The sequence below is a fragment of the Silene latifolia genome, chromosome 9 (assembly GCF_048544455.1).
Source record: "Silene latifolia isolate original U9 population chromosome 9, ASM4854445v1, whole genome shotgun sequence".
Lineage (NCBI taxonomy): Eukaryota > Viridiplantae > Streptophyta > Magnoliopsida > Caryophyllales > Caryophyllaceae > Silene > Silene latifolia.
In genome coordinates this window covers 40,355,395-40,427,483 of record NC_133534.1, presented here as the reverse complement: position 1 = coordinate 40,427,483, position 72,089 = coordinate 40,355,395, and the positions used below count along the sequence as shown (strand labels likewise).

The window sequence follows — 72,089 nt, the reverse complement described above, 5'->3', positions numbered from 1 at the left end:
CATTCCCATCTATGTCTGTAATCCTAACCGCACCCCCCGAGAGTATGGACTTGAATAAGAAAGGTCCGGCCCAATTAGGCTTAAACTTTCCTCGTGGATCGACAGGTAGGAGAGCTCTGACCGATTTGAGCATCAAATCTCCTTCTTTGATGTTCCTGGGCTTAACCCGTTTATTAAAGGCTTGTTTGATACGTGCATGATATGTCTGCACGTTATGTAGTGCACGCAACCTTCGTTCATCCAAGAGGATGAGTTCTTCATACTGATCCCTATTCCATTCAGCTTCTGGGATTTGACTTTCGAGCAAAATGTGTAGGGACGGAATTTCTAATTCAACTGGCTGCACAGCTTCCATGCAATAGGTTAAAAAGAAAGGAGTAGCCCCAGTGAGCGTCCTAGCTGAAGTGCGATAACCCCATATCGCAAAAGATATTTTGCTAGGCCAATATCGATAATTGTCGATCATTTTCTTGAGGATCATGATGACATTTTTGTTAGCTGCCTCCACCGCGCCGTTAGTTTGAGGTCTGTAAGGCGAGGAATGGTGGTGCTTGATTTTGTATTTGGCTAGCAATTGTGCAGCTTCGGCCTGGAAATCTGATCCATTGTCACTGATGATCTCATGTGGGCAACCATATCGACAGATGATATTGGTTTGTATGAACTTTTGCCACATGTTTAGCTGTAAGAGCAGTGTAGGATGCCGCTTCGACCCATTTAGTAAAATAGTCGATAACTACCAAAATGAAATAGTGACCTTCTGTTCCGGGTGGAGTAATCTTCCCGATGATGTCGATTCCCCAAGTAGAAAATGGCCAAGGTGATGTCATGGTGTAAAGCATTGAGGAAGGAACATGTTGCACATTCCCGAAAATATGGCAATTATGGCAAAGTCTGACATATTTAATACAATCTGACTCCATTGTCGTCCAGTAATATCCCAGACGCGTGATTTTCTTTGCCATCATGGGTCCACTCATGTGAGGACTGCACTCTCTATCGTCAACTTCTTCCATCACTTTTTGTGCCTCTGATTGATCAAGGCAACGCAAGATGACACCAAGAGGTGTTCTTTTGTACAATTCTCCCTCCATCAGGAGGTATTGAGAGACTAGTAGGCGTATGTCGCGTTGTCCTCTCTTATCCATATCTGGTGGGTATGTACCATTGTGTTTGAAGTTTAGAATGGCTTGGAACTAGGGTTCCTCTGGGCTTTCTTCCTCATCTGTAAGGAAGTGTACATAGGCTGGTTATGACCGCCATTCAATGCATAAAGACATTTCGACCATGTTGTCTGGCATATTGATCAAGGCTGCAAGTTTCGCGAGAGCGTCTGCAAATTGATTCTCTTCACGAGGTAGGTGTATATAAGTGACTTGATCGAAGAATTGGGCGACTTGATCTATCCTAGCCTGATAAGGTGCTAGACTTTCACTTCGAATTTTCCAAGAACCTATAACTTGGTTAATTATCAAGGATGAGTCTCCGTGAACTCGAAGATTCTTAATGCCTAAACTTACTGCTGCTTGTAGACCAATGAGGCAAGCTTCATACTCTGCTGCATTGTTTGTCACCTCGAAGTCGAGTTTGACAGAAAGTGGTGTATGCTCGCCTTCAGGAGAAATGAGCAAAACTCCTATTCCAAAGCCTCTTAAATTCGACGCTCCATCAAAATAAAGGTCCCAAGAGTCTACATTGGTCTGTAGGATGTCCTTGTCTGGAAATGACCACATATCTATTGCTTGGCTATCGTTGATAGGATTATCTGCAAAAAAATCGGCAACGACGCGTCCCTTTATAACTTTCAAAGGTACGTATTTAAGATTGGACTCTGAGAGCATTAAGGTCCACCTTGCCAAACGTCCGTTGAGAATGGGTTTCTCGAAGAGGTATTTGACAGGATCCATTTTAGAATACACTTTGACAGAGTAGCTAAGCATGTAGTGGCGTAGCTTCTTTGTTGCCCACACAAGAGCGAGGCATGTCTTTTCAAGAGGTGTGTATTTACACTCGTATTCTAAGAACTTCTTACTAAGGTAGTAGATAGCTCTTTCTTCTTTCCCAACAGTCTGTGCGAGCATAGCCCCCATGGATGTTTCGGTGACTGTGAGATATAAACCAAGAGGTTGATCTCGTTGGGGAGGAATTAGCACCGGTGGCTTAGCCAGTATCTCATTAATCCTGTCAAACGCCTTTTGACAGTCATCGCCCAATATGGTGTGATCTGTTTTCTTGAGCTTCTTAAAAATGGGTTCACAGATCATGGTAAGCTTTGATATGAATCGGCTTATATACTGCACTTTGCCTAAAAACCCTCTAACATCCTTCTCTGTTTGGGGTTGTGGCATTTCAATTAACGCTTTGATCTTGGATGGATCAAATTTTATTCCCCTCTGGCTGACGACATATCTCAGAAGCTTGTCGGACATTACTCCGAATGCACATTTCTGGGGATTAAGCCTCATGTTATACTTGCGCAATCTGAGGAAGAATTTGTGAATATTATCGATATTCCCCTTTCTATCTTTAGATTTGACAATCATATCGTCTACGTACACTTCTACTTCTTTATGCATCATGTCATGTAACAATCATTGATTAACCCGAATGGCATAACTGTATAACAATATGTACCCCACTGAGTGACAAAGGCTATCTTATGCATATCTTCTATGGCCATTTTGATCTGATTATACCATGCATACCTGTCCATGAAGGATAACAACGCGTGATCTGCTGTATTATCTACCAATATGTCGATGTGCGGTAGAGGGAACGCGTCCTTTGGACTCGCTTTGTTCAAATCTCTGAAATCAACACAAACCCGGATTCGCCCATCCTTTTTGGGTACAGGGACTATGTTAGCCACCCAGTCTGAATACTCGGAAACTGTGATGAACCCGGCTTTGAATTGTTTATCAACTTCTTCTTTGATCTTAAGAGCCCATTCGGTCCTCATCCGACGAAGCTTCTGTTTCATGAGTTTGAAACCTGGTTTGATTGGAATTCGATGCTCTGCAATATCCATGTTGATCCCTTGAATGTCCTTGTAAGACCAAGCGAAAACGTCTTTGAACTCCTGTAAGATCTCGATAAAATTTGCCCTTTCAGTTGGGTTTAAGGTCGTACGTATCCTAAGTTCTTGGGGTTCTAGTTAGGTTCCTACGTTGATGGGTTCGGTGTTCTCTATAACTGGTGCCCATTCCCCCTCTTGTAATATCTTTTTAATTATATAGGGAGGTAATTCGACTGAGTCTGGGTTAGGATCATCCTCATTATCATCGTAAATAGAATTGCATTCAGAAAAACACAAAGAGTAAGCAGAATCTGATTTATTCATATTAATTTTGAAAATAGCTGAAACAAAGAAGCCATCTGTTCAGTAGTCAGTGGCGGTAAAGGGACAGCTGCTGGGACATTTCCCAAGCTACTGTTACTATTCGATCCTATGCTAGGAGAAACAAAGGGATGGGGAGTGACGACAGAAGAAGACTCTCTAGCGACTTCTCTAGACTCAGACTCTGATTCCGACTCCGACTACGACTCTGACTCAAATTCTTTGTCTTCGGGTTCTCCTTTGAACATCTCTCCTTCTCCAGTAGTGACCTTGAAGAGCTTTCCTTGGTTGTTAGTCCACTTGACCGACTTCCTCCATCCTTTCTGCTGATTCGAGCTGGTGTCGGTAATTAGTGCTATTGGGTTGAAATCGTCATCTTGAAGTATCATGGTAATGATCTCATCCTGCGTTGCCCTGACGAATCGGTCTTCTCCAAACAGAAGGCTAACAACTTGTTCGTCTAAACAAGGTGCTTGACGAGTTTTGACGGTAGAAACCATTTCTGAAGGGATGAAATAGCAATCGTGGAAGACCTCAATTCCATCTAGTCGTGTTCCCTTATAATGCCAAGGTTCGGGAAACCCATGAAAGTACTCTTGACTCCCTTCTTTGACGAAGTATCCATTTAGGGTACGGAGATAGGATCGCATTTGGATTCCTTTATTTTTACGGTTTTGAAATTGAGTGAGAATTTCTAAAGCTTCTGCTTTCGTGGGCTTATATCCCAATCCTAATGGTATCCCTTAAGAGTTTTCTTCTTTGTAAGGTGCAACGGTATTCTTCATGGCGGGGTTTAATGACATTCCTGGGAAGTAACCCTGGGACTTGAGTATGTGGTTGACCACGAAATTGAACTATGGGTTGAAGCATAGAGGTGCCAGTTCGCTCTCTACCAGATTTATGCTCTGAAACCCCCAAGCTCATATACTGGGTTTGTCACTACTTGATTGCTTGCCATTTTCTCTATCACAGCCTTGATAGGTGACGAAGTGATCGTCACTATTTTACCATCTAGAGGAATCTTGATTTTCTGGTGCAAGGTGGATGATGCCGCTTTGGAAGCGTGAATCCAAGGCCTTCCCAGAAGTATATTGAAGGATGCCTCGAGGTCCACTATTTGAAAATTAACCTTTCGCTCGATTGGCTTTGTGGCTATAGTGAGGTTAATTAGCCCTACTACTTTACGTTGTGTTCCATCGTATGCTCGAACACCTTGGTTGGTAGGAGTCCAATCTGATTCTTTCATGCCCAACTTGTATGCTGTCTTAAGTGGTATGATGTTGACTGCGGAGCCATCATCCACCAAAGTCATTGGTACATTCTTTTTCAAGCACGTGACTATAATGTATAGAGCGCGGTTATGAGTGGCGCCGAAAGGAGGCAAATCCTCATCTGAAAAAGTAATTGGGTTACTTAGCTTAACTAAGTCTTGGAAGACTAGGTTGACTACGTCGTCAGGCGTAGAGTTGTGTACTACGTTCAATTTAGCCAATGCAAATTGCAGGTACGGACCAGAAAGAAGATAAACCGAGCCAAAACTTGTCTCATTTGTATGCATTGGTGGAGAATAAGGAATCGGAGCTTAAAAACCATCACTTGAAGACGCTGGAGCTGACATAGGAAGGCGCCAAGGAGTCCTATGTGCTAATATAGCTCGATCGACTAACTATTTAGTCGATCGAATGCTTTATCCGTCGAAGATTCACTCGATCGAGCCGTTCTGATGCTCGATCGATAGGGCTGATACAAGAAGTTCTCGATCGACCCCCATATCTGTTCGATCGAGAGGAATTGTTGGATATGTCCTCGATCGAGTGTTTACATTCCACTCGATCGAGAGGTTTTACCTTGTATGCGTGTTTTTACCTTATTTTGAGTTGGGCTTTGTAATTAAGATTTAAACTAGGTTAAGTAGTATGTAATACGGCTTCTTCTTTATGGTTGGACTGCGACATGTCTCCTCTCTCTCTACTCTCTCATACTCTTACTCTAGAACTATTGCTTGGATCGTAAACTTGTAATCGGTATCATTACTCTCCTTTATTTCTCAATCTTAATCATTTTATTGCTTTTTATTTGTTTCTCCTTTTTACTTGCAATTACTTTTATTCAATCCTTTCTTTGCCTTGTTATAATGTTGAATTTCTCTTGCTTATGTGTGATTGTTGTTACTCCGATAATTATGCATAGCTAATCTCCCTTACTGAGACATAGGGGAGCCATTATTCTAAGGAAGGTGTAAATTGAATTATTAGGTTTAATGCTAGTTTAGCCTATGTTGTTAATCGCTACTGTTAATTGTTTTTGCCTAATTGAGTCGATGCAGTTAGTCAACAAATTACAGTAAACCTCGACCTAGATCGAAAGATTGGAAAGGGTGAGACTTGTAGCGAACATTTGGGCACTTAGTGAGGGCGGAAGCTAAGCTATTTGTGCTTTAGGGCGAATTGAGACCGGAAGGAGATATTCGTTACCCCATAGACTATACTTGCATTGATCTGAGACCTAGATTGCATGACTAGCGAATCATGGTGAACCGACTGTCTTAGCTACTCTTTTCCTGCTTGTTTGATCCTCACTCTCTTGTTTTCTATCTTTTCCTTGCTCTCATTAGAATAGAGCATACAACTTAAACCCCCAGAACCGGTTACTTAGACGAACTTAATTAAGGCTGACATTTTCCCATCTCCCTGTGGAGATCAACCCTACTTGCTGCTAACTTCTGTTAGTTGTATCTAGGTATTTATTTTTGGTACCTGACGACCGTATCAAATTTTGGCGCCGTTGCCGGGGAGGCAATAGCCCTATCTGTTTTTTTGTTTTGTTTATTTTATCGGTCTCAGGGAATTTTCATTCCTTGAGACAATTCTCACTTATTTCTTTCAGTGTTGTGTATGCCCAGGTCAAACAGGTCAGAATTAGTTCCAGCTAATCCTGAGCCAGAGAGATCGTTTCGGCATAGACTCCATCTGCAAAGAAAGATTCGAAAGGAAGACTTAAGTACTTTCGAACCCGAGCTAAAACACTTTTTATTTGCAGAAGATCCGTCTTGTGAAGAAGACAATTCTATTTCTGTTATTCAGCCAGTGAAGATGCCTAACATTGCCAGTCACTCAGAACCCACGGCTTCCTCGATTCCTGAAGGTTTCAAACTCGTGAATGAAGATGGAACCACATTTGATCTTCGAGCGTCTTACATCAATTTGGTCGAAAGGAACTTAGACCGAGGCGTGGTGGGTGAAGATCCGCGCAAACACAAGGAGGTTTTTACTGACTACTGCTCTACCATTTCCGCTACTAAGGGAGTGACCCAAGATAAGATAAAGGAAGTCTTGTTTCCTTTTTCATGGACTAACGGAGCCAGGGAGTGGCTCATTGATCTTGATAGGGAAGCAGCTGGCATCACCAACTGGGAAACTCTAGCTCTCGCGTTTTACAAAAGGTATTTTCCTCCACAACGTACTAATCAGCTGAGAGGAAAAATTACGAGTTTCAAGCAGGCACCCGATGAGAATTTATATGAAGCTTGGTGTCAATTTAAGAAGTTGGTGAGGTCTCTTCCTCATCATGGATTTGAGCAGTGGATTTTATGCAACCAGTACTACAATGGGTTGTATAATGACCATCGTGCTATATTAGATGCCTCATCTAATGGTCGATTTCAGAAGAATAGCGATGACGATAAAGGATGGGGAATTATTGAGGAGATGGCCACCCATTGTGCCGAGTATGGGAACACGAGAGATTGCATTCGCACAGTCCATTCAGTTGATAGTGCACATGTGACTTAGTTGGAAGCCATGAATGGTCGTTTTGATAGGTTGGAGTTGCAGCAGGCTGGTGAACAACAGACGGTTCACTTGTTAACTAGACAAGAAGTCGTCACTTGTGAGAAATGTGGGAGTAATGACGGTCACACTGCTGTTGACTGTCTGACAGAAAAGGAACAGGTCCTTGCCTTTCAGCAATACAGGCAAGGAGGGGGTTCCTATTACAATAACCAAGGGGCAATCCATCCCAATTTGAGGTGGACCAGTCAAAACGTTATTAATCCTACTCCTCCACCGCAGCAGCAACAATCTTATGTCCCTCCTCACAAGGCTCAACAAGGCTTTCAAAAGCCTCCATCCTTTCCACCACCTAACCAAGGAGCTTCCTCTAGTGGAGTTAGTGAATTGGCTGAGTTGAAAACGATGCTCCAGTCAATGACTAAGCACATTCAGCTGAGTGACCAACAAAAAGAAGCATCAATTAAGTCACTCGAAACTCAAGTTACCCAACTCGCCACTAATCAGTCCATGAGAAAGCCGGGTCATTTACCGTCTCAATCCGAGAAGAATGCACATGAGACGATTAACTCAATAAATTTGCGAAGTGGTCGTTCCTACAAAGGACCAAAGTTGTCAGCTGATAAGGACATTTCAGACCCGAGGAATGCTATTATGGAGGATGAACAGTCGCCTGTTACTGAAAGTATGCCTAGCACGAATAATATACTCGATCGACTGATTTCTGGTGGTCAATCAAGTAGAAATGCTGCTGAAAGTACTCGATCGAATGGGATTAGTGCTCGATCGAGTAAACTGGATTTGCAAGGGAACGATCGAGAGGTTAAAACCACTCGATCGAGTGGAATTGCTGAAGAAACCGTTTGATCGAGTGGAATTTTACCTCGATCGAACACTGTTGAAATAGAGGAACTCGATCGAGAGACTGTTATTGCTCGATCGAGTGACATATCACCTGAAAAGACTCGATCGAGAGGTAGAAAGACTCGATCCAGTGAAAAAGAGCTTGAACCTGCTGAGACGTTGGAAGAGAGGAACAAAGGGCTCGAGATTCCTATTACCGTGCCCTTTCCAAGGAGATTACAAAGCACCAAAGCTAATCAACAGTTCGGGAAATTTGCCGAGCTCCTGAAAAGCTTACATGTTACTGTTCCATTCATGACCGAGTTGGTGACTCAGGTACCCTCTTACTTAAAGTTTATGAAAGAAATTTTGTCGCGTAAGAGGCATATAAATGATCAGAAGACGGTAGCTTTAACTGAGGTAGGGACTGCCCTAGGTCAAAATAAGTTGCCACCTAAACAGTCAGACCCGGGTAGTTTCTCAATTCCGTGTCATATAGGAACCCATTTGATTGATAACGCGCTATGCGATCTAGGTGCTAGCATGAGCGTCTTACCTTTGTCTCTTGCTAGGAGACTTGTTTTGACCAAATTTAATTGTACTAATGTGACCGTACAGGTGGCCGACCGTAGTATATCACGGCCGTTAGGAGTTATAGAGGACATACCTGTCAAGATCGGGAGATTCTTTATTCCCATAGACTTTGTAGTGCTCGATATTCCCGAAGATACTCACACCCCTATTATTTTAGGGAGACCATTTTTATTCACTGCTCGCGCAGTGATCGATGTCGGGGGTAAGACACTTACGTTTCAGGTAGGTGATGAAGAATTGATTTTTCATCAGTCTAAATCTCGTAGGGCTCCCATGTAAGCTCAACCTTGTAATGCTCTATCCTCTACTGACTCAGATGTAGACACTTCAGCTGAGAATGTTGAATCTTGTGCTACTATCGTAACCCCTCCGCCTCAGACTGAGAGCGAAAAGGAGGAACATTCTTCTGTTTTCCTTGCTGCAGGTACAGATGTAATGGATGCCGGAGTTGTCAACGGTCAAAGTACAATTAAAGTCAATCAAAATGGAGACTTCAATGTCAAAGCTGATGGGAAAGACAAAGGGAAGAAGAAAGCTCGTGCATACGTGGACGTCAACTACTCTCCCCCTACCAGTTCAAACTAAAGCTTATGGAGATCGAAGAGGACGGTCCGAGATGTTGAGGGGACCTCCTCCAGTCAGAAGCCCTCCTTTGGGCTACTGAAATGTTTTGGGAATTAAGAGGCGAATGCCCCGTTATAACAAATTGTAAAACTTTAAATTTCCGTCGAACTTCTTTATTGCGTTTTTAGAATTACTAGACTTTAGACTTTTTAGCTTAGCTAGAAAAAACTACAGACTGCGTATTTTGCGATTTGGTATGTGCGGGATATGTTTGTGCGTGTTTTTATGCAGGTTTGGGGAGATAATGTCGCATTGGGATGAGTTACACGAGAAAATAACTCGATCGAGTACTTTTTGTACTCGATCGAGAGGAATGCCCAAGAGAACAGCTCGATCGAGTAGTTTCAGTTACTCGATCGAAATGGCAAAAATGAAGAGTACTTGATCGAGAGGAATTTCATTCGATCGAGCGGAATGGAAGCCAAAGTTCTCGATCGAGTAATTTAAAATCACTCGATCGAGTGGAATTTCTTTTTACACGCATGAAGTTACCTCTTTAACTTCTATTTTTCTTCATTCTAATTTATTCTTCATTTGTTTTCCTTATTTGCGATAATCACCCCAATTCCTCCCTAATTCTTGCCTTAATACCAAATCCATCACCCGCATTATTTACATTGCTAATAAATCGACCAAAGCCCTCTACTTTCCCCTTCAAATTTGTTCTTCTTTGCGGTTAATTGAGGGAATTAGGGTTTGCGGGTTTTGATCAAAATTCCGCCTATTTGCATCATTTTCTTGTCGATTTTATTGCTTCTTTTGTGGGATTATTCATCAAGTAAGTATTTCTTTTGCTCTCTTGTCGATTATTTGTTAATTTTGTATTGTTAGAGCATTTGGGGTTTAGGGTTTGTCATTGAATTCGAAAAACCCGACTGAAATTGGGGATTTTGTGGTTTATTTGTTTAATTGATTGTTATTTCCCCTTGCTTACTTGAATAGGATGGAAAGTAGTTCAATGTCTTCGATTAGTTCGACCTTTGTTCCATCCTTGACTGAGACGGTCGTTCCGACTGTTAGTACCACTGTTGCTTCCTCTGTTTTAGTTGTTGTTGTCACTGGTACTACCACTGCTGCTGTTGCTAGTTCTGCCTCTGTTCGCGGCTAGCTCTGTTTCCGCCCCTGTGTCTGCCTTCATCTCAGCTAGCACTGCTACTAGCTCTACCTCTGCTGCTTCTACTAGTGCAGCCACTGCTAGTACTTCTGGTACGGTGACCACCCCTGCTGCGTGGTCACCCGCTGTCACAGCTGCTTACCGAGCAGCCTTAGTACCTCGTTCCATCAGAGGACGGGCTTCTTCTTCAGGTACTAGAGGCCAGGGTCGCGGACGAGCCACGCCTGCTGCTGGCCCCGTCACTATCCAAGTTGACGACTCACTTGACCCGCACCCCGATACCCTGAGGTAATTTTCGTTAATGCTTTACATCGTCAACGTTTCTTTGCCTTAGAGAGCTGTGATTTTCTGTATACTAAATTTTTATGTCGTAAGTCACTTGATAGGTTAGGTATTTACGAGCCCGTACTTGAGATTTTGAGAGGGGCGGGGATGACGGGACTGATTACCATGAGTGCCTTGACCTTCAAGGAGCTGAACCTCGAGTTTTTCAGCTCCTTTACCTTCTCTTCTGGCGCCTACGCCACTGACCCGACCTGTGCTTCTGTTTCTTTCCGGTTATTTAACCGGACTATTTCTTGGACCCTAGAGGAGTTTGGTACTAGGTTAGGTCTTTCTTTTACGGGTGACACTGCCTCTCCTAGGAAGGTCATCCGCCAGTTGTGGAGGACCTTGGCACATACTAGCTACGAGGAGCGCAAGCTCGCGCATGTCCACCTTCCCCCGGCCCGTTACTTCTTGCGTCTCATTGGTGGGACCATCTTTGGCCGTAAAGAACCTAACAATGTAAATAACATTGAGCTGTCTATTCTTGGTGGGTACTTGAACATTGACAGTGAGGGACCCTTTGTGCTTAACATTGCTTACTTGACTGCTCAGTACTTTCACACGGTGGGGCAGAAGCTTACGGGCACCATTGTTTGCGGTGGCATAGCCACTTTTCTTGTTCGTTCTATCTTCCCCGCCTTTCCTCGTGACTTACAGCACCTAGACACTGATAGGTACCTTGACCTGGCAGCTATGTTGTCTATGACTTGGCTTACTTCTGACCATCAGACATGGAAGATTTGCGGTTCCTTGTCTGTACCCTTACCTTTCACCACTCTGCCTCGCCTTGTCCCCCTGCCCACTGTTAAGGGCAGGTTACCTCCACCACTACCCATGTATCACCTCCCGCTTGCTCCACCTCCTAACATGTCCGCTTCTAAGAAGCGGAAGAGACCTGAGACCGGAGCGGGATCCACACCTTCTACGGGTAGCCAGACTTCCACGACCACTCCTATCCCGATCCCTACTCCTACTCCTACTACTGCACCCGACCAAACACAGCCGGTTTACCCGGCTAATTTTGTTCCTCCTCCACCTTTTGAGGCATCCGCGGTCCTTGATTAAGGACGACCTGACAATTTGTTGCTTGAGCTTCTTAGCAGGAAGGCTCGTATGGAGCGGGACATCGCTCTTGCTTTGTTCCCTCTATACGAGTATCACATGATGCGGCAGCGTCCCGTTCCTGAGGGTTGGACACACCCGTCATTTTACCGGTACCCAGCTGAGGGGTACCCACAGCCAGCCAGTGACGAGGACACAGCTGAGGAGGCGGCGATGACTTAGGCTGAGGAGGCGAGGAGGAGGGAGCAGCAGGGGGACCCAGACTTCACGGTGGAGGACATGGTGGACGAGGCTAACGAGTAGCTACTGGTCTACTCACTTCCCCAGTTTTCAGGCTGGTTTGGGGAAGTTCGTGTTTTGTATGTACATTCTTGCTCTCTTATTTCTTTTGTCTCCTTTTTTTATTTATTGTTTTTCATGCATTTATTGATTGTATTTTCCCGTTCCCCTGTATTTATCTGCTGGTGTATGCTAGAGGACAACGAGGGCGTTGTCCATTTTGGTTTGGGGTGGGTAATGCATCCTTTGAGTCTGCATTTGCAATTGTTTTAGCATTCACGTTTCTATTTTCTGCTTGCATTGTATTCTTTTATTTCGAAAAAATCATAAAATTCAAAAAAAATAGAAAATTTCAAAAAATAATAAAATATGCACGTTTCATTTTGCATATAGGTTGAGTCGGAACGGTTGATTTCCATGATGATATTCCAGTGTAACTTGTCATTTTTTACTTGAGCCTTGCACTTTATTGACAGTTATTAGCTGAGTCTTACGCATATCTACGAGTTTTTGTTCAAATTTAGCTGACTGTGTAGACTTGACCTGATAAATTGGCAACCTACTCTATAATTTCTGAGTTTTAGAGCCATATAACTGGTGACCTTCATGACCAGTTTACATAGGAATTGAGAGTAGTACTCCTTGCATAACATGTTTATCATTTTTGCACATTTATGACATTTGATTTCTTGTCAATTGCATACATTCGGATTTGTGATCGGTGTCACATGCAGGGAGGTGCTTGCAAATTTCCCTTTCTTTCACTTTTTACCCATTTAGCTCCACTTAAGCCAAATTTAGCCTTTTTGACCCATTAGCTAACACCCAAAACTAAGCCTGCCCAGTTAAGCTAGTTTAGTGTGTCTTTTGTGGTATGTTGATCCATTGCGAGTTTGGCTCGTTTTTGTTGTTTGGAGTTGGTAGAGAAATGAGGAAGGATGAGAAAATAAAAAAAAGACATGAAAAAAAAACGTGTGAATGAAATGAAAAAAGAAAAGAAAAAGAAAAAAAAATGATGAAAAAATGTGTGAAATCACACGGGCAGAAAGAAAAAAAAAAAAAAAGATTGAAAAAGTTGATTGGAATTGGAAATAGGACCGTGTTAAAAAAAGGGAAGTTTGTGACGGTCCACTCCTCTGTTCTTATTCATATACTTTTGAGGAGATAGTGTATTTGATTAGTGAGTTTTGTGCCATGAAGGGCACTTGTGCATTATTTTATAGTCAGCTGAGATTCGGACGGTCTTATATGGTCTTGTTTAGGAGCTAGCTTGACGCTTACCTTCACATTCCCATAATATGTTTTGCCTTTCTTACCTGAACCTCACTTTCCTATACTATTTGTAAGCCCTCGGCTGTGACGGACATTGTTGGTTGGAGTGTATGCATAGTACTTGAATCGTCTATCATTTTTGTTGCATGCATATTATGTAGGTCGCAGTTTAGGTGAGTGACTGTTTCTCTTTCTCTCTTATACATATATAATTCACCCTTTGCTTCATGAGAGAAGAGTGACCACGTGAGAGTCCGATTTTGTTGGTCTTGCAAGGTCAATAGGTCAGCTTTATTTATGGACATCTTATAACTCGTTTGCGTATTGACCGTTGTAGCTATGACTGTTGATTTTTGTTTGAATTAAATTGGTTCAAGTAGACAAGTTATAGCTAGCTCTGAGTTTTCATTTTCGTTCCAGTAGTTTGCGTTTAGTTTACTCGAGGACGAGTAAAGGTTCGGTTTGGGGAGATTTAATACGTGCATTTTATATAGCCTTTTTAGTCTTATATTGCACGTATTTCTATGCATTTCGGTATTGTTATGTATTATAAAATGCCCCGAATTGGCTACTTTGGTTTGTTTTGTCTAAATTGCAAAAATGAACTTGAAAGTGCTGAAACCGCGTCTTATTCGTCCTATTTAGCATGCATAATGAGGAGACGGGAATGTTAGAGCAAGTGATATGCCTTGGAGTGCGTGAAGGATGGTCAAGGAAGCGGTCAAAGATGAGTTAGAAGTTGTCTTGGAATAAAAGCACTCGATCGAAGGGTTCTAGTGTTCGATCGAGTGGATTGGCTGACAGGAGAGGTCGATCGAGTACTTTTGTTTACTCGATCGAAATGCTGAATACTGGAGTTCCTCGATCGAGAGCTTTATTTGCTCGATCGAGAGGAAAAGCTGGAGAAGACCTCGATCGAGTGGTTTGAATCTACTCGATCGAGAGGTTTTAGTCTTAGGCGGGCTTAAGTGACCCGTGTTGGTGTTATTTCGTTAAACCTTTAATTTTCCTATTTAAGCATTTGTTAATTAGGTCATTAGGACGTCTCTCTTTTTATCTCAAAACACTCTAATCTCTCTTTCATATTTCCTACTGTAAAACTCTTCCTCCTTTCCTTAAATCTCTTGCTTGGGTATTGGATTGATCTTTACGCCGGAATTCTTTTGATTGTAATCATTCTTCTCTTAATCTTAGTTTCATTATTTTTTGTTTGCTTTAATCCTTGTTCCTTCTTAATTAATTCTGCCCTAATTTAGTTTATGCTTAATTATTGTTATTTCATCATGCCTTTGATTAGTACACTTTATATTATTATTGTTGACATCATTAGTAGTATGAGTAGCTAATCCCTTTAATGTCGGGATTAGGGAATCCATGGTAGGATTGTGACAATGTAGCGAATAGACTAGACGATTTATTTGTGAGAATCTGTCCCATAGCAATTTAGCTGTAATATCAACTTAGTGGAGTGCACGCTTCTAAGTTACCTTTAATCTGGTTAATTTTACTCCTAGATCGGAAGATTTGATTAAATAGACCTGCTATGAACAGTAGACTACCCTAATGAGGACGGAAGTTAAATTAGTGGAATTCTAGGATAGAAAGTGGACCGGAAGGACCTTTCCTATATCCTTCTCACAGTAGATTGTCTAGGCTATTTGTAGCTGACTCGATAGACTACCATGGTGAACCGAAATCCTGGCATGCCTTCTCTTTATTTGATTATCTTTACCACATTTTCTACTTTTATTACTCTTGTTTAATTTCTCTTTCCCTTAATCTTTTATTAGTTTAGAAATCAAAAATCAAACCCCCATTTTGTGACCTAATAGACGGACCTTTAACAAATATCTTGCCTCCCTGTGGATACGATCCCGACTTCCCTAGCTATACTAGTTAGAGACCAGTTGGTTATTTTTGGTAGGTATACGACTAGCCTGTCAACGCTCGTCCAAAATTCAATACAAGAACACTCACAAATACGAAATAGTAAAATTCAAATTCGCTATTTTCACAAAATTCAAACGACGGAATTAAAAACCGTCATTTTTCAAACAAATACGAAGTAGTGAAATTCAAATTCACTATTCCTCACAAATTTCAAACGACGAAATTAAAAACCGTCATTTTTCAAACAAAAAAAAACAAAATAGCGAAATTCAAATTCGTTATTTTCATAAATTTCAAACGACGGAGTTAAAAACCGTCCCTTTCAAACAAAAAACGAAATAGTGAAATTCAAATTCGCTATTTTCACAAATTTCAAACGACGGAATTAAAAATCGTCATTTTTCAAACAGAAAAGACAAAATAGCGAAATTCAAATTTGATATTTTCACAAATTTCAAACGACGGAATTAAAAACCGTCATTTTCCTCACAAAAAAAAAAACAAAATAGCGAAATTCAAATTCGTTATTTTCACAAAGACTCAAATGACGGAATTAAAAACCGTCACTTTTCAAACAAAAACCAAGTAGTGAAGTTCAAATTCACTATTTCTCACAAATTTCAAATCACAAGATGACCGCAATAAAAACTGTTATCTTCCAAACAAGCGGAAAATGGCGGAATTCACATTCGCTATTTCCACAAACTCCAAACAACGGCAGTAAAAACCGTTACCTCTCTTCGAAATTCGAAATTACGAATGACGATAATGGAGACCGCCATCCACAGGTGCCAGGCTCAAACTACAAAAAGCCTATCTCTTTCCGGCACCACAAATATCCAATATAAGCACCGAAATTCCCCAGCAGGATATCGGAGACCTCCCCACGGAGCCCACTAACTCAAAAACCTCTTCAGATAAGCCCGGAAAACGCGGCTATTTCTCACGGTCGATCATTCGACCTCCAACACGGCTGGCGGGCCTCATCATATCCGCAACACGGCTGGCGAGCCTCATCATATCCGCAACACGGCTGGCGAGCCTTAAACGTACCTTCAACGGCTGGCGAGCCTTTGCGCACAAACAAGAAACAATTCAAGGACATATCCCAAAGATGCCTCAGGTATGACTCCTTCCTATGGCTGGCAAGCCTTTGTACGTAGTCAAACGGACTTTAAACGACCCGCACTGATAGTCGACAGACTCTAAATTGTTCCCGATGGTAGGTCCTTGACTCGAGTCGCCTTGGCGTCGCCCTTCCCGACGGCAGGTCCTTGACCCTAATTCTTCCGAGCCGTCTCGACATCGCTTCGGTCTCCGGGTTGTAATCTTCGATTGACCTGGGCTATACTTTGACTTTCGCCCTATCCAAGCCTCAGTCAAAGTGGGGGCTCTATAGATACCAGTTATCTGTTGAATTGCCAATAAACATCCGAGGATTATCGGACTACAACATGCTTAGGAATCGCAACGTTTAATCGACAGTTTGTATAACTATACGTCAGAAAACTCAAAACGATTTCGAAAACAAAACATTTTCAAAACTTTTCAAAAGTACCTTGAGTGTTTTGTGCATGACGACGGGGTCGCAATGACACTAACTAGAGTCAAAATCGATACCGGACCAAAAACCCGACTTAAAATTCAAATCTCGACTCCAACAACGAGTCAAACCGAGTCAAACACAAAATAACAAACATCAAAAACCTTCCATGCTAAGTATACACGGTATACTTGATGGTCAAGTATAACAATCATGACATCCAAAACCTAGGATAGAACAAATCATGATTCTAAATGCGTGATAGTGACAAGACAGCTCGAAGACCCGTGCACATGCTCGCGCCTTTTCGAGTAGCCTATACGGCCACATCGCTCAAAACGCACACAACCACACAATCCTCTATAAATACCCCTCAAATGCCACCATTTGAAGGTACGCGAGCGTCCGCCCCCTCTTTTCTCCCTTAAAATTCTAGACCTTGACTTCCCGAGTCAACAAATGACACGTATTTCCAACCTACCGATCGAAAATACGAGCCTTACACATTGTTTGGTACCGTCATCGTGCATTAAATCACTTGACCGACCATTTTGACCAACTACACTATCACTAAACAAAGCAACACTCTTTACTTTGCTAAAACGGGTTTCAACCGAGTTTTCTGACCTAACAAGTTTTTACACTTTCGTCGATTTCTCGCCAACAACCTAGCATGTAAGTATGAAGGTGTAATTAATCCTCTTCTTTCATATTCTTTCATCTATTTTTATGACCTTAACATGCTAAGACATGCATAACATGGTCCACAATATGGATCAAATAAGCCAAAACTGAGTTTTGACCTGAAACAGGAGCCCCTAGTCACAACTAGGTGGCTCGCGCCTATACTGGCTGTCCAGATCAGAACTCAAATGTGTTTCAGTTCATTCTTTCCGTTTTCATTTCATTTTTCAATCGGTTTTTACCGTTTCAGATCATTTTTATGATAAATCTTTTTATCCATAAATTATGTTCACCCATGGTTCCTTATACCATGACGATTTAATCCGTGTTTCGGTGATAATATTTGGTTAATTACATTTTAAAAGGTATTTTAAAACCTTTTATTGATTTGTTTACATTTTCAAAACAACCATATTAGTCATACATGCATAACCATCCTTGGTTCCACATACCATGTCGTTTTAATCCGAGTACGATGATAAACATTGACTAATTACAAAACAATGAGCTTAACACAATTAGTTCATAATAAATATTTTTGCATATTTTCTTACAAAACTATTCATGTCAAGCTTGCAAAATCGAACCCGACATCGAATATTATAAATACAATGATGATTATTCAAGTCTCGTTCTTCATGTTAGCACAAAAGCAGTCTAAACGACCTTTTCCAACGAGGACGGGTTCAAACACCCTTTTACAAAAAAATTTCATAAATATTTTCAACAACCAGAAGACACCCCTTTAGGTCGTCGTCTGCCTCGCGCCTAAACAGGCCCTCGGATTTCCAGTTTTCAAATCTGGGCAGGCTCCTTTGCATTGCCCTAAGGCTCGCGCCTCAATAGGCTGCCTGATGCAGATCCTGTTTCCTTTCCAACACTCATCTAGGATGATCCCGACTTCGGTTAACCCGAATATAGGACAGATCAGATTGACAAGTCCGCAATTTACTTCGTATTTGCAAAACGCTTTTCTAAGACAAATGGATCACGTTATGCACCATAAACCTAACTCGGTAAATGGATGTTTAATTTCCGTCAAATCAACACTAAATCCAACTTGACATCAATTACTTGATATTTGGATAAACAACCGACATAGTAAACTTCACATGTTAGGTTTAAACTTGTGGATGCACATTCATGCATTTACCCGTTTTAGCAACTTTTGCATTCAGCCAACCAAGATCGATCAGTAGAGGCCGCTACCGCGGGCGGGATTGGGTGTCCGATTAAAGGGCTTCCCAATACGTACCTTCACCTCTTACTCAGAAATTTTGGATAGTAGACAACCTTATCCTGGGCGAACGAGAGTCATTCTAGAGATAGGATGCTAAAGAGGGACGATTTCTTATCTTTAGTACCTATGTCAAACACCGCTTTTGCCTTGATTGACCTGGGTATAAAGTAGATTCGAACGGTTTTCTAGCATCCCACAATTACTTGGTGGTGACTCCGAACATCTCAACATCGTTTCGAGACCCTTGCCGAGATGAAACCGATCGATCTAAAACGATCCGGTCAGAAGCATTTAATACGCCACCGAGTGTGGCTTTCCGACTGTTGCACGTCCACGGATTGGCTTGGCATATAGCTAGCCCATGTCCACAACATCCATTACTAATCATAGATTATCGACATGAATCTAAAGAACGGGATTATTGTCTTCATACTAACACATGCTAATCATTTCCAAAACATGCTACATATATCAATCCAATCATCCAACTTCCAGACATGACCACACACCATTTGAACAAGTTTATCATGCAAGAAACTTATCAACGGCTAGAACGCACATGTAATTACACAACATTCCACATAGCGTTTACTCGTACTTGTAACCACCCACGTAGTGACCAACCGAGACAATAGGCAATAGTTTTGATATGAGGGCGCCTACTCATCTAAAACCGATCTTCTATTGTACTCATGTCGGGTGCATTTTATTAGACACACCTAGGTTCATTTTGGTTCATTGGTTTAGGTTCCAAAATCGTCGCTCTGATACCACTTTGTAACACCCCCCCTTCTTACCTGGCCAAGGTAATGAGAGGATGTTACCATCTCGGTTTCCCGAGGCGGTGAATCGGAGTTGCAATTAAGAAACATTTAATATAAATAAAGTATTTAGCGAATTACATAACCATGTACTTTTGCGAGTCCCAAAGTATGCGGGTATTACATAGCTATTAAGCTTCACATGGAGAAAGCTTATGACCGATTAGAATGGAATTATATTGAGGAAACGTTTTCTCAATTTGGCTTTAGCCCTGTTTGGATTAGTTGTATTATGGAATGTATCAAACCTGTTTCTTATTCTGTTTTGGTGAATGGATAGCAGGTGATGTGTTCTTTCCAAGTAGAGGGATTGATACATTGTCAAATTGTGTCAACTCATTTAATTGAATGCTCAATGTACGTTCACAACAATAAGCCTCTAACAAAATCTGTTTCTATGATCATGAAGCTTTAAACTTTAAACTTTAGTTTTTCTTTGTGAATCACTAGTTTTGAGTTGAAGTTAGTTATTCTAACTTAATGTTTCTCAGTCAGTAATGCACAAGTAACAGTACTGTACAAGTACAAAGCGTTCTTTGAGTCTTTAATTCATCAAACATACATGCCATTAGGAGTACAAGCACATACCCTTTCAATTTAGGACACACATACTTTAATGGAGTAGTAATCGCATAAGCTTATGTAAATTTCTAGAGTTCACCGCGGTATATGATTAACTCTATTCATTAAACCATACCCATTCGGACATTCTCTCGTTCTTCTAGTGGCTCATGCGTTATGCCATTGAAAGTTTGAAACGAGACTGCTCTGTCGATTTCAATCTAAGCAGTTGTAGTGCTTGTAGATTCACATGTGCTAGTGTAGCTGCAAGCTACAAACAAGAATGGATTACATTAATGTAGTTCATCAATTTCCTGTTGTTCATATTCTAGAATCAAATTTCAAAAACGTATTAATAAATTTAAATTACCCGAGCTTCATAGTCTTTGTGGGTTTTACAATGCTTAGCGGTTCTGGTTGGCTTAGCTGAAGACTGATTGATCCATTTGGATAACTATTTCTACCATTGTATGACATGATTTCACGCTCTTCTGTATGATTCGCATCTTGTCGCCCATACACCTATATATGATTCATCGCAATTGTCAAAATAGTCGAAAAGAAGATTACAATGCTGGATATTATCCATAAATTTCTAATTGGTTGCGCCTTCTTTCTGTTGTGAAGAAGTAGTCATACGATAGAGTTCTGGGCGTAATTTTCATCTTTGTGTTGTTAACACTAGGGTAAGGCTTCGTACATCCCCCTTGGAGGAGTGATTGAGGCATTGTTGTAGTCGTCCTTAAATTGGTAATTGGCGTTCTTATCTAAAAATGATTTACATATCTTACCTTGTTTTTGAGCTCTGAATTTTCTTTTTGCACGAGATCGACCTGCTTATATAGCTCAACATTGTCTTGATGAATTAGCTTTCCCTGCATCATCAAAGTCAGTATATACTGTCAGAATAACCCTATGTCCTATGCTTGTTATAGTGAATTTAAAGATATTACGGTTGAGGAGACCCGTTGATTGAGCTCTTTTATCTCATCTGATAACAGTTGTTCCTGCAAACAACAACAAAATACCTAAATATATTAGTATCAATGGTTGCATATAGTAGTGTCTGGAACTTGGTGTAGTAGTAAAGTTATCAAAAGTCGGAACCTTTCGTATTCGACCACTTTTCAAGCTTCTTTCCAGTTGATTTTCCAGATTTTGTAAATCATTAACGCTCAAACCCGAAAGTTCTTCTCCCATAAGTCTCCTGCATTCATCAAAACAAGGATTTGCGTACAGTGCTGATTGGTCAATGGCGTTGTTAGTTACATTAACCACTAGATTCTACCCTTGCGGGGAAACTTGCTTTTTTAGTATAATTAAATCCATATATTTTGGTTTACATAGGAGTAAGCGCTTTTCTTTTGGATCAAATGAATCGATCTCAATCAATCGAATCAATCAACTTATAGGATCTGAATCGAATCAACTTATAGGATCTCGAATCGAACTTATAGGATCTCGAATCGAATCAACTTATATAATCAATCGAATCAACTTATTGGATCTCGAATCGAAACTAAACTTATAGGATCTGAACTGAATTTATAAAATCTGAACTTAACTTAACTTAACTTATTATTATTATTGTTATTATTATTATTATTATTATTATTATTATTATTATAAAAACGCAAACTTTTATTGAGATTAAACAGAAATTTTACCAGAAATTAGTGGACAGCCAAAAGAGAACACCGATAAGAAAATATAATCTAAAACACAAAGTAAGATAATAACATTTTTCCGCTTTATACATTGCTTTGTTTATACATTATACCACGGTTACATTACGATAAAAAATAATGAGAAGATTGATAATTTTGTTTTAGAAATAATATTGTATATATGTATCGAATAACTAATAATGTTAAAGGTTTTTGTGTCGATTTTATAAATAATACTCTATGGGCTTGTTTGGTTGCCCATTAAAATCATGGGATTTTAAACTTTCTAGGAAGTGTAAAACCATGATGTTTGGTTGCCAAAATCATGGGAAGTAGAACTTCCCACATGAATCTACTTCCTCCATTATGTGGGAAGTCACTCATCAAGCCTCCCCTCGGTCATTGGAACTTGCCACATGAATTAACTTCCCACATGCAAACCAAACACTTTTTGGGAATTTACATGAATTGGAAATTCATGTGAACTTGAAGTTCTCGGGAACTTTAATTCCCTTATGTCAACCAAACAAGTTCTATATAACTTTTCTAAACTGAATTTATAGGATCTGAACTTATAGGATCCGAATCAATCAACTTATAGAATCTGAATCAATCAACTTATAGAATCTGAATCGAATCAACTTATAAGATCTGATCTCGAATCAATCAATTTATAGGATCTAAAGTAAACTTAAATTAAGTAACTTTAAGTCCAAAAGAACAGGGCCTAAGAATTGGAACATTTCATCTAACCTGTGGTTTTCTTGTAAATACTGCAATTGGTGTCTCAAGTTTGCTGCTTCCCTTTGCCAAAACTGTGAACACATAGTAACTAGTAAGAATGCGATCAAAGTTGGTTAATGTTCATGATCAATTGATCAAAGTGTCGTAACATTTCGAATGTTATCTAATAACAAGTAGATTTTATTAGAGATTCTGAAACAACATTTGACATATCATGATTCTTTGGTGTGTGAAGAATTCATATATTCTTAGTGTCTCATAAAGGATGAGAGAGTTTATCACTTTATAATGTTAAGGATTGTCAAACCTCGGCTTTGAAGGGTGGATTCTCACTCCTACTTACACAAATAAAATTGCACAAATTCTCATTTTAGACGGACAATATCTGTCTATAATAAAAGACCGGCCAAATACAATACCAATTTCCGAATAGGATAAACAACAAATGGGGTGGTGTGGGCAAAAAATGTCACTACGTTTATTCTATTTGACCCGTTTATAACAATAGACAGATATACCCGTCTATAGCAAGACTAATTGATAAAATTGACTTGCTAATAAAAGTAGTTGTCAATTACTTGATAAAAACATTATTTATTTATTTATTTATTTTTTGATTAGGTAAAAAAACTAGGTTGATCCTCTAGGGTAGGACCAACCTATTTCATCCTTTCGAATGAGGGAGGTAAGTTGAAGTCATCGGCTATCAAACCACCTCGAAAGAGTTGGACATGAATGTCCAACTGAAACCATGAAGTCAGCAACCTTGTTGGCTTTACAAAAGCAATGTTTAATTATCACTTCATCGAAAAAATGAAGGTCTAATTTCACATCCTTGATAATACTAGAAATTTCCCACGGAATTTGCCAAATACCTCGAATCGAGTTAATAACACATAAGTTATCACCCGCCACAATTAACTTTGAGATTCCTAAGTATTTAGCTGCTAAAATACCTTCTTTTAAAGCAAGTGAACACTCTTTAGTCTTCACCCATTTTTTTTTTGCAAAAAGCAAAATATAAAGTCAATGAAGAAGGGTGGGTTTATTGATAAAGAAATTAAAGGGTGAAAAAAATGGCGAGGCTTTTTGAGGATCTTTGCCTGTGCCCCTGTCAGTCTACCACAGTACCACACTACCACGTGAATTTTATTTTTTCACTTCCAATCTATTTATTTATTTACCTATTTTATTTACGAATATCTCATTTATTTGTTTACTTTTTTATATTGGAAATTTGAAGGTTAATTTGATCGTTCACATAATTCATTCTTCACTTATCACTCAATAACAATTCCCACAAATTGTACTCTCGCCTCATCTTGACTTTGTCTAAAATCAAAGGTAAACAAATAAATGAATAGAGTATTTCTTATCAACAAAACCTTGAGTTTTGGGACCAAGGGCCAAAACTTGTCGTATAATCCATCTCCGACTTATAAAAAGAAAGATTTAGGCTGACACGCGATCCAAAGGGAGTGTGTCGCGTGTCAACTTGACTTGACCCATAAATCCGATCTGACCTAGCCCGTTTTTTCATGGTTAAGGACCCATAATTTTTTACCCACGATCCAAAATAACCCGTTATTTTAGGATTAAAACCCGACTCGTTTGATCCGATGGGTTAAAGATAATTCAAGAATATTATTAAAATATTAATATTTTATATTTTGTTTGAAATAATAAATTGAAAAATAATATTTTATTATTTTAAATAAAAAATTAAATTATAAATCAATTTTGTATAATATTAAATACGATTCAATTTTAAAAGCATACTTTTCGGTTAAAAATGGGTAAAATAAAAGATATAATAAAATTTTTTTACTCGTTTTCTAAACTTGACCCGACCCGAGAACCAATATGGCCCGACCCGTGACCCGAGCCACAACGGATCTATTGTGTTAACGGATATGTGCTTTGTTTTGTTATTATAATTATTATCCTTTTAAAAAAAAAAAACCCAAATCCTTATTTTTTCCAGTCTCTATTAATTACGTTTAATATATAGATTGCCACGCTTCTTCTCCTTCCCTTTACTTACTTGTCTCTCTAATTCTCATATATTTAATATTCAATTATACAAATATGAATCGAAATAGTTTTAATATGTATTTTCCCTTCTCATCCTGATCGACGACCCCCTTTCTCGGATAATCGTTTTGATGAAGAAAAACGTTTGGAGGAAAGAAGACAATTGAGAAATATTAAATTTACTCAAATCTTACAATCATAAAATCAACCACCTCAAATCTCTCAAACATGAAATGGACGAAAAAGGAGATATATTAAGAAGAATTGGTAGGACGCTTCACCAACGACTACATCGCTCATGAGCTCGTGAACCCAACCGTGTGCTTGGTTTCCACTTAGAGTTTTTGAGGAGTTTTAAGGTTGCCAGGATTTGAACCCGTGACCTTCGGTCACACTGGCTCTGATACCATGATAGATGAACCATCTCAACCAAAACCTTAAGGTGATGGTTGAGGCCCAACTATTATAAATATTCCTATTAGATGTTTCAATGTACGTGATTTTGGGGTATTACAAGCTAGATTTCTAGTTATATATATGTAAACCGATGCCTTAGAAGTATTTCTTCACAAAATAATGACAACTTGCATCATATTGTATAATATAATTGTTGAAGATGAGCGACAGTCATATGTTGGCTATGACAATGTACGAGAGTACATGGATAATCATAATGATGATGATGACGAAGAACTTGGTGTAGATGCACCCTCTTATAAAATAGAATATAATGAAGATATATCATCGATTTATGGCAAATAAGAGTGTTATATAACTTGATGTAAGACCCATGAAGACATCAAGCTCTTGAAAAGACCTAATTGTAATATACGGCAACGATTTGGTTAATTAAGTTTTATACTTGCGTCAATGTAATTAAATTATCACTAGAATAGATCTCGCATTCGTGCAGTTTATTAGATAGAAATATTAGATAACATAACAATTTTACCGTTGTAGTTACTCCATTTGTAATTTAATTATAAAATTTACTTTTAGATAGAAAATCGTATGATCAATATGTTCATACAAATTGAAAAATATTATACCCATTTTAAACGGGATAAAATTATCTATTGTATAGAATAGTATGGCCTAGTTGTAGATAAGATATAATATAATGAAGCCTATTTATAGCAAGTCATTTAGGCGAGAAAATTTTATATAAGGGCAATGTTCAACTTTTTATGTTTAATTAATGTAATTTAGTTATCATGTAACATTTTCGATAATAATTTATATTAAAAAATGTGTTGAGAAAAAAATCGACTTTAGAATTAAAAATAAATAAATAAAAAGGACTCGGGATATAAAATTATTTTGAAGACTATCCATTATTCATATTCAAATAAACCATTAAAAAAATCGAGTTTACAATTATGATTGTAAAATTAATAATTTATAAACCTTGAACTATTAATATGAATTTTGGTATTAATTATGAAGTAAAAATTAAATAAATGGGAGATAGTGTAATAATGATGTGGAAATTGTGGAGTATAAAAGTAAGAAAGGTAAGGAAAGTTGAACATTTGTTGATGTGGGATATTGTTTGATTGCTTTTGATAAACTTTAGTGGTGAATGGGAAGTTGAGATGAATGCTGAATAGAAGAGAGAAAAGTTTAAAAAAGTGTGGGTTGAAGATTAATGAAGGTTCGCCATTACAGAGGGTCTTAATGTTAGGATGCAAACTCATTTTCCACATCGATAGTATAAAGGTAAAATAGCGTATTTATAAGTCTCCATCAACACTAATACTTCGAGGTTTTTTTTTTTTTTTTTGAAGGAACCCAAGGGCAAAACCATTAAAGCTTGGATCAAAGCGAACAATATCATACTATTATGGATCGTGTATATGCGCAACAAGAGGTGCCCTAAAAGAGCTATCAACGCTTCCCCACAACAAGTAACATCAGAGCCCTAAGATCGAGGGCTAGGCAGAAGAAGAAGCATCATTCCTTAGACTTGAAGGCGGCGTGCATACACTATAAGGCACATGGAACTTCTAAAAGTTTGAATAATAGCTAATATGGTTGTGAAAGGTGACATAAGTCTTATGACGATGAGACAGGGTCATCCAAGAGAACATCGTCAGAGCTCGACATACTGAGGCTTAACGGAGGCCAACAAAAGCGCTCCATGGTAAGTGCAAAGGCGGTTTGGCGTGGCACTGAGGCAATAAATGTGGACCTAATCCAGGGCAAAATGGAGGCAAAGGAGTATGGTATGCAAGTGTAGCATAAGTCAGTGAAGGGACACATGAAGGATCAATACTTAAGGATGCATGGTGCCTAGATATTAGGGTTGAAAGGTGTAGGAAGTTCTTCATGGAGGTCAATATCCGCGTTAAGATAGCGGTCCTTGTAGAGGGGAGAATTGTTAAGGTAAAAAATCACGTCCCACATCGGTGGTGATTGGGTCTACCCCCTTAACTTAGTCTGGGATGTCTGACTTAGCTTCGTGCCTGGACGCGTGGTGGTTGATGTTGTTCAGCGCAAATGTGCCAAGTATCAGGTCTTGTGTACGACGATCGATTATGGTTTCTTACCTTTTTCTTTCTCTTCGTTGGGGGATTTGTAGACCTGAATGCTATTACCTTGCTCAAGCAGATTCGGAAATTCTCTGTATCCTAGGACGCGGGGGCAAGGATACTGCTTACATTTTTACTAGACTTAGCTTTGCTATTGCTAGGGGAGTGGGAGCCCAGATAGTATATCGACTGCCCACTAATCTGATTGTAAGTATGTGTCAAGTTATATAATCCGAATAAAAAAGTATGTGTCAAGATATTCTCTAAAGTATGTGTCAAGATATTCATAGTTAAATTGTATTACATTTTTCATAATTATGAATTTAACAAAAAAAAAGATTAGATTTTAATTATAAGAATATATTTATTGAAAAAATGATAATTTAAAAGAAAGAAAGTTTCACTTATTTACTAAAATAGTGATATGCATTTTGGAGGGAAAACTAAGAGAGTTTTTATTCTCTTCGTAGTAAGGGGAATGGCATGATATTTGACCCGTCTTAAATAAGAATTTGTGATAGCTCAATGATGGTGACTAGGGAGGGGTGAAAACGAGCCAATCCGAGCTCGAGCTCGGGTAAACTCGGGCTCGACTCGAATATTTTAGCTCGAGTTCGGCTCGAAGCTCGAGCTCGGCTCGAGTTTCAATCGAGCTCGTTTTGTCATTATATATTTTCACTTTCTCACTTTTTAAATCTAACTAAATATAAATATTTTTAAAAAATAAATAAGATTATAAAATACTAAAATTATTATAATATACATATAAATGTTTAAATAACATATAATTTGAAATAAAAATAATATTACAGTATAAAAATTATACAAAAAAGTTATAAACGAGCACAAATGAGCTCCCGAGCCGAGCTTTGCTTAGCTCAGGCTCGACTCGTATTTAGCCAAACTCAGTTCGAGCTCGAACTCGAGCTCGGTTTGACCGAGCACAAGTCGAGCTTTGACTAAGCCGATTCCGAAGGCTCAGCGAGTCGGTTCATATCATTAACAACCCTAGTGGTTAATTTTTCTTTTCCACCTTCGTTATTATTAACGTTTTCTCCGAATTTTTCCAATGATACATTATTAAAAAATAATATAATTTGTTGTTTTTAATTGATATATATCAAGTAAGAAAAAATTATACTCCTTAAATTACTCCTTTACTCCCTTGCATTCACTGAAATCATACCATTAATTATGGAAAAAAACACACAAGATTCTAGTGGAAGAACTCTCCCAGACCCTTATTGTATTAATCAACAAACCCACTTATAAAAAACTCTTTGTAACTACAACTTTGAGAACTCTCAGTATTTGGCTACGTAGGCTCTCTCTTAAAAATTTTGGGTACAATTATGAGCAACCTAACCAACCCAGATTTATATAGGGTAGTACAAATAACTTCTTTGTCAAGAAATAAAAGAGTCTACCTTCCTGATTCTTTCTAATATCCTATCTGTACTTTTCCAATAGGAAAATATTCTTAAATAATACTTCCCATATATGTGTAAGTGAGCTACTCCTTCTATAGTCAATCGGTTTTAGGATGGAATCTCACTTGCTTGTGGGTTGGTCTCATGCACCTAATTCTATAAACCCGTTGCGGAGAACTCAACATAATAGAATATTGGAAATCAATATTCTACCTTATCTAGAATTTTAGATTATATCAAGCCTATTTCTTAACCGTATAATTCCAATGAATGAGAGAGCGTATGAGAGGAGTTGGAGAAAGATAGAAAAAAAGGTGACCAATTAACATTGCCCAAAACATCTTTGGGTTAATCACCAGCATTACACAAACTTCCATGTGGTTTTGTAATACACGATTCATGTAACAATTGTAAACCATGATAGGGAGTATATATGTGTTGATTTGTGCAAAAGGAGTTTGCCTTGGGTACTAAACTAAATAATGTATGAACGAACCATGTTAATTACTAATGCAGGTTGATAGAGAGAGTGCTAATTACCTTGAGATCAGCAGCAGCAGATGACATCTGATGATTCTCCTCCTCTTTCATTTTGTGGTATCTTTCGATCACTGATTTCATGCTGAAATTTGTCCTAATGTTAATATCACTTTATTCAAAACACCAATGTTAAATATGACTACGGACCTGTTCAAGATATAATTATAGTGTAAGTAACTCTTACATTGTTGAGATCTCTTTATGAGTGACTATGGATTTCATTAATGTTAATTTATTCATTGTAATTTATCCAATGGTGACCTAAGTGAAAATTTTACCGTTCTAATATTTTTGCTAAATGTGTTTTTCATGAAACTTTTTTTACTAAGACTGAGGGTATTGCTTTCTAAGCTAGCCTCATACTAATGAATGAATTTTCTTTTTGACCTTGTAATTGAGCAACTTTTAAAACTATATCTCATCGCGTTATCGGACAATGGGCTCCACAAAATTGTACTCCCTCCACATTTTAATGTTCTTCCCATTTCTTTAAAATACTACTCATATATAATAGATAAATGTGAAGAATATTAAAATATATAATAGATAAATGTGAAGAATATTAAAATGTGAAGGGAGTAATACAAAGTAACATATAGAGATAAAATCTCAGTATAGTTGAACCAAGAATACACTGAAACAATTGAAAACCTAAGAGCTTCTTAGAAAGTCACCCATGCTTATTAAGACTACCACTCAACGAGTGCGCTTAACAATGAAGTACGAAGTAAATAAGCATTTTATTGATATGATTAGTACTATAAGTAATCATCCTGAGACTCCCTAATAAATCTAGGGTATAACAATCATTTCCATTTCAGTATTTAACATAACAATGTGCTCGTTGTGCTTGAGAGTTAATCGCGTCACCGCAATTTAGCCAAAGAATATTCCCTCACTGGGTGGATGACTTAAAAAGTTCATAACCACAAGCAGGGGCGTCTTAAAACAAATGAAGGCCCGGTGCGATACAGGAAAATGAGGCCCCAAATATAAATGCACAAGTCTATTATATTTCGATGTTTATATTAATTTCATTAATAAAAGCATGTAATCCGGTGACCAAAAGCGGAGGCCCGGTTCCCGCGCCTGTGATTGCCCGTGGCCTTAGACACCCCTGACCACAAGATCTCCATACAATCGTAGGATTAATTATCAATCTTGAGTTTAAAATTTTGATAATGTATTCCTAAGTTTTATATTATTGAGCTCGCTTTAGTTTATAATTAACATTTTAAACTAAACTTGTCTTAGCTGATATTGACGAGTTAAACAACATTACCCTAGCTATTTTCTTAAGGAAAATGACTATATTCTACATAAGAGAGGTTAGATGTACATAACTTTACCGTTGTGTTTACAACACAATATGTTTGTTTTCAGATGATTGAAATAATGATAATTGTTAATTGAGTATTATATCAAATGACTTGTATTTCAAAAAGAACAAAGTCATCTAAGCAATTTAATCATTTATTATATTTGTATTTTATTCAAATATCAGTTCAATGAAATAAGATCAACTTGGCTCCATTTACGAGCTACTAATTTAAGAAGTTAATGGCACTACAACTTCAATGAAATTATCAGTTCAATCACTTTCACTACATAATAATAACACAACGTAACAACAACTAAATGTGCCCAAATTTCATATTCAACCGATGAAATAATTAAGCACACGGTTAACGAATTGAGATAATTACAAGCATTCCGCATTATTTAAGAACTCAAATGTACCAAAAAAAAAAATTATTTAAGAACTCAAAATGTGATTAAACCACCGTAGAATACACAAGAACAAACACACATGGTACATACGAATTTTAACTATTCATTGCATTGAAATATAAATCGGTTTTTCTAACTTGTGTCCTTAATGACATACATTAAGAAGCTAATTCGAGAAACATTTATAAGATTATTTCATTAATTATGGTAATATTAGTTTTTACATCAATTTCTGATGATATTTACAAAATAAAATTATTCTTATTAAATACTACTTGTATTTTTTTTTTCTTTATCAAAGAAGAATCATTTAAACCCTATAAATAAACAATCTAGCTCTACTACTTGAAACAATTTGTGTTTGTTAACACACGACTAACTAAAGTACACTTTCAAGAACAAATTTTAATGATTTAATGATTTAATGCATGAAGACCATAGTATAACATGTCTACATAATGGTTAAGATTAATATGATCAATTTTCCGATCGACAAATTTTAACTCTAATTTTTCGTAATTGTTAGCAAGTATAAATAGATATACAAAGCGCAATAGATTTTATATAACATAAAGAGTAATATAATACGGAGCGATTGATTAATAATATATTAATTAGAAAAAAAAAACATACTTTGTGCTTGCATAATCATAAAGTTTTCCAGTGCTAGAAAAAATAATCAAGCCAACTTCTGAATCACATAGAACTGATAACTCTCGAGCTTTCTTCAGCAATCCACTTCTTCTCTTTGAGAAGGTAACTTGTCTACTTGTTGTATTTTCAATCCTTTTTATTACTATTTTTCCTCTTCCCATTTTTTTCTAATAATAATAATAATAATTTTGCTTTTCTTGATTTTTCTTCAACCTAAGACATCAAAAAAATATTGGGTTTATTTATGTAGTTAATAAATATACAATTGAAATGAGTAGAAACTGAATTGCACCACAAAATAAAATATTAGAAATAATCAAGAAATTACTATTGGTGAAAATATAAAAAGAAATAATGTTGGTATAAGAAGAATAACCCTAGCTAGAAGATCAATCAAAACCTTGATATCAAAAGTAAAACTAAAAGAAGCTTATAGTAAAGTTTGAATCACAAATTAACATTAATACTCTAAATAAAAGAAAAACATGCATATAATATATCTCAAGTGAAAGTCTATATCACAACAAAAACATCGAACTATTTACAAGGTAATATATATCCTGAACAACCCGAAAAACATAAAATATTTTTTAAGGTTTTCTGAGGTTTTAAAATCCAATATTTATCATACCTTGTAAATATCTAAAAATATCTTCTTAAAAAAATATCTAAAAATATCTTATAAGGGCTTAGAAAATATTTTAGTTTTCCGTAGGGTGTTTAGGATATATCTTACTTTGTAAATATATACCTAATTTCAAAATTTTGAATTCAAATATTTTAAATTGTTTCAATTATATCAGAGATTAAGAGATCCAAACTAGTATGGTAAATTTAACGGAAAAGATCCAAAATGAGAGAAAAATGATGATTGACTTACTAGATGAGTTGATGAGCAACTTTTGATGATATTAAGGAAGAAGGACAGCAACTAGAGATTAAGGAAAACAAGTTTCTGTTGTCTTTCTTCTTTTGTATTGCTCTAAAATAGAAACCTTCAAAACTACTAGTGGTTTCTCATTTTATTATTCATATTTTTTCTTAGTGTAAACAACCAATAATCAATCAACTAATGACCAATTAGGGAGGTATTAAATATCTTAAATCTAATAAAGTAATTAATTAATATCTATGTACAAAACCAGGAGCGCTAATACAACATTAACAAATCTCAAAACCGCTTAACGAAAGTTTATGATAGACACACGCGCGTGAGGGTTCGCGTGATTCTAACGCATTGCACCGCCTTTTGACATTTGTCATAGAGATCACCAACAAATCTTCACCACTAATATGGGACACCAAATACTATTTAAAATAAGTTATCCCGTCATCTTTAACATTATTAGTCAGTAGTAATATATTATAATAAGTTTTATGCACCTATTAGGAAAGGCTATGTTCCTTCCACTTGCACTATATTTTAAGGGTAAGTGTATAAGTTAATCAAATTAATGGTCGGAATCCTACATTTTATTATTGTGGTTGGAGAAATTTTTTAGTTTCGGTTTTTCTAACCTATGCCCACTAGGTATAGGATAAGCATGGACGGATTTAGGGGGCCCGGGTGGGCACGTGCCCACCATGAATTTTTCGGGATACATTTTTTATAAGTAACAAAAATGATCAATAGGTTTATGTGGTTCAGTTGGTAAGCTCTTTAATTGACCTTTGAAAGGTCACAGGGTCGATTCTTGGTGCCCTAAGTTTTTATTAAATAATTTTTTGTTAAACTGTGTAATGATCTCAAGGCACATCTCGTTAGTAAGCTATAATTTATATGTTAAAAATGTTCCTCCCAGGGTTTGAACCCTTGACCTCAAGGTTACATATCATCTTCTCTACCGTTGAACCACTTGTATTTAGTTTTTATTTAAATATTAGAATATAATATATCTTATCATAGGAGATATTATTTATTTTTATTTACAAAGTACATTTATTTCAAATTTAAATATCTCAGAAGAAAGTTCAAAATAAAATACTAATTTTTAAACTAAAAAAATTATTAAAATTAGTTATTTTTCTATTTTATGGAAGGAAAAAAAATCCGTAATAAAAAAATGCGGTTTAAAATAAAAAATAATGTATCGGAAAAAAATTTGTGCCCCCCTTTCGATAAATTCCTGCGTCCACCCCTGAGGATAAGAAATCCAAAATAGAAAGTAATAAATGTATTTTCTTGTAAATCAAAGTAAAAGTAGTTGATATTGCAATTTTTCATACAAATATCATTTATTTCTTTCTTTTTTGGGTTTTTTATCCTAGTAGGCATAGGGTAGAAAAACCTTTTTAGTATACTTACCACGTTATTTTACATATTATTAAAAAGAATTAAAATTGACTAAATATTTATTTATACTACCGTAAAATTACACTTAAATTATAGAGAGAAAAATCACATCAAATAGGGGGTAGAACTATGCTATAGTAATTACTTTTAAATTGGTCATTCGACTAATCTGTCGATATAATTTTGTGCAAGACGGTTTTACATTAATAAAGTCGTTTTTTGTAAACCATCCGATTTAGTTCGGATTCGAGTCAGGTAGGGCCACTAGGTCGTATAGCTCTCCTTCATTAGCTTTAACACTACTGCATTTCCAGAGGTCGAACACGAGACCTCTGGTTAAGCTAAAAAAACTCTTACCAGTTGATCTAAGTGATCATAGGTTATACTAATATAGTTGTAAATGAGATCCAAACATAATTCTATGAGTAGATAAAAGTGGCTATTAAAAGACACCGTTTTATGATAAATCTGGATATAACCGCCTTACACAAGTATCTATGTAATTTGTGACCATAATTTAATCTGAAACAAGTTAAGGCGCTAGTCGGTAAAACTAGCTAAAAATGTAGCTGAAAACTGAAAAGCTAATGAGGCCGAAAACTTAACTGATAAGGTAGATGAAAATTAGGAGCTGATAACATAACTGATTATATAAAAAAAATGTTTGTCAAACTAGCTGAAAATTAGGTCGGCGGCACGGCCAGGCACGACCCATGGCACGACACGGCCCGGCCCGACGAGAAAATCGAGGAAGCACGGGCACGGCACGACTGGGCTTGAGACAGGCTCCGACGCGATTTTCTTCAGAAATTCGTGCCTAGGCACGGCACGGCTCAGGCACGGTGGAGCCCGGCACGCAACAGACACGACGGGCTTGGCACGGCCCAGCACGAAGAATGACCCGTTGATCATTATTTATTAAACAAAAAGTACATTAATATTTAATAAAATATATATTTAAACTATTAATTATCATTTATTAAACAAAAAGTACATTAATATTTAATAAAATATATATTTAAACCATTAATCATCATTTATTAAACAAAAAGTAGTAAAAAATTATCAATTATATGACGTTTTTTTTTTAAATAAAAAAAATATTAAAGCACATGGGTCGGTCCACGGACAAGGCACGAAAAGCCCATGGGCCATGCACGGCCCGAGCACGAAAATGGCCGTGCCTTGAGCGGACCGCGGCGTAGGTTTGGATCAGTGGGCCTGGCACGGCACGACACGACCCGAGGAGCCCAATATCCGTGCCTGGGCCGGGCCAATTTTGGGGGAAGGCACGACGGGCCGGCACGCGGGCCGACCAGCACGGCCCATTGCCTACTCTAGGTGTAGTTGATTTTTGGTGAAATGACGTAAAAAGATAACCTAATTCTTTAATATTATGGATTGAAGGGATAAAAACGGAATATAAAATATGATCAGATAGCTTATTTATCAAATGCTGCCCTAGGTAGCATTTTATTTCTGGTAATTTATTTGGTTAAAGAACCTACTTGTTAAACAGTTGCAAAAAAATAAGGTAGGTGAAATTTTGGTCAATTAAGCTACCTGAAATGGCTTACCAAACAGAGGCTAAGTTGGATAATCCATAGTATAATAGTGCGTCTTGCTTCAGACGGACCTTTTTTGTCTGAAATAATAAGACGGGATTTTGTAACCATTTTACAGTTAAATGTGACCACTATTGAAAAACCAGTTACCATAAGCTGTAACACTGTCTATACCATTGTGGTTACATTTAATTATAAAATGGTCACATATGTCCGTCTGAAAAATAAGACGAAAGTGTCCGTCTGAAACAAGAATTTATGATAGTATAATTTATTTAATCTTTATCTCGAGAACATGGTTTTCTAATTTTTATTTTATTTTTAAAACTTTTTGAAAAAAAAACTTATAAAAACATCTTTATTTGTACAAAACTTTGTACAATAGTTATGTGATTCGCTCCCTTGTAGCTTGGATTTCTACCTCAGCATTTCAAGCAACCCTGCTTTCTGGCTACAAAGTCGTTTAGTGGTAAACTACAATATCTTTTAGCTTGTATGAGTCTCACAAGTTAAATTATTATTTAAACTTTAATTTTATTCAATTTTTACACTATATCATTCAAAGCATTTAATTTCAATTCAAGCATGTAGCTTGTTTAAGCTACATTAGTTTTCAAGCATACAATACTTTTTCTTTCCTAATGGTTATGTTGTAGCTAGGTAATTTATGTAAATTGCAAGCAGGTCCAAAAATTGTACCATTGAAGTTACTCATTAATTTATAAGGGGGCTTTCTCCATTAATTTGGTGTAGAATGGCGGAATAAGGAAGTACAAAATATGAGTACACTCATTCCTTATATAGAATCGCGGAACAAGGATGTATAGTATGTAATGGCAGCGGAATTTTTCAGAGGACAAAGTGACAAACTAATAAAGCAATAAATTAAGTTAAAAGAAAAATTGAAAATTTAAACTATAAACTTTAAATTCTAGCATTTAAAGGGAAGACATCCCCTACTAATAAGGCTGGTCAAACGGGCAAGGCATGGTGGGGCTAGGCTGAGCTTGGCTTGTGGGACCCAAAATTGGCCTGGCATAGTCAGATAAAGGCGGGTCGGGTCAGGCAAAAGGTGGCTCGAGGGGCGGGCTTAGAGGGGTCGAGATTAATACTTTTGAGCCGAAACTGTCCGGGATAGGGGACGGCCGGACGGATCACGGGCCGGGCTGGGCCAAAAGTGACCCGAAGGGCAAACGAGGACAGGTTGGCTCTTATGTTTGACCAATCCTACCTACTAGTCCCCATAGTTTATTCGCCACTTTTGTATATATATATATATATATATATATATATATATATATATATATATATATATATATATATACAATTGCATACAATTTTTTTGGTTTATAAATATAGTCTTTGATTGATAAGAGTATATATTACTCCCTCTGTATCATACAAATGATAACGTGGTAAAAAATGGGGTTTTTAAGAAAAGAGGGTAAAAGAAGGGGTAAAGAGGGAAGAAAATAGGAAGGGTATGTAATTGTGGGTTTAATTGTGAGTTGGTAGGTGGGGTATGTAGTGACATTTTATGTAAATATCAAATGGGTATAAGGATAATTTGGTAATGTTGTGGGCCAAATAAGGAATGTTATCATTAATATGGTACGGCCGTATTAGGTAAATGTTACCATTGGTCTAGTACGGAGGGAGGGAGTAGTATTTGGAGGTGCAAGATCGACCAAATGATTGAGAATGTTACTCTGTGACTGTTACTACATTTCCCTTTTTTTTTTCCCAATTAAAGGACGTATATCAGCAGTCGAAATGAATAGAAGTCATTTAATCATGTTATGCACGACCTTCTAAGGTTATTATTCGAAAAGTTTTGTTGTTTTCCTTTTCTTATGGAGAGAACGGGGCTTCCTATTTGTTACAAATATTTTTTATATGAAAAAGACAAGTGGGAGAGTCGGGGAAAATGTTACCTAGGATTGTCAGAATAAAGGCTCCTTAAAATGGGAAGTTGATGACATTCATAATTGCTATAAAATGGAATATCTATGTGTCTATATAGCCTATCAACAGTCGATACGTTAGCTTGCTAAATAATTAACTAATACATATTCAACTCATCATCCATAGGCAAGTAGACATTATCAAATCATTCCTTTTTCGGACTTAATTTTACCTCATTTAAGTTCAGTTCAGTTCTATTTAATTCAACTCAACTAAGTTCAATTTCATTCAATTCGGTTTATTTCTTCACAAATTAATTAATTCTTACTTTAATTTTATTCAGCTCCATTAAATTCATTTCACTCAAGTTCAGCTCTTTTGAACCAAAAAGAACAAGACCTAAGTCCTAACGTAAATGAAAAATTACCTCTCAACTCATTTTGGGTTATTTATATATTGTCATTCCTTACGTATTAAAATATATATGTAAAACAAATGATAAATACTTCGCAACACACTTATGCCTACCCATTGACTAGAAAAATAAAGACACTAAGGCCCTGTTCTTTTGGACTTAAAGTCACTTAATATAAGTTCACTTCAGATCCTATAAGTTCAGTTCAGTTCAGTTCAGATCTTATAAGTTCAATTCAAATTCTATAAGTTCGATTCGATTCGAGATCCTATAAGTTCGATTCGATTCGAGATCTTATAAGTTCGATTCGAATCCTATAAGTTTAGTTCGATTCGATTCAAATCCTATAAGTTCGATTCGAGATCCTATACCTCACTTAATTTAAGTTCGATTCGAGATCCTATAAGTTCGATTCGATTCGAGATCCTATAAGTTCGATTCGATTCGAGATCCTATAAGTTCGATTCGATTCGAGATCCAATAAGTTCAGTTCAGATCCTATAAGTTAAGTTAAGTTCAGTTCAGTTCAGATCCTATAAATTCAGTTCAGTTCAGATTAGATAAGTTTCAGTCCAAAAGAACAGGGCCTAAGGATGAAGCCATTGAGAAATAGTACTAGCAAAGATAATATTAAATGTTTACCCTTTTCTCTGCAACATTTTGACAATAGACAATTGATTTGAAATAAATATAAAAACTATATGAATGGAGTTGAGGGAGTTGTATATACTCCGTACTTTATTAGAGAATTGGTGAGTTCGGCCCTATTCTTTTAGATTTAATTTTGGTAAACGTTTTCTAAATTGAACTCATAGAATCTAAAGATTTCTGAACAGAATTTATAAGATTTGAATTTAGTTGAACTTATAGGATCTGCTTAACTCAACTATAGGAACTGAACTTTTTTGAACGGAACTTATATGATCTGAACTAACTTAAAACTAATCTAACTTAATAAAATTAATTACTATCATCTTTACTTTTTAGAGATAACATTCACAAAAAAATATAGCGTGAAACACAAAATAAGATAATAAAATTCTTTCGCTTTACGTACATTATTTTGTTCACGTATTACATCTTTTTGTAATCATCTATTTCCTTCTTATCCTCTTTTTCATCGGCCCAACTACCAAATTGGAAAATGAAGTGGGGGTAATTCGTCGGATTGGTAAAAATGTTATTTGAAACAAATTGGTAAAAAAAGTGAAAGATATTGACAAATTGACCAAAAATGCTATATATTGTTTCCATTTTCTTTTTTTCCAACTAAAGCGGACAAAATTACCCTTACCCACGTAGCAAGTCCAACCCAAAATTTTGAAGTCAAATTCGTTCCACAAAAACTCAACTAGATGTAACCCAAATTCGTAGTAATCCGACCCAACCCAAATTCAGGCTAAACATTTTATGAGCCGTATTTATCCTTTATCATAATTATATAATCCAAAAATGATGCCAAAATAACTCGTATCTAAACCTGATAAACAGTCAATTAGGTCAGGTCGGGTGCGGGCCGGGTCAGTTTGGGTGTGTCACATTTTCGGTTAATTCCGGTCGGGTCCTTTCGGATTTCAGATTAATTTCGATATGTTGGTCAAATCATTTTCTGATTCGTATTTATCCTTTAACATAATTATTATGACCAAAAAATGATGCCAAAATAACTCGTATATAACCGACAAACGGTCAATCAGGTCGGGTCGGGTCAGTTCCAGTGCATCACATTTTTGGGCTAATTCATGTCGGGTCATGTCCTTTCTGGTTTGCGGTCCATTTTCATATGTTGGTCGAGTCATATTCGGGTTAAGGGGGTCGGATTATTTTGACTCCGGATCATTTTAGGATCAAGCGGGTTAGATTATTTTGGGTACGGATCATTTTCGGGTCTATGATTAAGAGAGAAAAAAATATGTTTTGTATTATTACCTATTTTTAGTTTAGTTTTAGTAATCAATTTTTTATTTTACCATAAATAATATAAAGTGTCCTTTTAAATTAGTCATATTAAGTTGTTTTTTTGTTCTATTAGAGTTATGTTTTGTCAGGTCATTTTCGGATTAGGTCATATCGAATTAAGTCAGGATATAGGTTTTAGTCGTCTCACCTATAGTCAAACAAGATTTATAACTCGACTTAAGTGTAGCTAGCGATTGAGGTCGAACACGAAGTTGATGAGGGTGTATGCTAAGGCCGGGTAGTAACGTCTAAGTCTAGTCTAAGAAGTAAATAAGATTGATTAATGATAAACTAATATGTGAACTACTTGTAAATTAAACTAGGTTAAAGGTGTTTTGATCAATTAACGAGAAAACTAGGGTAGTCGGGTGCGCCTAGGGGTGCTAACGAGCCGAGCCGAGCCCGAGCTTGGCCTTGCTCGGCTTGTGCTCAAGAACCAAAACTCGAGCTCGAGCCGATCTCGAGCTTACCCGAGCTTGAAAAAAATGTGCTCGTTATAAAGCTTGCGAGCTTTAACACGAGCTCGAGCCAAACTCCAGCCCAAATCGAGCCTATATAAAACTGTTTATTTTTTTTTCTTTCGATATTTTCAATAACAAGGCTCAAGGGTTATATGTAAAAATATTTGGCAAATCAGCGAGACATTTGATATGTGTGATACAAAAATATAATTATGATAAAATATTTTTATAAAATATCAGTAATATCTTATGTAATCACACAAATTCGAGCTGCTCGCGAGCTTTTCGAGTCGAGCCAGCCTTTGCTCGGCTTGACTCGTTAAGCTCTCGAGCCGAGTCTGAGCCCGAGCCGAGCTCGCACGAGCCAAGCTTTGACCGAGCTTTGACCGAGCCGATCTCGAATAGCTCGCGAGCTGTCTCGTCTCATTAACACCCCTAGGTGCGCCTAAGTGGTGTTGGGTTGATTTAGGTTGGGATTAGCGAAGGATTTTGGTTGTGAGTCGGTCCTTAGGTTTAGACTAGCCAAGTCTTCACTTAAACTAACTCAAGTCTTAATCTTTCATGCAAGGTCTAGGTACAAGTATAGGTTTTTCACCAAGACAAGTAAACAGCAAGGTAATGAAAGATAGAGTTTTCACTTTAGCAATCTAACAAACACTTCATAAGCATGAGTGAGAAGACAAATTACACAACAATTTCCCAAACAATCCCCACCTTAATCACCCCAAACAAACCTACTAAGGATCCTCCTAAACCATATAGGGAAACTACTCGCACATGTCAATACTAACACAAGCAAACATGTTGATAATTAAAACAAAGGCGAAGGAAAACAAATTAAAGCAAAATAAGAGCAGAAGATTACACCTACAACAATAAAGGAAAGAACTTGAATTGATTAAAGAAGAAATGTCTTCAAATATTCAAATACAACCCAAAACAGTAAATGTAAACTAATGAACTAAAGTAGATTTACGCTAATATATAGAGTAGTTAAGGCTAAAGTAACGAAAACTTATTATAACTTGATTAAGGAATGATTAAAACTTAAGCAAAATATTTCTAGATTTAGGGTTGTATGCTAAGACAAGTTATGAAGGGGTATATATAGTGTTCCCTCAATTAGGATTCTAAAATAGGGGAGATTACAAAATTACGGAGCAGCGACAACCATCCGGCCGGCCGCCAGCCATCTACCTGGCGCCGAGCACTTCTATTATTTTGTTTTAAATTTTTCAAAACCATCAAAAGGGGACCTCCCAGCCGGTGGACCGGCGGCTAGCCGACCGGCGAGGACCTCTTCCTTCTCTCTTTCTTCTCAGCAACAAAGGCTGTAACACCCCATTCTTACCTGGCCAAGGTAATGGGAGGATATTACCATCTCGGTTTACCGAGGCGGTGAATCAAAGTTGCAATTAAGAAACATTTAATATAAATGAAGTATTTAATGAATTACATAACCACGAATGAATAGATAAAAGAAATGATACAACTCATAACTACTATACTCTTTTAATGAAGTGACACTCAGCTCCAAGTCCAAAGTTCGTCCCGTCTCCCACGTGACACCAAAATAACCTGTACTCAACGTGCTCCCCATATGATCAGAAATATCATATGGTTCGACACAGGCCACCCCGGAAATAGGTGCCAATTTACACACAATCCAAACACGTCAGTTTCATTAAATAAACATAAGACACAACACAATATATATATATATATATATATATATATATATATATATATATATATATATATGCGAGATCTCGTGAGTTGGGGTCTTATGGTGAGTTGTGAGTTGGGGAAATCAAGGGCTGAGATTAAAAGAAATCAAGGGCTGAGATTAAATGATAGATTAGGAAAAAAAAAGGAAAAATCGAAAAATACAAAAGCAGCTGAAACATAAAACAGAAACTTCATTCAAACGATATTCTCTCTCTCTTTACATCTCTCTACAAATCAAAAACAGAGAAACTCAAAAATCAGAACGCCGACTATAGCAATCTCATAAAAAACCTAATAAGATTACACAAAATCGTTGATTTTTAGCTGCAATCGAATTACAGGTAATGTAAATTCGTTGATTTTTAGTGTATTCAATCGTATTTTCGGAATTAATGTAAAATTCGTGAAATTCGTTGATTTTAATTGAATTGAATACTTGATTTTACTGTTTTCAGGTATAAAAGATGGACAAGGAGATTAATAACAATGTTAGCGAAGAAATCAACTCGACAGTAAATATGGAAACAGGTAATATTGCTATTGATTCTTATCTCTTTATCCGTCGTTGTTTATAAATATATTATTGATTTCTATGTGTTTCTCAAATTGTTATTCGATATTATTGTATCTTGTCCTGGCTTGTATTAGAGTAGAAAAAGAGAATCTGTTATTCGATATTAATGTACTATTATTGTAATGAAAGATGAAGAACATGATTATATTATTCGATTGTTATTGTGATATTATTGTAATATTATTGTGCTATTATTGTGCAAAGAGCATGAAAATATATGCCTTGCAAAAGAGTAACATAATAAATATAGTATTATCTCTGTATGTAATAAAGTAGAATCGAGTCTTCGTTATTCGATATTCTTTGTACTATTATTGTAAAAGTAGAGAAACATGATGATATTATTGTCTTGTTATTCGATATTATGGTACTATTGTTGTGATATTATTGTGCGATGGCGTGAAAATATACTACGGTGATAAGAGAGAAGCATAAGATAAACACATTTAGTGTTATTGTGATGTTATTGATTGTCGTTTGTTTTCCACCTGCTTTATTATCATCTTGTTATTGTCACATTACTCGCAATTTTGATCTCTCCCCCATGCTACTCTTATTGTGATGTTATTGTGATTTTGTTGTCCACTGATCGTACTCATTAAAATAATTTATTGTCCCAGATCTTTCTCTTTGTGTCTATTGTTGAAGACAATGCAGTCTTAACTATTGGGGATTCTTCTAATAACAATATATACACCAGCCCAACCTGTTCAGGCAAAGAAAACGATGAGTTTGTTCCAACTCTTCATTACAAAGAAGACACCCGGGGTACGAAAAGCGAAAGGTAAGGACTGTGAGAGTGATTTTACGCCAAAACGTGGCATGTTCTTTCTTACCTTGGACGATGCGATGCGTTCTACAAAGATATATGCATTGGCTTGTGGATTTGATGTGAGAAGGTACACAAATGCGCAATATAAGGGGCGTCGTCGTCAAATCACCGTCTCGAATGCAGAGCATGGGGTATAGGGATATGAAAAGAAAATCTGCGACTTGAAGCAACAAATCACGAAACTGTAATTTGAGTACGGTAGAGAAACAAAGAGCGGCGAATTAGACAACCAAAGAAGCATGCTCTGACAAGGTGTGGCTGCAAGGCTCACATGAGGTTGAGAACTTTGAAAAAAGCAGACGATCGGTGGGTATATATTGTGGATGTCTTTGAAGACGTTCACAATCACTCTCTTTACTCTGTAAAAAACAGGGAGTTCCAGAAGCTCTCAAGGGACGTCCATGACTACATTAAGAGGACCATTATTGATCATACTAAGATCAACATAGGTCCAACATTGAGCTTCAGAATTCTCAAGGAATACTCAAATGGTTATCAGAATATCGCTGCCTTTTTGCTAGACTTCAAAAATTTCAAACGAAATATCAAGTGTTACATTGGGGATAAAGATGCTAGTATGTTCATTGGGCATTTCAAAATGTTGGCTGAAACAAAGGGGTTCTATTTTGCTTATGATCAGGATGAGAACAAATGCGTGACGAAGGTTATTTGGGCTGATAAGGAAGGGATAAACAACTAAAAGTTATATGGAGACACGATCTCGTTTGACCCTACTTATGGGACAAACAAATATTTCATGGTGTTTACTCCCTTCACCGGAGTAGACCACAACAAGAAGACGGTAACTTTTGTAGCTGGGTTACTTGACTTCGAGAGTCAGCATTCATTTGAGTGGATTTTTAAAAAAATTCCTCGAAGCACTAGGGCAGCAGCAACCTCAATGTGTAATTACAGACCAGTGCCCTGGAATTAAAAAGGCCTGCTGATGACCGGGTTTTGTCGTCACTTCCGGTACCAAAAACTATTTATAAAGAACCAAATAAAAGTAGTATTTATTCGGGTGTCGAACACGAAGATGGCGGGGGTTAGATACTTGGTTTGTTTAAGTCTTTAGTTTAGTCAAACAAAAATAAGATGTTGATTAATATAAAACTAAGATGCAAATAAGAAATAAAATTAAACTAAATGAAATTGTATTCAATTGATGGAAGAACTAGAGTCTTCGGGTTCACTTGGGTAGGAGGGTATAAAACAAGATAAAAAAAAGACATGGGTGATGACAATGGTCAAGGAATTAAGACTAATTTCCTAATCACCTCGAGTTCATTAACAAGTTGTCACTTAATTAATACGAACTCAATACTAACATGACATATAGACCTTCCAATAGCATAAGCGTCAAGACAAGCCAAACATGTCAAAGAAAGAGTCAAACTTTCGTTCAAACTATTCTACGAACACTTAATATGCATGAGAACAAGACCGATCGATCCACTAATCATAGCATAAAGACCATCCAATAGCTTAAGCACCAAGACAAGTTAAACATGCTAATGAAAGATTCAACTTTCGTTCAAACATTTCATCGAGCACTTCATATGCATGAAAGTAAATACCAAGTAATCACCCAATTCCAAATGTTAATAACCCATTTTTACACCCATTAATGACCCAAGATCCCCCTAAACTCTAGATGAGACTACTCACTCATGTTCATGGGTGAGAAATTAACAACAAATTGCAACAATAAACAAGTAAACATTGCAAACATGATAAAGACTAATACTTTTGATGAATAACAATTAAACAACATAAGAAATGTAAACAAATGAAAATAATGTAAACAAAAGATGAGAATTGTACCAACAAAGAGGAAAGTAGCAAGCTTGGATAATAATGGAAGAATGAATTTCTTCAAATCTTCAAAATACAACCCAAAATACTAATTGTAAACTATTGAGAATGAAGAACTTGCATAAACAAAGGAAGATTTAAACTAATAATTAAAGAAATATTACAACTTTTTATTGAATGAAAATGAGAGAGTAAATATTAGGGTTCTACAATATTGAGAGAGAATGATAGACTAATCTAATTTTCTAGTCTAATTGGTAGTGTGTAATGTAATATGTGTAAGTAATGGGAGAGGTGTGTCTAATATATATATTCTTCTAATTACTACTACTACTAATAATAATAATAATAATCTCCTAAGAATCTAACTAAAGACACGTTGCCTCAACAATTGCTTGGAAGACCAAATACAAAGGGGAAGGGGATTACGGGTCAACCAGTAAAAAGCAAAACAATTGAACACGCATCACGAGGTCTCCCAGCCGGCCCACCGGCTGCCAGGCTGGTCACCGGTAGCGAGAACAATCAAGAAAGGGGAGCAATTTGGTGTTGTGTGTTGCGTGCCGGTGAGTCGGCAAAAGGGCCACCGGTAGAGAGCACATTGATATTGTTGCGAGATTTGAAGAGGTGCGTTATGCCGGTTCGTCGGCTGCCGGTTGCTATGCCGGTAGCGAGGCTTTAACAAAAAGGAGGAAAAATGGGTGTGTGGCTGTGCCGGTATAGGGGTCGACTGCCGGTTGGCCGGCAGGGGATTAATTTCAAATTGTTCCGTCTTGATTCGAATTTTGCAAAATCGATTGCAGCCATGGTTGCTTGATTTCAGGTGAATTGCTGGTGTTGTTGGGCATATGAAACGGAGCAGGGGATGGGTGATGGGCTGCTGCCTGCTGGTGTTTGGTGATTGTATTGTTGTTGCAGGTTGGTATCGTGTTTGCTGCTGCCTCGTTACAGGAGACGAAAATGGAGGTGGAGTATGTGGTTAATGGTGATGATGAAGCAGAGGGACGATGTATGGTGAATTGTTGATGAAGACGGGTTGAGATGAGGAGGAAACCACGGTGGTTGCAGCTACTGCTGATTCGGGTTGATTAACGATGGAGGTGAAGGTGAGCTGGTGCGTTAATGGTGGTGAAGGTGAAATGCAGGGTGACGGGTTTCGGGTTGAGGTGAGTGTGATGATGGAGATGAAGGGGAAACAGAGGAGGTAATTGTGGTTAATGGTGTGAATAGTGGAGTTCGAGAATGGTGGAGATGGTGATGAATGGATCGTTAATGGTGAATGATGGCTGGTATGGTGAAGTTGGTTAATGGTGGCTTGTGGGTTGTTAATGGTGGATTGATGAAAATGGTGAGTGATGAAAGGTTGAGCTGCTGTTGCCGATTGTTTTGGTGAATGGTGAGGTTGAAACGAGTTGTTGCTGCTGCTTGTTGATGAGAAAGAATGGTGGCAGTTGATTGGTGATGACGGAGTTGATAGTTGATGGAGGTAAATGGAAATGGTGATTGAATGTCGAGTTTGAAGGTGGTTGAAGATGAAGTGGTCATGGTGATTTTATTAATGAATTGGAGATGGTGACGAAAGTAACAAAGGCGTCAACTGGTTTTGTGAGGCATGACTTTGACTTTTGTGTAGAAGTATGTATTTAGTGAATTGGCATGTTTGGTGATGAATTCAACGAAGGAGCAGCGTAAAAGAGAAGTTTTGGTAAAATAATAGCCAAACTTTGACTTTGTGGGGGCATGATTCCACACGTTCTTCCACCATTTCACGTGACTCCGTCTTAACCCGCTTTATTTCCGTCTCATTTAACTCGGACTCCGTGTCAATTATTCCTTCTTACCTACACATTATTATAGTAAAGTAATAGTAAGACTAATATTAAACAAGAATCCGACTAATTATTAATTCTACCTAAGATGACTAATTATTATAAATCTATAAAATACTATTAAAAGGCTAGCCTAAAAATGTCACATAGACAATGCCACATAGGATGAAAAAAATCCACATACACAATAACAATATGACTTGACAAACTAATATGACATGCATTATCAATTTATTATTATATTGCATTAATTTAATTCATTTATTTTCTTTAAAAATCCATCCATATTCCATTAGTTTTAAATTTAATTAACTAAAAAAAACTATAATAAAAAAATACGCATTAACTATAAGTTAATAATTTCAAGATATTTCATATGGAGTAGTATTATATGTATTCGAAATAAAAAAACTGAATATATAAGAAATTAAGAACGAAAAAGAGTCTAACTAAAGACACGACGCCTCAACAATTGCTTGGAAGACCAAATACAAAGGGGAAGGGGATTACGGGTCAAACAATAAAAAGCAAAACAATTGAACACGCATCACGAGGTCTCCCAGCCGGCCCACCGGCTGCCGGGCTGGTCGCCGGTAGCGAGAACAATCAAGAAAGGGGAGCAATTTGGTGTTGTGTGTTGCGTGCCGGTGAGCCGGCAGAAGGGCCACCGGTAGAGAGCACATTGATTTTGTTGCGAGATTTGAAGAGGTGCGTTATGCCGGTTCGTCGGCTGCCGGTTGCTATGCCGGTAGCGAGGCTTTCACAAAAAGGAGGAAAAATGGGTGTGTGGCTGTGCCGGTATAGGGGTCGACTGCCGGTTGGCTGGCAGGGGATTAATTTCAAATTATTCCGTCTTGATTCGAATTTTGCAAAATCGATTGCAGCCATGGTTGCTTGATTTCAGGTGAATTGCTGGTGTTGTTGGGCATATGAAACGGAGCAGGGGATGGGTGATGGGCTGCTGCCTGCTGGTGTTTGGTGATTGTATTGTTGTTGCAGGTTGGTGTCGGGTTTGCTGCTGCCTCGTTACAGGAGACGAAAATGGAGGTGGAGTATGTGGTTAATGGTGATGATGAAGCAGAGGGACGATGTATGGTGAATTGTTGATGAAGACGGGTTGAGATGAGGAGGAAACCACTGTGGTTGCGGCTACTGCTGATTCGGGTTGATTAACGATGGAGGTGAAGGTGAAGGTGAGCTGGTGCGTTAATGGTGGTGAAGGTGAAATGCAGGGTGACGGGTTTCGGGTTGAGGTGAGTGTGATGATGGAGATGAAGGGGAAACAGAGGAGGTAATTGTGGTTAATGGTGTGAATAGTGGAGTTCGAGAATGGTGGAGATGGTGATGAATGGATCGTTAATGGTGAATGATGGCTGGTATGGTGAAGTTGGTTAATGGTGGCTTGTGGGTTGTTAATGGTGGATTGATGAAAATGGTGAGTGATGAAAGGTTCAGCTGCTGCTGGTGATTGTTTTGGTGAATGGTGAGGTTGAAACGAGTTGTTGCTGCTGCTTGTTGATGAGAAAGAATGGTGGCAGTTGATTGGTGATGACGGAGTTGATAGTTGATGGAGGTGAATGGAAATGGTGATTGAATGTCGAGTTTGATGGTGGTTGAAGATGAAGTGGTCATGGTGATTTTATTAATGAATTGGAGATGGTGACGAAAGTAACAAAGGCGTCAACTGGTTTTGTGAGGCATGACTTTGACTTTTGTGTAGAAGTATGTATTTAGTGAATTGGCATGTTTGGTGATGAATTCAACGAAGGAGCAGCGTAAAAGAGAAGTTTTGGTAAAATAATAGCCAAACTTTGACTTTGTGGGGCATGATTCCACACGTTCTTCCACCATTCCACGTGACTCCGTCTTAACCCGCTTTATTTCCGTCTCATTTATCTCGGACTCCGTGTCAATTATTCCTTCTTACCTACACATTATTATAGTAAAGTAATAGTAAGACTAATATTAAACAAGAATCCGACTAATTATTAATTCTACCTAAGACGACTAATTATTATAAATTAGTAATTAAATGAGCTATTTAACGATTAAGGCACACAAAATCGAGTCGGAATAAGCTATAAATCAGGGGTAAAATACGACTAAAATGCTACTTATCACCTGCCCAAATGTCTTCAAGCATTATGTGCACAAGTACTGCATGTGGCATATCATGCAGAAAATGCCTGGGAAAGTGGGAAGGGCAATCTGCAAAGATATGGAATTTATGACCGACATAAATGCCGTTGTTTGGGCTGTCGACCTCGAACCAGACGAATTTGAACAGAACTGGAAAACTGTTATTGAAGCACATGGTATGCAAAGCAACCGGTGGTTGAAGTATGTCTTTGCAATCAGACAAAAGTGGATACCCGCATACTTTCGGGATATGCCTCTAGGTTGTTTGTTGCGAACAACCCAGAGATACGAAAGTTCAAACAACTATTTCAAGCGGTTTGAAAGCCACTTTGGAACCCTTGTCGAGTTCTGGATGAGGTAGAATTCCGCAATAGAGCAGCAAAGGCATACACAAAAGAGGATGGATAATGCCAATGAGCATATGCTCGAGAAAGTAGGGCCGATGAAGGTAGAGATGCATGCCTCACTTGTCTACACACATCCTATCTTTGCGGACTTTCAGAATGAAGTCAAACATGCGATATGCGGCATGGGGGCCGGGGTTTGACAACGAGAGGGGCGGTGGAGTACCATGACATTCGTGATAGAAGCACGAAGCTTAGAGTTGAATTTAACACCAAAACTAACGAGAGCAAATGTGCATGTAAGTCATTTGAGAGGCATGACATTGTTTGTCGGCATATACGTGGGTGTGGAATGGTAGGCGGTGCACGATACCCGAGCCTTATGTCCTTGCTCGATGGACAAAGAAATCCTACGGGCCAATTGTCCGAGATGAAAATGGAAAGGTGATAGAAGACATTGATGAAGCCGACATCAAGAAAGCCGAGATGTCAAAGGTTTGGTCTCGAGATTTATGCAATCGTCGGGGTGATGGACGGTTATGCTACGGTTAAAGATGAAGCAAGCTGCAAAAACCCCGACACGCTTCGGGGAGAACATCACAAGACCAATTGAACAAAACTAAAAACCAGAAATCGAGGCTCTTCTCGGCATCACGACCTCAAATGATATTGACCTTCGACCGCCAAACAAGGCCAAAAATAAGGGCAGTGGTAAAAGATTAAGGTCGTCGAAAGAAAAGGCCAAGAGAAAGCCACAAAAGAGGAAGCGAAGATGCGGTAATCGCAAGAAATGGGTGAACCACAACAAGAGAACTTGTAATCTTCCATTTGCTTTGAAAGTCCCCCTTCGATGACGATGATGAAGAAGAATCGAAAAATGAAGAGGTATGAATCTCAACTATTACTCTCCTATTATTCTAATGTTATCCTCTTATTCTACCTTTATTCCCCTATTATTCGGTGTTATTCTCGCTCTTACTCGCTGTTGTTGTGTTATTCTACTTTTGCTATTCTCGCTATTAATGTGTTGTTATTTTTGAATAGAAAATGGATATTCTTTGTGGAAATGGATAGTGTCCGCAATAACAAAGAGAGTAGTCGCTAAATTTGCTCTAATTGTTATTCTACTTTGCTATTAATGTTATTCTCTTATTCTCGCTATTAATGTAGTCTAAATACTAAGCAAACATTGCAGAATATGAATCGGATGCATGAACTAACAAAGACAAAAGAGACGCAAAAGACAAATGACTACGATGAAGACCTCGCCTAAAAATGTCAAAGACTTTTACTATTTGTCATTGTTTGAATTGCATTTTAACCTAAAATGTTTCTTCTAGATAATAAAGTGAGACCTACATTATATGAGAATTAATACTAGTTACTTTAATTTTTTTTGTTAATATTATCTGACTGTTTTTTCACAAACCACCCACAAAAATAAAACTGCAATTACACACTACAATAATAGTTGAATAATAACAGATTAATAATATTTATAAAAAGCAGTTCCACTTTTCAGTTTTTATTAAAAACAGTTACCTAACCTAATCTAATATAATTATAGGAAAACTGTTTGTATTCCCCAAGCCCCTATAAATACTGCTATTGCGTCTTTTTTTTAAAAAAAAAAAAACACACACACTGAATAAGTACAGAAAAACTGTTTGTATTCCAGCAAAAACTCTGCATCTCCTCTGCAAAAGGTAATTTCTTATCTTTTTTTTTGGTAGACAGGTAATTTCTTATCTTTCTATACTTTATTACAAAAAAACTGTTTCTATTCCCCAAGCCCCTATAAATACTGCTATTTTGAGTAAAAAAACACACACACTGAAAAAGTCCATTCCAAAAAAAAACTTTATCTCCTCTGCAAAAAGGTAATTTCTTACTATTCTTTATTTTTCTTTGATGTTTATTTTTCCTATCTGTCAACACTATACTCGATGCTGCAGAAAAGGTAATTCTCTTTCTTCTGCTTTGGTTTGCTTTTAATTTGGTTGAAATATTTTAAACATCTTTTTATAATGCAAAAAGTTTCATACTTCCAATGCTGCAGGATGAGTGACGTAACTGACGATAGCCGAAGGTCCCCGACAAGGGAGGAAATCGATGAAGCGAAACGGACGATATAGTCCCTCACGATAGAGTTGATCGACACTAGGATAAATTTAGAGGCAGCAGAAAACCGTGAAGAGGCCTTAATAAGAAAGGTCGACAATGTTAAGACACAGTTGAAGGTTGCTGAACTTCAAAATGAACGTATGCGTAGACAGTTGAAGGAAAAGAAAAATAGGGACTACACAGAAGCCGACATGGACAATCAATTCATTGCTGGTGTGAATGCTCTGAGGAAGTATTACACTCAAGTCGATATTTCAATCTCTCGCGATTGGACACCGATTCAAAGCCATGGAACTTATGGAAGCATACAAAGACCATTTTCAGGATGAGTCGGTGGAAGTTGAGAGCACTGTCCAAGGACCGGCGCGCAGGCGTCAGAGAATAGAATAAAGATATAAAAATCTAACGATGATGGTCTAGGGCTGCTGCTTTAAAATATGTTTAAAATATTTATTGCTTTAAAAATAATGGCTTTAATATTTTAGATTGTTAATGTTTATTATGTAATTACTATCTTTAACTACTATTTACTACTATGTTTAAGTAATGTTGGAATAACAGAAGTCTTTGCCAGAATAATAGTGCAATAACAGCATAATAACTGCTAATTATGCAGAATAAATACTTCAATAATAGAAGAATAATGGTAGAATAACAGTGGAATAAAAAGCAGTCTAAACCACTGCTTTTACACTTGACTAAATTTACACTTGGATAAAAAATGAATAGTTTTAACAAAATAATGCTGGACTAACAGCAGAATAAACTAGTCCTTTTGTGGAATAATAATGCAATAACAGCTGAATAAACTACTTGTTATACGGAATAATAGTGCAATAACAGTAGAATAACAGTGCAATAAGAATAGAATCACAGTTGAGAAAAAACAGCCATTGACAGTTGAATAGAAAATGCATATTCTTCGTAGAAATTGGATAGTGTTTGTAAACCTTAATTAAACTAGTGGAATAACAGCAGAATAAGTGTAGACTAATAGTACAATAACAGCAGAGTAGCTCTTATTATGCGGAGTAATACTGCAATAACAGCAGAATAATGGTAAAATAACACTGGAAAAAACGCAGTCTAAACCACTGCTTTTACACTTGACTAAATTTACAATTGAATAGAAATGGATAGTGTTTGTAGAAAACAAAGGTAATAAGAAAGCTTAATTAGACTAAAATAACTGTAGACTAATTTTGCAATAACAGCACAACAACTGCTCATTATGCTGAATAATACTGCAATAACAACAGAATAACAGTGGGATTAGAGTAAAAATTGATGGTGTTTGAAAAAAGTACAAGTAATATGAAAACTCAATTAAATTAGAGTACACACTGGAATAACACTAGAATAATAGGGGAATAACAAAGACAATAAAGTAGTTATTATACGGATAACGGTCAATAACAAAGACACTAAGTGTTTAACAAACAGTTTACACTAACTTAGTCGACTTTCCTGGATACACAACGATCAAAGGTACTGCATTCATGACGATGCCCCGACTCTTCACTACCAAATGAGATGATTGGGGTTGAACTTCTGGCAACTTGTTCCTTCTTTGCCGCCAAACCCAACGTCTTGGACCTTTGATTCTCACAAGCCGTCACTTTATCAAGAACTACTTGCCTATAAAGATTAATATCCGCCAAGATCAGGGAAGCCGACATTTCAACACAGAAGCTTCGACGAGCAATCTTGCTGTGAAGATTGCCCTCAAACACGCTTCCACCATATTCCGCCATCGTGTACAGCAAGAAACACCCCGACTCGGAATTCAGCAGTTCCTTCTTTTTCCATTTAAAAGGGACATCAACGATTTCGAAATTGCGGCAATCTTCAGACTTCATAACATTATGAGCCTCCATAAAAACATACATATAGTTTGCCACAATATCGGCCAATCTTCTGTAATCGGCTATTTGGTTGGCATCGTGAGTCATGTTGTCCAAAATATCAATCGATTCATTCATAAAGTTGATGCGAAACAACGAGTGATCATTGTACGAATCGGCAAAAACACAAGGTCGGAGTTCAGACGACATCTTCCATTGCAGGAATCGAAAAACACATTCCAAAATGTCAACAGCTTCTTACCCGGACCGTCAAGAGGGCTTGAGGAATCAAAGTTCTCTAAGAGTGAATAAAGAGGATCCTTCTAAACAGAAAGCATAAACAACCAAAAATAGTGCACAAGTGTTAACTTTATATCAATACTTGTGAGTCAATCTGTAGGTAATAACGCAAAATAGCAAAGGAAAAACCAAAATACCATATGACAAGCTCCGAAAAACATTGAGCTTGGTTCTGAACGTTCTTCAAACTCCAACGAATTCAAAAGAATCGACCAAACATCAACTACTCTTGTTGTCATCATAGCAGCTGCATCTACAATGGAAACAATATCCCCCCTGTCCAAAAACACGCCGACGTCATCGTTGTACAACACTAACATCTCACTGCATTCACAAAAAATAACATATGATGAGAACAAAGGATTACGGTGGTATAACAAAATGAGAATAACGATTCAATAATAGAACAATAACAAAAATAATAGTGGTATAACATGCAGAGAATAACAAAAGGGAATTAACGGTGGGATTACGGTGGACTAACAAATGAATAATAGTGGTATAACAAGAGAATAACGGTTCAATAACAAAGAGAATAACAAAAGGGACCTAACAGTGGAATTAGACGACTGACTAGGTTGACAAAATAACATCATAATAACAGCAGATTAACAGCAGACTAACAGTGGGAAACAGAGAGACTAACTGAACAGGACCACCACAATCAAAGAAATGAAAATCGACACATACTCTTCTTTCAACTGAGCTTCTTCACGAAGAACAAAGTCCACCACTTGCTTCCGCGCCTTCAACATCTTAGAGAACTGTTTTTGTTCTTCCGAAACAAATCCGACACCGCAACAAACCTCTCGTCCTCCTCGGCCCGCAATCCATAGAGCAACCCAGCCCATCGTCTGCCTTACCCCTTTTACGGCTACCCAAAGCCGACTTTGGACTCACGGTGCTATCCACACCCCTGCTTCCCACTTGACGGCTAGCAGTAGGGATGTTTCTAGAGAATTGATCTTTGTCAATGACAAAGAGGAGAAGCAACGGGCTCGACAACAGTCGCGTCGTCTTAACCTTCTTACCAACATTTTTCACCCCGCCGAACCACGACGTTTCTTACCGCTTTGAGAGGCCCTCTTTTCCGCATCCTCAATACGCCGTTTCTCTTCAAGCACACTCGGGGTTTCCTTTCTCGTCTTGTTCAACTCCTCCAAACTTTTCAACACATCTTCCCCGGACTCGTTCATATCGACAAAGACCAACAAGGCAACGATCTCAGTAGCGGTAAAGCACTCTTGAATCCGAATTACCCAAGTCACAATCAAAAACAGTTTCACGGTAAAAGAGCATGTGCAACATCGTATATACACCGCAGTCCAAATTTTCAATCGCGGTTTGCCGGTAAAAGGGACGTTGACAATTTTATAATCTTTAACCTCCCCACCTCGGGCAACTCCTTTGTTGACCAGGAAATCAGACATCAAGCTCACCTTTTAAAAAAAAAGGAAAAAGAAAACATAATTACTAATAATACTTAAACAAACTAGGCTAAACACCAAGAGAAAATTAGGCACAATAAATGACTTACGCTAGCTTGACAATACACCAAACGTACACACGCCTGTTGATCATCAAAGAAACATCGCCTCTTGAAATACATTATAAAGATATTCAACCCTTCGCAATGAAGTTGATGCACAAACAGCTGAAGTGCTCATGCAAAAGAATTGGGATGAAAATCTGGGAAAATATTTGGCCAAAAAAATTGTTACTAATTATGTGGTTTTTTTTAAAAAGCAGAAACACAGCAGAAATATAGCAGAGTAATAGTAGACTAACAGTAGAATAGTAGTAGAATGCACACAAAGTACAGAAAACATACCATATCAGAAGTAAGATCACACTCTCTCTTGTTGTTATTGACAAAGACAGTAAATGACAATATAACTTCCGCACATAAATCACTCCTGGAAGCCTTCTCATCTTTTGATGGCGTACAAAGTCGCCGCAATGGATACTAAACAAAAAGTGGAGAAAAGAGTTGAAACGTGATGCAAAAATGAAAAATAAAGTAAAAGAAACGATAAGATAGAATAACTAACCGTTGCACCCATCCCAAAGAAAAGTCGACTTGGACTTCCTCTTATACAAGTATCATTAAGAAAGAGGGACCACCAGTCAACAACACCAAGCATTATCATTGTATCTGGAACCATCGATTCCATATCCTCTCGATTCAGAATCGTTCACACCCCAAGTGACAAGATTCTCCCTTCAAAACCGAATAAACATGAAAAATAAGAGTCACATAAATATATTTTTGAAGAACAAAAAGCAAGATAATATATTAAACAGAAAAGAAAAATTTTTACAATAAAAACAAGCTCTTACCCTTGCGAAATGTTATGATCATTCAAGAAGCAGTAGTCTGCAACCTGTTTCCGTTTGGATAACATTGGGTTGAAAACATGTCCCATCGTTATCATTGATTTTGATAGGACAACTAGCTGAGGATCCACAGGACCACAATTATAGGTGCATCCGAAATTCTGAGGTACAACAGACAACAGTAGCTCCTCATGTGCAGCGAGTGCGGCAAATAACTTGTACGAGATATTAGGAACATTCAACCCAAAGAACGCCATTGTCCTCTCGGACAGCCTCACCAACAACAGTACCAGCCTCCAACACAACCTCGGAATCCTATTTATCAGATTTATCTATCTCAGACGCAGCCCCAAGCAACAAGTCTGCATGACAAGACATCACGACATCCGCTACTTCCTCTTCTGCAGTCACAAATGCTTCACTGCCAATTTGAGTGGAATTTTGAGTGTCATTACGCAAAGGAATGTCAGCACCGGTATCCGTCACCTCCGTCTCAGGCAAACAAGCATCAGTCTTTGGAATTTGATTTACTTGAACCTCTACCGGTGTACACTCAACAATATTAGGCACGTCCTCTGGCAGATTATTAATAAGATAGTCTTCAACTTGAATGTTAACGTCCTCCACATCATTGTTAACATCCTCCACGTCAATGGTAATATCTCCAACATCAACTACTTTCTCACCGACATCATCTGGCTCTCCATAACGAAACTGAATGTCAGCACAGATATCCGTCGTAATAGAATCTAAACCGAGCGGTGACAATTGTGGAGTCCCCACCTTTGCACTTTGTTGAATGACGGGACTATGTTCAACACCCTTCTTTTCAGCTATAGTCGGCCGCACATCCGATGTACCCGACACACTCCTCATAGAATTGAGAAAACAGGTTAAATGATGGGGTTCAATGATGACATCTTCATGTCTAGCTTTTTTGGAAGTGGTTCTTCAGAACAGCTTGATCGCGATTTATTTGCCGCTTGCATAGCCAATACATGCTTTACCCGTTCGTCCAACTCACGGATAACTTGATCCGTGAAGAAAGATGGGGTGGCAACCAAATTCTCGACCCTTCACAACCAACTTTTTCTCGATTGTCAGTTGTGCTTTCTTTAGCGACTCGTCGGGTTACTTGGTCAAGGGCAACTTAGCGGCAAGTGCTTGACGATAGCTCTTGGTTCTTCTTCATCATCTTCGACTTTATAAGTTCCGCCCGTTCCAAGTATCGGCGGCATAAAATCTGAGAGTCCCTCTCATTAAGCAGTATAAGTTGATGAACATCCTGTCAAGATAAAATCCCAAAATTTTACTTAAAACCGTACAATAATAGTAGAATAATAGAGGAATAATAGTACACTAAGACCAAAATAGATAATAGTGGATTAATAGTAGAATAACAGTGCAGTAATAAAATAACAAAGGAATAATAGTACACTAATAGCAGAATAAATAACAGTGGAGTAGTAGTAGAATAGCAGTAGCATAACAGTGGAGTAACAGTTGGAAGGAAAATTAGAATAACAGTGCAATGATAGTAGGAAAACTGAGGAATAACAGTGGAATAATCGTAAAATAATAGAATGATTCGTTTTAAAACAATCAAACAGGTGCTTACGTCGACCGCTGCGGACTGTACTTGCTCATCCGTAAGAATATCATCAGGTAGATCCAGCACAAGACATCGACGTTGAGTACATTGACCAGAGCCAACGATGTTTGGACGAGACAATGGGAAAGCAACGTCTGAGCGCTCCCGGTGCCCGAGCACCAGCACCGCCTCACGCTGCAACCTCTCACTGAAAGACTTAAAATCCCAATGTTTAATGAGCGGTAGCTCATTATTCACCTGATCACCGCTAAAGAAATAACGGTGAAAATAGGTGATAGCCAACAACACTACACAACAATGAATATGTTTCCTCCCGTTAAGCGTTTCACGCACAGAAGTCACCAAGTCTGAGAAAACAAACTGACACCAGTTAAATTCCTTGATCCTAGAAACATCTTCCACCGCGCTTAGAAGTCTAAGATCAACCACATAACCCGACACAGGAGCAACGAAACACGACATGGCAAGCAGAACAAAAGTCTTCTTAAACTCATCATCCGCAACCAAAGACTCTAGCAGGGTCTCCTGAACTTTGTTAAGAGGTATCCCACTTTTGTTATTGGCGATACCATACTTCTCACGCCAAGCATGCTTCAAAGCTTCTCCATCGGCGTCTGCAGAACCGGAAACCCAAAGAATAACCAAATCCAATTTTGGACCGAATCCGGTAAACCAAACACATCGTGCACATCATCTGCAGTCAACTCGAACTTCTCCGTTTCAGATATTTCAAAATACTTCCCACTCCTAAAAGCATATATAAACTCCCGGAACATGGTATGGGGGAGGGAAGAAAGCTTCAACTCAAGTAAACCCCGAATCCCATTTCCCTATCAGCCCTCATGCTCCTCGGTGAGGGCTTCAATAACTTTGAAAAGAAAAGCGGTAACAAAGCAGACTAACAAATGGATCGGACTTTGTGCATACAAAGGGGAAAAAATATACAATGTATTAAAACATTTAAGATAACATAAGCAAAGCAGCAGAATAATAGCAAAATAACAGGAGAGCATCAAAAAATAACACGAAAAGTAACATATTAATAGCAAAATAACAGCAAATAAAAGTAAAATAACAAAAAGAGTACATACACTTTGGTTATTTCTCAAAGAACTCCACCCTGAGGTTGGTTGCTACTTACCACAATTCCCTTCTCATGCTTAACTTTGCCAGTCAACTTACTACTAGTCTTTGGTGGACTAGACGACAACTTCGCAAGTTGGGTCTCGACCTTTCGTTTGGTTTTTTTAGTGGGTGGTTCGGTTGTACATATTTCTTGACTACTAGTACTCTTTCTCTGAGAAGCAGTGCTCTTTGATGGAGATGTGACACGGGATTTGGATGGAGACGGACCCGGAGAATTTGATGATGACGGTTAAGTAGACTTTGATGAAGCGGCGGATTTGATTCTTAACTTCATTTTCTGCTGTACTATCCAGAAAATAAAGATAAGGATCACTTTCAATGATAAATAGGTATTCAGCTAGACTTTTTTTAATAATGACGCCAGAATGAGAGTACCGTAACAGCAGAATAACAGAACACTAACAATTAGTAAAACTAATAACAACAGTGAAAACACAAAAAGAACATGATGGAAGTGTAAACAAAAACACGAAAGAGAATCAAAAGAAAGCCTCTTTGAATAAAGAGTCAAAGACAGTTTCAAAATTACATACGGCCTACATAAGCCTTCATAAAACAAAATAACGTACTAAATTAAAACCAGAGACGGTTTCGAATTACATAATACCCAAAATACATTCTATCCGAGGAAGAACCAAAATGTACTTCCAAAAATACAGGACATAACGTAAAAAGTCAGTCAACGTCAACAACATCGACTGACTTATAATATAATTCGTGAGCAAGATCATAAGCAGCAGGATAATCCCTGAGTGAGTCAAAGTACTCGTGAATTAGCCTGATCCGTTCAGATACAGGTCCATTAGGGATCTTGTCATAATTGTATATATACTGGCAAGCATGCAACACCGCCTTTGCTGGCTCACTTGCAAGCATATAGCACTTGCATCGTTTGGAAACTACTTTCGAGCCCCTTGACAAAATCTTAAAACCTTAACTGTGACTTGTTGTTAGACCTTTCATATATTCGGCGTGAACACCAGGCGCACTTTTATGAAATAGGAACATTTGTGACCATTTCTTACAAACAAGAGACATATTGCTCTTGTCCAAAGTAGTCTCTACATGATCGAAAACTCTTTCCATTAGGTCCTGGCTATTTAAAACTGCCGACATTGATTGATTACGACGACGAACTCGTACATTAACTTTAAAGCACTTATCACTCTTATCTTCCAATAACCAACCCGATTTTTTTTCTTTTCAGTAGCGAACTCTCTAGCAAATAACAATTTATCTTCATTCACTATATTTATTGCCCATCCCACATAAACTAAGTCCATTAGTGATGCTGAAACCTACAAACAAATAAAGCCAAACAAACAAAACCACTAGAATAACAGCAGAATAACAGAAAAAGAATAACAGAAAATTAAACACCGGAAAAACACTACAATGACAGCAAGAGTAACGCTACAATGATACCATAGGACCAGTAAAACAGCGGAATAACAGAAGTAATGAAAAGTGAAGACAACACGAACAAACACAAAAACCCTAGAAAAACACATTAAACAATTAAAACATGACAAATAACTTGACGACAAACTAAGCGATAGAACAGCGGAATAACACAAAAAGTAAAGTCTGTAGAGATCAATAGTAAAGTTCTCACACAACGCGTCAGCTAGAACATGTAAATCACTTCAAAACAATAGAAAACTGCATAAACGACTAAGAACATGCAAATCACTTCAGGAAAAATCAGAAATTCAAAAATGCAGCATAATATTACAATGAAAAAACTGCAAAGACGCAATAACGACATTAAAGTACTCGATTAAGTAAACCTAGCGATAATTAAACTTAAAAACGAATAAAAAAGCATACAAAAGCATGAAATAAAACAAAATAACAAAATAAAAGAGGAAAATGACATGAAATTACCTTCAATCGGAAGGAAGATGATGAACGGCGAAGAGAAAACGGAAGAAAAAACGAAGGAGACGAACAGTTGAAGAAGAATAACACAATAATAGTAGCAGAGAGAGGAACGCTTGCAGTTGTGATGATTATATAAACCGTTTTGCAGTAATGTGGAGAATTAATTAGAGAGGGAAACAGTTAGAGAGTAAATGAGGGAAAGAAGAGAGAGAGAGAGAGAAAAAGAAAAAAAAAGAGAAAATAAACTAAATAACAATGCTTTTATATGACAACTAAGATTAATCTTGGCCACTCATCTCTAATTTAATCTAATGGCTGAGATTCACCCAACTCACAACTCACCATAAGAACCAAAATATATCTATCTATCTATCTATCTATCTATCTATCTATCTATCTATCTATCTATCTATCTATCTATCTATCTATCTATCTATCTATCTATCTATCTATCTATCTATCTATCTATCTATCTATCTATCTATCTATCTATCTATCTATCTATATATATATATATATATATATATATATATATATATATATATAGAAGAGATCAACTAAGGCCATTATATCAAATTAAGTCCATAAGGCCTAATGTGGGCTGTTGGATCAAGCAAACCAATGGCCAAGATTGTGCAGTAAAACCCCACTCAAATAATACTTTAGAATTACCTCTCTCCTCTAACCACTAACCCATGCATGCTATAGTGTAATGTCCACCAGTCTGTCATAATTTCCCTCATCAATTTCCACGTTATTCAAAATAACTTGCGGTTTTTTTCCCTTTATTTCCTGTCATTTCGTCTTCCTTTTGTTTTCTTCACATTGCTGATAAACTCCATCTTCCACTACCAATTAATCCCAGCTCAACCGCCCCCATTTTTCATCACTAACAAATAATTCCAACTCATCAGACGCCATTTTCATCACTACAAATTAATTCCAAGTTGCCTGCAAACTCGTCTGTCTCCATTTTTCTATAAGGTATTTTTTGCATTCCTTATTTAGTGATTTGTACTTTGTTTTTTGTTAATTTGATTAGAAAAAGAGTTCATTTGATTTTTCAATTTTCAATTATGGGTTTGCTCATGTTGATTTGTTCAATTGTTAATTATGGTTGTGCAGATCAAATACGAGTTCATTTGATAATTAACAATAGTTTTTGCCAAGAAAAATGCCAAGAAAACTCCCAAGAAATCTGAACCAAAGGTAAAAAAGCTCGTCTTGTTGGTACAACTCTTATAGAATGATGTATAACTTCAATTAAATATATGCATAATTCTAATCCCAATTGTTTTGTCATCTACAGATGGATGTTGTAGAAAGTATTGACAAGGGACTTGATATCCAGGTTAAAAGTTTCGATTTTTATTTTTACATTACTAGTTGTATAACTCTGGTTACTAGATGTATAACTTTAGTACTCAATATGTATAACTCTGGTTAGTAGATGTATAACTCTGGTTACTAGATGTATAGCTTTAGTACTCAATATGTATAACTCTGGTTAGTAGATGTATAACTTTAGTACTCAATATGTATAAATCTGGTTACTAGATGTATAACTCTGGTTACTAGATGTATAGCTCTTCTGAGTCTGTGACCAACTCTTCTTTCATAACGTCAAACTCTAATTGTTATATGTATAACTCTACTTCTAATTAGTTTCTATGCCTAGAGTTATACAATAAATGCGTAGAGTTATACATTTTATACCTGGATTTATACAATATATAGCTAGAGTTATACAATATATGACTAGAATTATACAATATATGCTTTGGAGTTATACATTAGATTCCTGGAGTTATACCTAGAGTTTTACCTGGAGTTATTCCTGGAGTTATACATTATACTGTATATGCTTACAGTTATACATTTTATGGCCAGAGTTATACATTCTATGGCTAGAGTTATACATTATACGACTTTAGTTTTTAGAATGTCTAACTTTTGTTATTATATGTATAACTGTACTGTTACTCTTTATAGCTAACTTTCCTGATTATCTCTTCTTTTGAATGGTTAAGAGTTATACATTATATGGACTTTAAAAAGTTTGACTTTTTGTTATAATTGCAGTCATTTGTTGTACAACTCTGATTACATGTTGAATAACTTCTGCTGTCATAATGTATAACTGGAGTTATACAATATATGCCTAGAGTTGTACATTTTATTCCTGGAGTTATACAATATATGCCTAGAGTTATACAGTATATACTTGAAGTTATACATTTTAATAATAGAGTTATACATTCATGGCTAGAGTTACACATTATATAACTTTAGTTTCAGATTGTCTAACTTTTGTTATTATATGTATAACTCTATTGTTATTCTTTATAACTCTCCTGATTATCTCTTCTTTTGAATGGTGAAAAGAATTTTGGATTTTATAGAAATTTGATTTAACAGAATTTTGGTTATACATAATCTGAATCCCTATTTGTTTGTCACTCTGAGATGGATGATGCACCAAGTCGAGAAGGAGCTGATTCCCAGGTTCAAAGTTTGACTTTTTTATAATCATTGTCATTTGTTGTATAACTCGATTACATTTTGAATAACTTTTTCTTTGTCGAAATATATAACTCTTGATATTTTTTGATTAACTCTATTATCAGAATGTATAACTTTACTTATATTTTGTATAACTCTGACTATCTATTGTATAACTTTAATTCACAGTATGTCTATTTCTTTGTTCCAAATATCTCTAATTGCAACTACAGTATGTCTAATTTTGTGTGTTATCCTTGCTTTTCCCCAGATGGTTGAGGCCAAGCCAAGGGTAAAGAGGGTGCATGAAATCACGGTTTCGTGTCGACCTCAAAGACTTGTCGCTCTCATTGAAAATCTTAATGAGGATCAGGTGTCCGCTGTTAAGAAAATTGGGTTTGGTGGCCTTTTGGAGCTTAAGATTAGCAGCTTCCCACTTGTACACGTTCGCCTATTCTTGGAGTCCTTCTCTGATGGGTCATATGTGTTCAGGGTTTCTCGGAAGAAGGAGTTTATGATCAGTAAGCATGACGTGCATGACTGTTTCTTGATACCTTTTGGACCCAACCGTCTCCCGTTGGTACCTACTGGTTCGCAGAAGGGGTCCAACGATCCCGAAAATAAGGAGCTGAAGGACAAATGGCGGCAAGCTTACGGGGTGGGCAAAGCAAATAGTTCAATAAGTTTAGGGAAAGTTCACAAGCAACTTATGGAGTACGAGGAGGCGGACGATCATTTCTGCCGGCTATTTATTTTGTTCTCTATGTCTTTATTCCTTGCACCCACCCCAAACAACGTGATAGATTTGAAGTCATAAGGGTCAGAGAAGATCCTAAAGCCATTCCACATTTTGACTGGTGCTCTTATATTTTGGAAATGATGGTGAAAGCGGGGACAGACTGTAAAAAGGGGGTAACGATGTTGGGTGGATGTATCCCCTTCCTCATGATAAGCTACTTTCAGCGATATGATTACAAGGGTAAGACTTGCCCCCACGATCTACCTTTGATTAAGCATTGGGATGAAACTTCGCTTGTAGATAGGGTAAAATTTGAGGTGGCTCAAGGGGGATTGGGTACTTTAACTTTGTCTAAGACCAGGTATCCGAGTTGCCTTCAAGATCCCTCTTATAGAAGGAGTTTGGACAGTATCAGCCTCAGCGACCCGCATGAACCCAAACTACTGTTGCTATCAGGCCCCCCACCCCCTCTCTCCTGCTCAACTTCTGAGAAGAAGTTCATTCAGATAGAACTACCAGCAGGTGTCGAGGATGACCAGGAATTGAAAGCTAGGGCTGTCGATGTAAGTTCAAACTATTATATATTTCTGCAGATGGATTCTGTTTCAGCTGAACGTTCCCATCTATTATAATATAACTAACTTACTGTACTTCTTCAATGCAGCGTACTCACGAGCTTTATCTACAGATGCAAAGGAACGCTAATTCATGGTACGCAGATGCAACCGCAAGGATCAAAGCTATAACTAGTGATCCGACGGGCCTAAATCCTAGTCAGGCCTCTCAAGAATTGTTTGAGGGTGAAAAGATTCAAAAGTACGTCGCTGAAGCAGAACAAATTGCAGAAAGGCTGAAGGATTATGTTGGTAACGCTCCTGCATTTGGAGAGGTAGTTAGTGAGTCGCCCAAAAAATTTGACGGAATCGATGCATCTACGCGTCAAATAAGTGAAGTTCTGTCTAGTCTCGCCAATGATGGGGGTGGGAGGGGTGGTAACCCTCATGCTCAGCCGCGTGGAGAGTCAGACAAGGCTGACGCGCCACCGAAATCAGTTGCAGTTTCATGGTCAAAAATTATGGAGGAAGTGGGAGGTGATACAGTAGTTTCTAATCCGTTGTCAGATGCTAGCCCAGGGTTAGAGGATCAAGTTGTGTGCACCCCCGTCCAAACTGTCAGAGAGCTGTTGTTGGAGGCGAATTACACCGAGGAGGAAATTGACCAAGTTTACGGACGGTCAAAGGACGCTGAGATTCGGCCCGGGGGAGGTGATGAGGTGCATGAGCACGTTCATGGGGAGGGATTGAAAGAAAATGTTGAAAATGTTGAAAGATTGTCAGACATTGGCCATGAAAGATTATCAGACATTGTAGACCAAGCTGACGGACGGTCAGAGGATGCTGAAACTCGGCCCGAGGTAGGTATGAGGTGCATGAGCAAGTTCATGGGGAGGGATTGAAAGAAAATGTTGAAAGATTGTCAGACAATCAACCGTCAGATAAGGAGATGGAAAAATCTACGGTCCCAGAATTGCCAATGGAGACACAAGAATTGATGGAGTGTATGTTTTCTACTGCTGAAATCAAGGAAGCTTTATGTGGACTTCTAGCGTACGGGAGTGGTCCTGGTGGCGAGGTAAGTTTGTTAATTTGCGCTAAATACTTTTTATACATTCGTTTTTTTTTAAATTGGTCGTGTATAACTCTAAGTTGATAAAGTATAACTTTGTTGAAACTTATGATGAGGCCTTGTAACTGTAGTGCTTATTTGTATAACTTTATCTTTCAATCTGTGCAACTGCAACGGCCGTTTGGTACAACTCCTAACCATATGTGTATAACTCTAACTCAAATATGTATAACTCTGATAGCATATTTTTAATACTTCACACATGTGTATAACTCTTGCCCTTATATGTATAACTGTAATTCATTTGGTCTGTAACTCTTTGACCTCTTTGTATCACTTTTAGAGTTATACCTGTAAATTTTTTAATACAAAAGCATGGTGTTTATTTTTATTATTTTTCATTCAGGCCACTGGTCAAAAGGATGTAGTTGAGAATGTTGAACAACATTCCAACAATGGGGGTGAAAACGTAGATGTTGTCGAGGGTGCGGAGGTCACCCCGGAGGATCCTTCAACGGAATTGAGTGGAAATCAAATCCCTCTGACTTTCATGAGCACATCATATGTGAATGAGGCATTTGCCGGGGTTGAGGAACGAACGATTGGTGCGCCCAAAGAAGGTGTGGTAGTTGAAATCGCTGGTGCTAGGGTTGAGCCGGTTGCACCAGCCCCGCCCCCTATTTTTGTGTCGCGATGTGACATGATCCACCATCCTTTCTTACTGCATTCAACTGCCCCTCTTTCGTGTATGAACATTGTACCCGAGAACCTAGGTTGTTCTCGGGATTGCGGGGCACCCGAACCTTACCAGCACGTATGCTCACAGTTGCTGCGATTTAACAAGGAACTTTTCAGGACGGTGTTCAGGGTGAGGAAGGATATAATGGATTATGTCTTTGTTCAATTCCACGACCATAATAAAGAGTAAGTAAAAGATAAGTTTTACCTATATTTCAGTACAACAGTGAAACAGGCCATGAATCTTTTCCCTTGCTGCGTGTCTCATTTTGCTAATCCTTTGTAGGGAACAATTGGTCACATATGCCTGTCCAAACTGCATAACGCGTATTGATCTCCAGACGTTGATGCCCGGGTCTCAAATTATGGCCAATGTCATCGACTGCTGGTCTGTACTACTCAATCAGCTTACGCACGCGAACACCGCAGCTGTTGCAAGTTCGCGCTGTTTCTTTGGCCTAGGTCACGCTGTAAGTGTGCTCGAACTACCGCAAGTTATTTTGTGACAAACTGTACGTAACTTGTGATACAAGCTGCCAACCCCCGTCTATCATTTTTATAGGACCTAGCAATTGCAATTTGGCAAGGCAGGAAAAAAAACTTGGTTGTTGATCATTCTGAAGGCTTTTGTGCCTCGTGGGACATGTGGCAAGAGTCGTGTTCTAGTCCATTCCAACTGGACTCTGATATGGTGAGCTCAGATATCAATATAGAGACATTTCCATACTGGAATTATACATTATTTGCCAAGAGTTTTACAGTATATGCTTAGAGTTGTACAATATATGCTTTGGAGTTATACATTAGAAGCCTGGAGTTATACTTTTTATGGATAGAGTTATACATTATATAACTTTAGCATTCAGAATGACTAGAGTTATACATTCTAGGGCTGAAGTTATATATTATTTGCCTCGAGTTATACATTATATGCTTAGAGTTTTGATGAGTGGCTAACTTCACTCCATAACTCTAGGCATAGAATGTATAAATTTAACCATAGAATGTATAACTCACTGCACATAATGTACAATTGCAAGCATATACTGTATAACTCTAGAAATTGAATGTACAACTCTAGACATATAATGTATAACTCTAACCATAGAATGTATATTTCCAATTATGCACAATATGTATGCCTCTAATCTGCTAATTATGTTTTATAAATCTTAGACTTTTGGTGCATGTTTGTAGGTTTTCGTCCCGGTAAGCACTGGCGATCAAGATCATTACTCTTGCATTTGCATAAATTTCCTCTCCGAGCAGATCGAGTACCTTGATAATCGTTCTTATGAGGACGATCTTCTAAAATTACCATACAGAGGGATTGCGCGTATTACTGTAAGTCTTATAAAACTGGTGACTATATTAATTATCAGCTTCATTGTTTTGTTAATTGGTCTTCCCCTTTTAAACGCCTTGCCTAACTTCTGCCAGGCTGACGCAATGGAAAAGTATATGGCTTACAAAGGGCTCGACAAAGGGAAGAAAGTTGAAGGGTTTCCTTTTGTCAACATTAAATTAAACTGGCAGGGATCAGGGTATACTGACAATGACTATGGTCTTTACGTCATGGTTCATATGTTGCTGTACCGTGGAGAGCCATTCGACTGTACCATAGGGACAAAGGTCAGCAATGACCTCATGCGAGCGGAAATCGCTGCCACCCTTGTCCTCAGTGATATTAACGTGGACAGGGAAGCTGTGTTATCTAGGGTAACATCTTTTAAGGAGCTTAAAGACCGTGAAATGGAGGAGCTGCGTGATAAACAGAGGTTAGCCGGCAACACAAGTGGAAGGAAGAGAGGCGCTGGAATTGCCGGAGAGAACAGTTCTGCTAAACGCCCCTGCTCTAAAGTCAGTTCAAGCTATCAGACTCCACCTTCCAAAGTAGCCCTGGGCCGGACGCCGTCTAGTCGGGCCCTCTCAGCTGTTAATAGCCGCTCCCGGGGTAAGGGCGATGGCCTTGGTTGCACCACATATTGCGGGGAACCAGACGCCGACCTTACAGTGGTCGCCAAGATGCTGAAGTTGAACAAGGCATTAATTAGGGATATCCCTGTGTATCGCAAACAAGTGGCTGATTACGTTTTCCTTGATGACTACAAATTTCCAAATGAGTAAGCTGTCTAAAATCCTAATGTTTTATCATATTAAGTTTTATCAATATAGAGACATTTCCATACTGGAATTCTACATTATTTTGCCTAGAGTTTTACAGTATATGCTCAGAGTTGTACAATACATACTTTGGAGTTATACATTAGAGGCCTGGAGTTATACCTAGAGTAATACCTGGAGTTATATGTTTCATCACTGAAGTTATATATATCGTTAATGGAGTTACACATTCCTAAACTGCAGTTATACGTTTCATCAGTGAAGTTATGGAGTCATTTTAATAGCAGTTACCTTCCCATTTAGTATACGTTATAGCCTGATTAACATATGCTGTCTGAACTACAGTGAACCACTTGTGAGTTATGGCCGGCACGGAACAATTAATAGGTTGCAAATGTTGTCCATGCTCCCTGAGACGTCAATGGATGAAAAAGTGATTGAGTGTTGGTCCTTGTTGCTTAATCGTTTGGAGGCAGAGGATTGCGCGATTTTTCGTTCGTCTTTCTTCGGTATCCGTCATATGGTATGGTCCTAATCAATCCTTTAATATGCTATAAGAGTTTCACATACCCTCTTTAGAGTTGTACTTTGAGGGTATGATATTTAAAACTTTCACAGTGGAAAATAAGTCTAAAGTTATACATACCCTCTATGGAGTTACACATTTTGTTTTGAGAAGTTATTAACAGCCAGTATGAACTTAGGCATTCTTCATTATGCTATAAGAGTTACTGTACAACTCTAATGCACAACCCCTATAACTCCTCTGGTATCCTCACACATATACTTCTACTTGAACAGGAAACAATCTTGAGTCTTGTACGAAACCCTATCCAACAAACACCGGACACCGAAAGGTTGTACAATATGTGGGACGTCTTCAGAATCGACTGTGGCAAAGATTTCAGCTTGAAGGCTGATTTAATCTTCGTACCCATTAAGGTTGAAGCCCATTATGCATGTGCGTGTATCAACTTTAATTCTAGGATGATTGATCTTCTTGACAATAAGTACTACTCAAGTCCGGGCCAGTCGGAGATATGCAAAGCGTGTCACGTAATTGTAAGTGGAATTAAATTGTAATTACGTTCAACTCAAAAGTGTTGTCACCGCTATACAATTTCACTTTATGAAGTTTCTGACTTTGTGCCAGGCGAGCCTCATGAGCGACTATCTGGAGTCTAGGGACGAGGACAAGGATAGAGGTAAAAACCTACCGGAGTTCCAGTTTCGCCAGATCCAGTTTGCTTGGCATAAGCAAACGATTAACGACACCGAGTCTGGCTTGTTCACCATGATGCACATGTTAATATACGAGGGTGAGAGTTTTGGTTACGTTGATCTTGAGAGGAAGGTGAACCGTCGATATTTGGTAATCCAGCTGGCAGCTACACTTGTCCTAGCTGACATGAACATCATCGGGGAAGGAGTTCTGTCCAAGGTCAACGGTTTCATTGGCGAGAAATTACAGATCCTGAAGCAAGTAGAAGTCAGACGAAAAGCAGATAAAAAATCTGCGAAAAAATAGAATGTATTTCCTTTGATTCTGTATTCTCTTTTTTTCCAACTCTAGTATGTTGTCAAGAAACTCCTTAACAACTTAGACAACTTTTTGGAATAGATTGTTACTATATCATCTTGATCAGTCATAATTAAAATCCAAGTTTTACAGATAAGTATTAGAGTTATACACTCTGTGAAGTAAAGTTATACAAATTATGTACAGGAGTTATACAACACATGACAGCAGTTATGAAAAAAAGGCAAAATTTATTAGACAGCTATGAGTTATACAAAAAATATCAAAAGTTATACAAATTGTGTACAAGAGTTATACAACATATGACTGCAGTTATGTAAAAGGCAAATTTTATTAGACAGTTATGAGTTTTACAAAAAAATAACAAGAGTTATACAAATTGTGTACAAGAGTTATACACTCTATGAAGTACAGTTATCCATATATGGGTAAGAGTTTTACTTAAAGCCACTGAAATTATAATTCGTTCTTTATCAAACTTTTAAATATTGGATTTTTTGCCATGAACAGAAGTCATCAAAATTGTGTAAAAGAGTTATACAACATTAGCTTGAAATTTCACACACCATATTACTGAAGTTATACAATCTGGAAGGTGCAACCCCCCTTCCAAATAGACAAAAGCTAGCTATTAAATACCCCTTCCGTCTCACCAAATTTTTTACCTTTTAAAGAAAAAAAGATTGTAAATAATTTGTTGAGACGGAGGTATTTTTCTACTGCCTACTACTACAGCATGTTAAGTTTTTCTATTCTTCTTCTTCTTCTTCTTCTTCTTCTTCTTCTTCTTCTTCTTCTTCTTCTTCTTCTTCTTCTTAGTCTTCTTCTTCTTCTTCTTCTTCTTCTTCTTCTTCTTCTTCTTCTTCCTTCTTCTTCCTTTTCTTCTTCTTCCTCTTCTTCTTCTTCTTCTTCTTCTTCTTCTTCTTCTTCTTCTTCTTCTTCTTCTTCTTCTTCTACTCCTTCAGATGCTGGTGAAGACGGTGGATGCTCAGAGAATGGGTTAGGGCAGTTCCGTTTATCGTGGTGTGCTATTTGTTTACAGTTATTACACAAGCGTTTTGGCTTACAAGCCAAGGCAATGGCTTTCGCCTTAGCGGACACCATTCTTTTACCGCTGCCTTTGTTTTTCGATTGTTTTGGTGGAAGTATTGTTACCTCGTCACTGGCAGGGCAACCAAGGATTTACTCGAATTCCTGCTGCTTAGTTAAATCTTTCTTGTACGGTAAAAGTTTCTCCTTGAACTCTCTAATTAAGGAGGTTAAGTTCACAACTTCAGTCACACTCGTGCCACGAAGTTAACCAATGGTTGCATGAACTTCTAACCACAACTTCACCATCGCAACTTCTTTTCCATCAGCGCTACTATTTGAATCCGTTTGTTCACCATCACATTCTGATAATCTGAATTGCAATGCATCTTTTCTCCATCTTGTAGAAATGTAATCATCTGGAATTGTCTTCTTCCCGTTAGCCGACAAAATCCATACTATATGTCGGCACAGATATCCCATCCTTTCAAACATCATACAGCTGCAACGTGTAGCCAGTGTACCTGTAATAAAGTTAAATTATGCCGTTAGTAGTCTTATAGATATAATAATAAGAGTTAAACATTATCAAGATAGAGTTATACATATGGAACAAGAGTTATACATTCTGATAGCTAAAGTTATTCAAAATGTAATCAGAGTTATACTACAAATAACTGCAGTTCAGTGAAAAAATGAATAACTTCTAATGTTATTCTGAAAGTAGAGTTATACATATGGCAACCAGAGTTATACATTCTGAAAGCTAAAGTTATTCAAAATGTAATCAGAGTTATACTACAAATACCTGCAGTTCAGTGAAAAATTGAATTTCTAATGTTATTCTGAAAGCAGAGTTACACATATGGCAACAAGAGTTATACATTCTGCAAGTAGAGTTATACATATAATAAGAAGAGTAATAAATTCATAAAACTTAAGTTATTGAAAATGTTTTCATTTATACAAATGAGATAACTCATGATTCAAAGAACAATTGTATAACTTCTATGTTCAGACAATGTAACTTTGGCACTATATCTAGCAACTTCAATCAACTACCACATCAAGATTATGCCAAAATGTCTGTTACATTGGTTGTACTCTACGTTGAAACTTTTCTCTCTGATTGAATCCTTAACGACAGTCACTTCAACTCCATCGACTTCAGCATAGCCCCCGGTCTTACATGTATCGATTGAGCAAATGACCTCTAGTTGGAATTCCTTGAAAACCTCACGGGTATAAACATTTGACGCATATTCCTCTATGGGTAAATGCGTCCCCCTTGCTGGTGTTGAGTGTCGGTTTTCATGGTCAAGTCTCTTCTGCGTATGCCGTTGATGGTCCATAGCGCTTTCAAAACGCATCCAAA

The 72,089-nt window shown here is 37.6% G+C and overlaps 1 protein-coding gene across 2 annotated transcripts; it reads right to left on the bottom strand.

Annotated features, from left to right (window-relative positions):
* Positions 1-19,942: 19,942 nt before the first annotated feature.
* On the bottom strand, positions 19,943-31,471 carry LOC141602621 (MADS-box transcription factor 23-like). Of its 2 annotated transcripts, none has more exons than XM_074422806.1 (8): positions 31,290-31,471; positions 28,926-29,007; positions 22,400-22,461; positions 21,087-21,186; positions 20,945-20,986; positions 20,771-20,854; positions 20,350-20,501; positions 19,943-20,250 (listed from the first exon to the last, which is right to left on the bottom strand). In XM_074422806.1, exons 1-8 carry the CDS (start codon positions 31,469-31,471, stop codon positions 20,235-20,237), a joined length of 720 nt encoding a protein of 239 aa, XP_074278907.1. In that variant the 3' UTR covers positions 19,943-20,234. The 2 variants fall into 2 exon arrangements, with proteins under 2 accessions (XP_074278907.1, XP_074278906.1); XM_074422805.1 differs by having other exon boundaries at positions 20,143-20,250; positions 20,933-20,986.
* Between the last annotated feature and the right edge of the window lie 40,618 nt (positions 31,472-72,089).

Excerpts from the sequence above, each read along its gene's own strand:
- LOC141602621 (XM_074422805.1), bottom strand. The coding sequence starts at position 31,471 with ATGGGAAGAGGAAAAATAGTAATAAAAAGGATTGAAAATACAACAAGT. Across the intron at positions 20,987-21,086 it reads AAAGTGGTCGAATACGAAAG|GAACAACTGTTATCAGATGA; the intron begins GTTCCGACTTTT and ends TGTTGTTTGCAG. Across the intron at positions 20,502-20,770 it reads ATTCAGAGCTCAAAAACAAG|GTGTATGGGCGACAAGATGC; the intron begins GTAAGATATGTA and ends AATCATATATAG.